General features: G+C 40.4%; 1 protein-coding gene and 1 long non-coding RNA gene across 2 annotated transcripts; one reads left to right on the top strand and one right to left on the bottom strand.

Annotated features, from left to right (window-relative positions):
* Positions 1-20,536: 20,536 nt before the first annotated feature.
* Positions 20,537-62,293, bottom strand: si:dkey-106n21.1 (solute carrier family 23 member 2). Its single transcript, XM_034288206.1, is given in 13 exon segments — positions 20,537-22,295; positions 22,506-22,601; positions 24,221-24,329; positions 32,414-32,578; positions 33,065-33,192; positions 33,195-33,317; positions 36,164-36,320; positions 38,601-38,718; positions 43,230-43,411; positions 48,176-48,341; positions 50,384-50,541; positions 59,024-59,170; positions 61,997-62,293. Coding segments are annotated over 13 exon segments (1,806 nt in total). The 5' UTR covers positions 62,069-62,293; the 3' UTR covers positions 20,537-22,110.
* LOC105018302 lies at positions 41,923-43,320 on the top strand. The gene is made up of 3 exons (XR_828580.2): positions 41,923-41,961; positions 42,121-42,353; positions 43,232-43,320. It is a non-coding gene; the product is annotated as an uncharacterized LOC105018302 (long non-coding RNA).
* Positions 62,294-72,089: the final 9,796 nt, after the last annotated feature.

Raw genomic sequence — 72,089 nt, 5'->3', positions numbered from 1 at the left:
CCCCAAGAACACCATCCCAACCGTGAAGCATGGAGGTGGAAACATCATCCTTTGAGCATGCTTTTTTGCAAAGGGGGCAGGACGACTCTTACTACTGGTGTTCACTAAGGTTAGGTTCTTGGCCCTCTGTTCCCTCTATACACCAAATCTCTTGGCTCTGTCCACACATGGTCTTTCCTATCATGCTATGCACATGACAGTCACTTTTTTTCTCATCTCCCCTTCAGTTTGCCTCTGTTACTGTAGGAGTAGTTGAAGCTGGTAGGGTTGGGCTGATACACGATGCCATCACCCATGGCTAACAGCCATCACAACGTTGAGCAGACATCATGATTCAACACCCCCACTAACATGTTCACCTTTTCTGGCTTTAATAGGCTGCAGAGTGGAGTAACAACACTACCCGCTGTGCTGAGCACACGTGCAGATGGAGCAGTCATTGCACATATTCACAAATATTTACTTGCAAATGTGGCCATGAGCAGAAACCGTCCCTGGTTAGCTTCCCACCAAGTTAGTGGGTCTTCTTCTCCATCAATAGCCATTTCCTGTAGGTACATCGACATCTCTGCTTCAGCTTCTTGATCAGCAGTGAGCATGGCTGCTGCACATGCTCTTGTCCCAAGAAGGCTGCCCAGTGAATCTTTTTACTTCTTAGGTGCGGTGCCAGCACCTGATTCCTCTTCTCTCACTTGTGCGGGAACAAGTGTTGGACTTGCACGTGTTGCTGCTGCTGCCACCATCTCTGCTACCAGTTCTGTTTTTATGGCTCTTAGCTCGGGTGCCTTCATGTGATCCCCTCGGTACCTTGGATCAAGCAGTGTTGCTTTGCGCATCATCCTCTGGGTCGCATCATGGAAATATTTGCCTTTCACTGTCACAGTTGTGCTTTGTACAGTACTTTTGGCAAAAGCAGCAAGTAGTTGGTTGGTCGCTAACTGTTTTGCTAGGACCAGTTGCGCGTGATGGCAATATAACATATTCCACCTGATGGTTGACACACAAATGCTCATGTAAATATCACATGAGCATCTCTTAATATCAGATGGGTTAGCATGGATCAGTATTTGCCCTGGTGTCTTAAAATCAGATGGGTTAGCATGGATCAGTATTTGCCCTGGTGTCTTAAAATCAGATGGGTTAGCATGGATCAGTATTTGCCCTGGTGTCTTAAAATCAGATGGGTTAGCATGGATCAGTATTTGCCCTGGTGTCTTAAAATCAGATGGGTTAGCATGGATCAGTATTTGCCCTGATGTCTTAATGTCAGGTGGGTTAGCATTGATCAGTAATTGCCCTGGTGTCTTAATGTTGTACATGTAACATGGCTCATGAACTACATTATTGCCTCACTGTAAGGAGAACTGGATGTAAACCTTGCAGCCAGGGAGCATTAACCCTACCACCGGATAAAGGTATGCCATAGTATCACTTACGACATCCTCATTCAACCTTTGAAATACATCCATTGGGTAAACTGCCAATTCCTGTGACCTCAAAACCCTGGGACTAGCCGGATCCATCAGTTTGCTGGTACTCGTCATCCAAAAAGTGACTAACGTAATGGTGATAAATTCTGATACTACTGTTTTTATTTTAAGCAACATGGTTTTTATATGGTTTATCAGCCGTGAAAATGTGACTCACACTTGCCATGTACTGCTTAAATTTTTCCCCCAACACTCTTGCTGACATGAATCAATATCTTTCATTTTACAAAAATTTGCTCTGACTGGATGTTATTTAAGCCAGTGACCATTGGTAAAAAAAAATTATAGTTTAGTAAAATACCTAAGTGCTTCCTTTCGACAAACAGTGGTGCCTTGTCCATCCACTAAATCTAATAGGATCACTTACAGAGTATGTGGCCATGCCAGGAGCATCATGACCCATTTGAGGTATAAAAATACCAGCTGACAACCTGCTGGCGCTCATTCAGTCTGACGTACCTTTGGGGACAGTCAAGCTGGATAAAGGGGCTTAACATGGCCCAAGAGGCAAGGCAAAAGAAGCCCAATGTTTTGAATGTTCATCTCCTGCCTTCTTAATATGTGGCTACTGTGTAAATACTGCAATGCAGGTTTGATTTAATTGTTTGCCCTTTCGATTTTCTGTGTACCATTGTCCATTTTAATATTATTGATACAATTTCTGTTTCTATATTGTCTATATAGGTTTTTGTCTTATCTAAATAATTAACGTGTTCAAACTGAACATTGTAATAAATTGACTAAAATATGAATTTCAATTCATTTTCTGATTCATTTCATTTAAACTGAATAATCAAAAATTGTTTTGCTCTGTAACATTGCAGAATGCCAATGAATGAAAACAGCAAGAATGAAAGTGAATCCACACCTAGTTATACTCTGAATGTGTTTATGTGTGGACTCAATAGAAATTGAAATGTCATGCCAACGCATGGGGGGAAACGTGAATCTCTCCACTGACCCCAAGCAAAAAGGGACTTCATTTGGGCTATTAGTTGATGTATTTCACATTTTTCTAAAAATATGAGTATGATGCTTGTATGGATGTCAACCAACATGTTCATGTCATTTTCAACAATACACTACACTTCAGCTAAAAACAACTTCTACTACACCAAGCGATGTCTTCATGCTACAGCAGCTATGCCACAATCTGATTCTAATTGCTTCTAGCAGTTAGCAGTCACATTCCTCAATCAAAAAAATGACCATTTCCAAATGTTAAGCACAGAAAAAAACAAATATATCAGAATATGTTTTACAGAATTCCATTTTGGGTCTGTTTAAAAAAGAAATCATTACAGATATTCCCTTTGTTACATCAGAGTTTTAGACTATGCAAATGAAAGCATCTTAATGTTTTCTCCAATAGAAGGTCCTTCAGTACTGTATTGCCTTCCAATTACCGCTTTACCCAATATCTTTTGTTGAATCTAGCTGTTGGTCTGGAAGTCAGAGAGTTTGTCGTAGAGGACCTCTTGTAAGTCCAAAAACACTATCCACGCAATACGTCTTTGGGTCTGTCGAGGTGTCGGAGAGTGAAGTGGAGGTAGCATGATTGATAGCATGACCCTCAGACCTGTTGGTTCTATAAGCAAACACAGTGGGTGGAGAGAGGCCTCAGGGGTGGTTATGATATTGGACACAATTAGGCACTCACTCCTTGTCATGATGATCAAGGTGAGCACTATAGGTCAGTAGTTGTTCAGGCAGGACACCTTTCAGTCTAGAGACTGATTGAATAATTCTGTGGATGGGTCCCCTGAATAGCACAGCAGTGAAGTCACCGCACAAAATTAGCTGTGTCATTGGGAGACCGGGGTTTGAATCCTGCTCACAGATTTGAACAGGGTGCATTGGCTCACAATGTCCAGGTTTTGTGGGGTTACTTGGTATATATACTCAATGTAAACAAGCTAGAGTCGTGTGCTGAAATGTGGCCGGAGAGCCCCAGTCCAAGCTGGCACACTTTCACATGTTCTGTTTTCTAACGGGCTTGTTGACCTACTGCTCTGGGATGACAAGTGTAGGAGTAAGGGGCAGAAGGGCTTCCTGGAATGCAAAAGGATATAGAACAGACAGACCTATTCCAGTCTATCGTTACATTTGTGCTGGCTGTCCTAATTGATTCTAAGCTTAAACTTGGCATCTCTACAGAGGGATGTGTACCCGCTGTGATTGAACATATCCTCTTTGACATGTGGAGAGGACGGTGGAAAGCGGAGGCCTCTAAGCTTACCAGTGAACCATGGCTTGTCATTGCTATGTGATGGAACGGTTTGTGATCGGTTTATATGCCCACCTATTTCTGTGTAGTTGTGCTTGATTATGTCCCAATATGTCGCAACAAGGCTGTCCTGAAATTCCCAGTGGCCTAGTCAATATAATTTGCAAGAAAACACCTGTAGGAGTGGTACAATGCCCTGAATTCTGCAGTACCAGCACAGAATTAGCACAGAATTTGTTTGAAATTCCTTTTGATTTTCTCCCCAGTCCTGGTGTTCGTAATAAAGGATAAAGGAACAAGCGTGCTCTCTAGATTTCAAGGAGTCGTTTTTGTGCAATGAGGTAATGCAACCATATCACATTACTAAACCCATAAACCTGGAGGGCACTGGCCAATTGCACCACCCCCCTAGGGACCCCTGGGATAAGGCACAAGCAGGATTCTAACTTCCCTTTTGTCACACAGGCCTAGCTATAAGTTTAATCAAAAGGGGAATTTCACCATAGCTCATCTACTTAACATACTAACGTACTAACATTAGCAAGGATACATTGGTGTGATAGAAATACTTTATTTCCTTGACTCAGTCTACAACCCAGTTTCCAAAAAAGTTGGGAAACTGCATAAAATGCAAATTTATTTTTTAGTATTTCACAAATTTTCAAGTCTGTTGTTGCCCCTGTCCTAACTTTTTTGTAATGTGTTGCTGGGATAAAATTCTCAGTTTCAGCACATGATATGTTGTCTTTATACAATTTTCATTTTAATATAGGGTTTAAATCATTTGCACGTCATTGCATTCTGTTTTACATTTTACACAGTATCCCAACTTCTTTGGAAACGGTGTTGTAAAACAAACAAATTCAAATTTGCAGTAGAATGGTTTTTGGGCTGTACATGAAAAACATCAAGTTCCAGCATTCATAGCGAACACAGAGACCATCTACCTAACAATATAATCTTTGGAAAGCACAAATAGAAACAATTTCAAACAATACTTGCTGTTTCACTATTGCCTAGCGAATTACATACAGGCAACTTTATTATAAATCCTGACGTTTTGTAAAATGTGATTAGGCTACACTTCATGGTTACCTGGCCACAGTTTCCAAAAATGACAACAGTAAAACACGTTGATCAGTAAAATGCTTTCGAATGAATTTCATTTCAATTCATGCTTTCTCAACTTTCTACAAAATCTGAATAACAGCAAAGTTACAGAATTTGCAGTTGTTTACACATTATACAATAAATTACAGGCCACATATCTCAATTGTTATGTTCCACAAGCATGGTTTTAACAACAGAAATTAGCCATGATAGAAATCTCCAACATTTCACTCAAACACCTGGCCTACGGGCTAAACCCTTTAGGCAGACAGAGATACGCAAACCTTCTCAATCAAATCCACGAATTAGACTACAATCAAAAAGATAATCAGCCTTAAAGCCTATTTTATAGGAAGTATACAAACAATGTGCATGGATGTTTACGTTACCATTCTTATTAAAACATTGGCTTCCGGCCTGTTATACTAAAGAATGCAATGTGCTGGCACGAACAGGCAACGGAGCACAGAGTACATCACCGGGGGAGTTCAAAGGACACCATTACAGCAACTCTATGCACAGATGCACACAAATCCTGCTCATACCAAGTGAATTAACGTGTATAACAGTACACAACTGCCATTAGAATTGTAGGCTATAATATTGTTGTGCAAGTGATTGTGTGATTGTGCGCGTGCAGGTGCCTGTTGGGCTGTGGATGTGGAAAAGACATCAGTGGAACTCGACCAAAACACGGGAAATTATATGGAAACATTGTGGAGAGAAAATCAAGTCGGGGAACCTTTGCAAAAGCTTAATGTATACAAATTCAACTTTAGTAAACACAATGTGTCCTGTTACCATTAATATATAATTATGGAATGTATTGTATCCCCTCGACTTGTATGCCAATCTTTCTTCTATCCCCCCATGTTCAGCGGCCCATTTACATCTTCAGCTCACAATTATGTGCATGCGTGCAAAACATTCCCTGTCCCTCAACGCTGAAGTGGTATGGTACATTTCAACCACAAACTAAGACAAGACTCAATGTAGCAATCCATAAGTATCTGGACAGTAACACAAGTTTTTTTGTTTTGGCTCTGTACTCCAGCACTTTGGACTTGAAATTATACATCAATGATTTAAGTACACACGGTCTGCTTTTATTGTAACGTGTATTCGTGCATATCAAATTTAAGGGTGCCAAAATATTTGAACAGTTGGCTTCACAGCAGTCTCTTATTAGGGCAGGTGTGTTTATTTGCATCCTTCGTGAATTCACAAGAAAGCTGGCAATGTCTAGTCTCGATTCTAGGCTTTGAATTTGTAGACAATTGCTGTTGTCTGACAACATAAAGACCAAAATAAGAGTCAATTCAAGTGTCTGTGTTTGTCAGTGAGTCTGTTAGCTGTAAAACAGGATGGCCAAAAAAAGATCAAATGTATAGCTCAGGAAAACGCTACTATGGACAGATGAGACAAATACTGTATGTACCAGAGTGATGTCGGGTGTGTTACGTTTTGGGCATGTACTATATGACTTCCCCAGGAACAGGCTTCCTTGTCTTCATTCATGACATAACTGCTGACAGAAGCAGTAGGAGGAATGCAATAGTGCACACAAATATTGTGTGTGCTCAGATACAACCAAATGCCTCAGAAGTCACTGGACAGCACTTCACCTCGCAGTAGGAAAATGTGCCCGGGCTGCTCGTTAGGCTCTACCGGGGCACAGGGAGGTTGTTCGGCGCGTCCACGGTGCTGGGCGACTCCTCTGATGGGACCTGTGCTGGGACTTCTCTCAGGGACTCAGCAGCGTCCGCAAGATGTCCTCCTTGTTCTCGGGATGTGTGGCCAGGGAGCTTGGTCCCTCCACGTTTCCTCCTTGCCGGCTTCCTCCTATGGCTCCCCACATCATTGGTGCCAAACAACATCCCCTTCTTTGTTTAAGTATTGGCTCTGAGCTGCTCCTTGGGAACGCTTATGAAGCAGACAGGGGCACGTTGACACCACACAACCCACACAATATCCCAGACACTGGTGTAACATCTACAAAACCTGGCTGTCATTCAAGGGAGATGACATGTTCATTGTTGCCTTGTTACTTGTGCGTACATACATACTGTACTGTATTTTAAATGTAAAAGTAATGAAATCAATTTACCCAACCCAATGGCCAAAGAATTGTATCATCTGTCACAAGAGGAAGGGATTTGCCTTACCACTGGTCCGGCTGGGGCTGCCCAGGATGTTCTGGTTAGATGGTGCCCAGGATGTTCTGGTTAGATGGTGCCCAGGATGTTCTGGCAGGTGGTGCACTGATAGACTTTCTCTAATACCTCACGTTCAGAACACGTTTAAGCTGACTAAGGATCCTTTTCACATCTGCTGATATTGTGCAATCTTGCTCAGATTAGGATTGTCGTGAATCCTGTTAGTTGTGTGCCAGTGCCAAGGCTAAGGAGGTCAACCAGTCACCACCAAAACATGAACAGACATACTTGGAAGCCTTATTTGCACAATATACATCTAAAGGTAATTTCCAACTGAGCTGTTAACCATGAATGCGGTCTCTGCTAAAGATTGCCTTTAAATTTCACCCACACTGTAACACGTAACTTCCACAGCCAGGAATGAATAGAGCCAGTGAATCTTCAAGGGGTACACCAATGGCAGCTATTGAGGGACCACAATTACGTTGTTCATATTTATGACAATACATTTAAGCAATTGTAAAAAACTTCTAAAAGTCTTATTGGGACCTTTATCTGTGACCTGGATTAACTACACCATGGAATGCACTTTTGATTTTAGCACGTACAGTTGATTTTGGAAGTTTACATACACTTCAGTTGAAGTCATTAAAACTAATTTTTCAACCACTCCACAGATTTCATGTTAACAAAATATAGTTTTGGCATGTCGGTTTGGACCTCTACTTTGTGCATGACACAAGTAATTTTTCTAACAATTGTTTACAGAGAGATATAAACAATTGTTTATATCACGTCTCACATGGGTCAGAAGTTTACTTACACTAAGTTGACTGTGCCGTTAAACAACTTGGAATATTCCAGAAAATGATGTCATCACTTTAGAAGCTTCTGATAGGCTAAGTGACATCATTTGAGTCAATTGTAGGTGTACCTGTGGATGTATTTCAAGGCTTACATTAAAACTCAGTGCCTCTTTGCTTGACAACATGGGAAAATCAGAAGGAAATCAGACCTCAGACTTCCACCTTTGGGAGCCATTTCCAAATGCCTGAAGGTACCCCGTTCACCAGAACAACAGAAAAAGGACTGGAAACTGGTACCAAAGTATCTTATGATGGCAATTCCATCGATCGACACTCTTAAAGGAGTAAGAACAGAGACGAAATTCTCTTGGCACAATTGAACAGTTTTATTAATTATTTGCAAATACGAGAGACGCGTCAAACGCCTAGAAAAATAATTGTCAGAGGAGTCTCTAACTTACCACACCCCTTCTAACTGTAATAAATACGGACTGTTCATGTGTTAAGTTGTTGCCCATCTGTCTCATGTCACATAGGTTTTTACCCAAAGGGCGGGCTGTCCCCCCACCTTATCCTTCCTGCCATAATGTTTACTGTTGTGTTTACCTAAAGGGCCCAACTGACCTTACTTCCCCCCAAGGACCACATTCCTAAGGAACAGAAAGGACTGACACCCTTCTTTATCTAGGCAGGAGGACATGGCCCAAATACCTAATAATCCTCTGATATTATACAGACATGTATGTCACAATCAAAGTTACATACCAGCCAATGGAAAGACAGACATTACTCAAACGTACCTTAGTTCAAAATTTCCATAACAGTGGGGAGAACAAGTATTTGATACACTGCCGATTTTGGTTTTCCTACTTACAAAGCATGTAGAGGTCTGTAATTGTTAACATAGGTACACTTCAACTGTGAGGGACGGAATCTAAAACAACAATCCAGAAAATTGTATTATAATTGTTACTCCTTAGATGCCCTGGTTGTGTGTTTTGGGTCGTTGTCATGCTGGAAGACCCAGCCACGACCAATCTTCAATGCTCTTACTGCGGGAAGGAGGTTGTTGGCCAAGATCTCGCGATACATGGCCCCATCCATCCTCCCGTCAATACAGTGCAGTCGTTCTGTCCCCTTTGCAGAAAAGCTTCCCCAAAAAATTATGTTTCCACCTCCATGCTTCACGGTTGGGATGGTGTTCTTGGGGTTGTACTCATCCTTCTCACGGAGAGTGGAGTTTAAACCAAAAAGCTCTATTTTTGTCTCATCAGACCACATGACCTTCTCCCATTCCTCCTCTGGATCATCCGCATGGCCATTGGCAAACTTCAGATGGGCCTGGACATGCACTGGCTTGAGCAGGGGGACCTTGCGTGCGCTGCAGGATTTTAATCCATGACGGCGTAATGTGTTACTAATGGTTTTCTTTGAGACTGTGGTCCCAACTCTCTCAGGTCATTGACCAGGTCCTGCCATGTAGTTCTGGGCTGATCCCTAATCTTCCTCATAATCATTGATACCCCACAAGGTGAGATATTGCATGGAGCCCCACACTGAGGGAGATTGACCGTCATCTTGAACTTCTTCCATTTTCTAATAATTGCACCAACAGTTGTTGCCTTCTCACCAAGCTGCTTGCCTATTGTCCTGTAGCCCATCCCAGCCTTGTGCAGGTCTACAATTTTATCCCTGGTGTCCTTACACAGTTCTCTGGTCTTGGCCATTGTGGAGAGGTTGGGGTCTGTTTGATTGAGTGTGTGGACAGGTGTCTTTTATACAGGTGACGAGTTCAAACAGGTGCAGTTAATACAGATAATGAGTGGAGAACAGGAGGGCTTCTTAAAGAAAAACGAACATGTCTGTGAGAGCCGGAATTCTTTCTGGTTGGTAGGTGATCAAATACTTATGTCATGCAATAAAATGCAAATTAATTATTTAAAAATCATACAATGTGATTTTCTGGATTTTTGTTTTAGATTCCATCTCTCACAGTTGAAGTGTACCAATGATATGAAATTTGTTGGCAGAACTGAAAAAGCATGTGCAAGCAAGGAGGCCTACAATCCTGACTCAGTTACACCAGTTCTGTCAAGAAGAATGGACCAAAATTCACCCAACTTATTGTGGGAAGCTTGTGGAAGGCTACCTGAAACATTTGACCTAAGTTAAATAATTTAAAGGCAATGCTACCAAATATTAAATGTGCATGTAAACTTCTGACCCACAGGGAATGTGATGAAAGAAATAAAAGCTGAAATCATTCATTCTACTGTTATTCTGACATTTCTCATTCTTAAAACAAATTGGAGATTCTAACTGACCTATGACAGGGCATTTCTATTAGGATTAAATGCCATGATTCGAAAAACTGAGTTAATGTTTTTGCCTAAGGTGTATGTAAACTTCAGACTTGAACTGTATAATGCAAGTTAAATTATTTCTTTAAATCATATATATAAAAAATGCATGGATGCACAGACAAGAACTGATAAACAACACCCAAAAGAAACCACGCAAGGGATTGTAAAAGAATGGAACAACGCACAAGCATTCATTTAGGATGACTCAACAACGTAATTTGGGAGAGAAGTCCACTGATTGCAAACCTTGAGCTGCTGACTTATAAGGTTTAGGGGCGAATCATGTATCATAATTATTTTTGTCCAGTGACGTCAAGTCCAATCTCTAAATATCCACATTGAATGTTTGACACACAAACTACAAAGGGTCCACATTTAAAAATGTCACACAACCATCTTCATCGGACACTTCCAATTTGTTGTGATTTCAAGTTTTTCCAGGAAAACACAACTGTTGTTCTTCTAAGAGTTTTGACTTATCTACTTGAGTTTGACAGAAACCATTAATGCCATTGGTGCTGTTGCTGCCTTACATAGTCAATAAGAGGAACAGATATCAGATGTCAGTACCCGTATGTAAAAGGGCCTGCCTTTGGCTTCTATTAATCAATTATTGCAAATTGACTAACTTTGCTTTGTTACATATTTACCCATGATACCAAATTAATTTACTCAATATATGCCTTGTGACACTGGACATTAGAGCTGTAACAGTACATGTATTCATGGCCATATGGTACAGGCTAGGGATGCACCGATATACTTGCCAGTAATCAGTATCTGACGATTGTAGGCAACATTTTATGATTCCTATTGCTGTCTGCATTCAATTTGGCAGATACTTTCAGTCTGATTGTGCGAAATCTTTCTTGTGCATTGTGGAATTCGTTGAGAACAAAATTATGTAACAACAGTAAATGGAAACCAAAATCACCAATCGGTTTAGGGCTGGTTTTTAAATTCACAGCAAGCTGTTCCAACTTGTGTAAATTTAATCACGGCATCTCATAATGTGATTCAGTCGTGTGTATGGCCCCTATGTGCCTATATGCTCTCCTGATAATGTATGGACATGCTCCAGATTGTGTCCTGGGAGAACATGACGGTAAATGGCATCAATGCTTTCATCATCCAGGAACTGTCTACACACTCTGGCCACATGAGGCCGGGCATTGTCCTGCACCAAGAGGAACCCTGAGCCCATTACACCACCAGTGTAAGATCCAACGATGGGTCTGAGGATTTTATCCCAGTACCTAACAGCAGTCAGGGTACCGCTGGCTAGCATGTGGAGGTCTGTGTGACCCTCCAAGTATATACCTCCACAGACCATCCCTGACCCACGGCCAAACCGGCCATGCTGGATGATGTTGCAGGCAGCATAACGTTCACCACGGCATCTCCAGACTCTTTCACATCTGTCACGTGCTCAGTATGAACCTGCTGTCATCTGTGAAGAGAACGGTGCACCAATGGCGGACGTGCCAATTCTGGTGTTCTCTGGCCAATGCCAATCGATCTGCATGGTGCTGGGCTGTGAGCACAGGTCCCACTAGAGGACATCGGGCCCTCATGCCACCCTCGTGGAGTCTGTTTCTGACAGTTTGGTCAGAGACATGCACAGCAGTAGCCCGCTGGAGGTCATTTTGTAGGGCTCTGGCAGTACTCCTCCTGTTCCTCCTCACACAAAGGAGCAGATATCGGTCCTGACACTGGGTCAATGCCCTTCTACAGTCCTGTCCAGCACTCTTCGTGTAACAGCCTGTCTCCTGGTAACTCCTCCATGCTCTTGAAACTGTACTGGGAGAAACTGCAAACTTTCTTGCGATGGCACGTATGGATGTGCCATCCTGGTGGAGGTGGACTGCCTGTGCACCCTGAATGAGCTGCAGGTACCGCCTCATGCTACCAGTAGTGACAAGGACACTAGCAAAATGCAAAACGAGAGAAGAATCTGTCAGCAAAGGTTGAGAGAGCAATTATCTGTGGCCATCACCTGCAAAAGGATTCCCTTTTTTGGGATCAGAGCTGGAAACCAAACCATAAATTCCTTAATCGTTTATTAACAAAGTTAACATTTTCGTTAACAATTTAACTTTTCAGACTGATTAACTGAAAATCTAGATGTTATTTTCAAAGTCAAAAATGTATTTCTGCACAGTAAGATTGTGCGCTAGTCTCAAGGCTTCAGTATGAAGGTCAAGAACAGAAAAAAATACTTGGAGAACTCTCGTATTACTTGCGAGCAGCTATTTGTGTGTTGTAAACATCAACAAAGAATGGCTCTCTAGTATCTGTGAAATGGATTGGCTATTCATAGTTACGCTGGGGGGATAAATTCCAAAAATTTAGTAACTTCAACGTTGCTTTACATTGCTTTGCCTTGACTATAGCCAAAAAAGGCTTATTTTATTATTTATTAATGTAAGATGTTTTTAGGTGTTTTTTATAATACAATTTTACGTTAATGTTTATTGCTAACTTCCATTACCTTTTTAAAGATTTAACTGGTTAATGTTATTGACGTATTGGGGAACAGATGAATGGTTTGTGAATTAACTGCGCCCAGCTATGCTGTGGATATGCACCAATATTCATTGCTAGCTCTAGCCTTTTAGGGGCCCTAAGCAAAATATAATTTGGGGCCCCCTATCGGTTCAATCAATCAATCACATTTATTTATAAAGCCCTTTTTACAACAGCAGTTGTCACAAAGTGCTTTTACAGAGACACCCGTCCTTAAAACCCAAGGAGCAAACAACAGTAGTGTTGAATTTCAGTGGCTAGGAAAAACTCTAAGGCCGAATTTTAGGGAGAAACCTAGAGAGGACCCAAGCTCAGAGGGGTGACCATAGCTGTCGAAGACTCCCTAGCAGTCGGAGGCTCCCTAGTGGTTGGGACCCCTAAGTGACCGCTTATGTAGCTTATGCCTAGAGCCGGCCCTGCTCATACTTAAAGGGTTTCAGCATCTTCTTGAGCCATGTTAGGAATGTCCCACTCTTATTTCAGTGAAGATGTTTTACCCACTTGATGGGTATATATTATGATGTTTATGCCACCTTCAGCTATTTAATTTACTTCACTTTATTAGATGTTAGATTTTGCATCAGGCATCATATATTCTTCCTACTTTAGTGTTGCGACTTTTGTCAAATAAACTAAAAACAGATCTTCAGTACCTGCTGACAATATATTTTTGAGCTGTACCAAAAACACATCAACCCCCCCCCACCTAATTCAACGTGTATGAGGTTATTCTGCCTTAAAAAAAACAACCTCTGTTTAGCTAACATATGATAACCATTATGCTTCCTCAGGTGACCAAAATACATTGCTCCACACGCCGCCATGTTAATGTGGTACACTCAAGGCTATAACCTAGACCGAGGTGGATGCCTTAGCACCCCAATTAAGTGTCCTGACCTCTTCGCCACCCTGGAGCCTTGTCAAGATAAAAGAAACAATTCATTTTGACATGAAATTCAGATGAAAGGTTCTCTGATTTTGACATTAAGGTCACAATATTCCATTGCTTCCAACAGCGCTTTCTTAAGTCATGCACTTGTGGCTGAAACTTAACCCCTAGGCCATACCTAAACATGCATGGGAGTCAAATTCAAATGAGTATTAGTACAAAATGAATTGGCACATTAGAATTTGATGATAAATGTTTCCCTTTCAACAGAGCCTTTTAAGAAGGGTTTGGTCTGTTTTTACTAACAATAATATGGAGTATATCGAATGCATATGTTTTGGATGGGAGTACACTGTCAAGTGTGACAGAACCAACCAATCTTCAAACCAGCATTTTCTTTAAGACTGAATTGGCAGCATCACAATTCTATTTGACCCTAGTGTGTCAAAATAATTCCCCACATCATTTTCCGGTATGCTTTGAAGTAAAGACTGGAAAAAAAACCTTAGCATTAAGTCACAGATAGACAGAAAGCCAGTTGCCCAGCAAACTGGACGTCAAAATCTGAAGCCATACTTTCAACTGGCCACAGGAAAGGGAAGCCTGTGGAGCGAGACTGGGTGCAGGTTCAACTGATTTATTGCCTATGTGCACTTTTCACAGTCTGGTTCGTGTTTCTGAAGATAAATATGTTAGAATGCCCTAAAATGTAGGGACTGTCCAGATCATGGTTGACCTTTACCACATAATTTCAACACTAAAATCCTAAAATATTTTTCAATGGGATTTGATACTTGATAAGTGTAAAGACATGGGAGTGAGTGTCTTTAGATGAAGTGTAAAGACATGGGAGTGAGTGTCTTTAGATGAAGTGTAAAGACATGGGAGTGAGTGTCTTTAGACAAAGTGTAAAGACATGGGAGTGAGTGTCTTCAGACGAAGTGTAAAGACATGGGAGTGAGTGTCTTAAGACGAAGTGTAAAGACATGGGAGTGAGTGTCTTCAAACGAAATGTGAAGTGAGTGTACCAACGTAGCAGTGGTCTGGAATAGACAGCCATACTTTTTCTGGAGGCTGTGGCGTAGCTCACTGGAGCACTTCAGGACAGAGATCCTAAATCTCAACAATTTGAAACAATAATAACATTCTGTATGTAATTCTATTACCAAGAGTTTTAAATAAAGTTGTGGAGGTTATTTCAGTGGTTATTACTGAAGTAATGACTAGGTAGGCCCACAGACTGATGAAAGTCATGATGAATCCATGGAGGTCATCCTCCTAACTGTTCCTAAAAGCTAGGAGAGTTGATAGTGCGAGAAGATAATGCTTTTTAAATCCTTAAACACCTGTTTTAGATTGAGGAAAGGGATTAAGGGAGTTAAGTGTCATAATACACAGCATTATTTCAGGTAGTCTTTACTCTTAAAACATCGATTTTAAAAACAATAGTTCAGTATTAAATTAGAACAATGATAATGCATTCTGAAAAGGTGTGGATATCAGCAGTTAGGTTTTCAAAATAGAGCCAAAAACACATCTCTAAAATGTTTTCCATCTTACTAACTTGACTGCTGACTTAAGTAAAACATCCCTTTAATTAACCTTTTTCATAATATAACACTGATGCCTGGAAATATTGTATTATTTATAAAAATATCAAGATACAATGAATTACAAATATAAAATCATATTTTTTTTTTTATGTATGTATTCACCCCAAACTGCTATTACACACCTGAATGAGCTGTGGCACAACACATTTTCTGTAGAAATCACGTTAATCCTTGAATGGGGTGCCATCAAGGTGTTTCACATTCATTCAGGTTAAATAACATATCACACTTTTGAGTAGTGCAATTCCTAACAAAAACCACATCAAAGCAAATCTTGAAAAAAGTTTTAAGAACACTCCAAGTAAATCCAGAATAAGGCTCTTCGAAATCACCAATCAGGGGGAGGATATAACATTGGAGCACAGTCAATTCCATTATTTCTAAAGTGAGAGAATATGGCAGAACTGTAAATCTGTCTAGAACAGGCCATCCACAAAAACTCAGTATCTGGATGAGAACATTGGCAAAAATAAGAATGCTATGAGGATGCTTCTGTGTGTCGGGCTGGAAAGCTTGTGAAGATAGGATGGAACCTGGGACTTGGGAGAAGATAAATCTTCCAGCAAGATATTTACCCCAAACATACACCCAAAGTAACACTGGAGAGGCTTAAAAACAAAAGGTCAAGGTCAATGTCAAGTAGTCCTGTCAAAACCCAGACCTCAATCCAATTGTGAATATGTGGGAAGAGTTAAATATCGTTTTTCATCAAAGGTCCCCATTCAAATTGATGGAGCTTGAGCAATTCTGCTAAGAAGAATGCACTAAGATAGCGGTTTCCAGATGTGCAAAGCTGGTGGAGACAATCCAAACCCATGGCTGTATTTGCTGCAAAAGGTTCATCTAATAAATACTGAAGAAGGTACATCTAATAAATATCATGACAGATCTACGATACCATTTATATTTACCTATTCTGTCCACAAGATATTTGCCTAGTTTAACATTTAGGCACATAGAAATCCTGATCAGAGTGTTACTCCGAAACTAGGATACATTATCTGATCTTTAATAATGAAATAGAGCAAAATTAAGTATTTATATGTGAAAGGCTTGAAGTCATCCACAACAATTTTGATACAGTTAAGTCATGTCTGCATTGCTCAGCATGTCATTCCCTACCCGCCGAAAATAACTCATCATATTGTTCTGTTCAGACCTAATACGCAGAGGTCATGCTAACACAGCTGTCAATGCTGCAGAAAAAGCACTATACAAGAGACCAAATAGAAAATGTATTAACTGGTCTGGCAATTAGTGAACTCAGACCTTTGTCCAACATGAAATACACTAGTTAGCTAGAGTTCTATGTCTCGCTGCTTGCTTGATAACAAATTGTTTTTGGAACCTTGATGTTATGGAGGACGGTACTGGATGTTACATCTATCAGCAGATTTGCTTGAGAAATCGCATTGTGTATGTCTTTGTTTCTAAGCAATTTGAGCTCTTGTGCGTCCATTATGGTTGATGCACTGATTTTAATCAGACTCAACTGATTTTAAACCCACCCCATACCTACCATAAACAGATGTACAGAATGTCGCTTGTGGAGTAACATGATCATATGATCTGAGTAATTATTGTTCCACTGCATGTATTACAGATGCCTAACAGTAAAAAAATAAATACAAAAATAGCATTTTAAAACATCACTTCTTTAGGATTTCTTTTATGAATTATTCCAATTTGAGTAATCCAGCATCCTGTAATCCTTACCCCGAGCAGGTTCTTCAAAATGTCTCTTTTTATTTATAATGCAGATGAAAATGCACCTCTTAATCATTGTAGACTAAACAAAACATCAACCCCAGGATTTGCTGTCCTTTCAGTGCATAGTCATGTCTGAGTCTAAGCAAGGAAAACCAACTGTTTCAGATTTGTGATCTCTCAGACACTCTTGAAACAGATGTACTATCTCAATTAAAGGGCAGAAACAGCAAATATAGAAAATGTGTTCATAGCCTTTAATTCCTTGTGGTAATGCCTGTCTAATTGTGCAGCTCTGTCACACAGGGAGAACGGGTTGAGATAGCATGACAGCCTTGTCACAAGTGAGGAAATAGCATTTCACTTTTCCTGACCAAGATGAGGAAATAGCAGTTTCACTTTTCCTGACCAAGATGAGGAAATAGCAATTTCACTTTTCCTGACCAAGATGAGGAAATAGCTATTTCACTTTTCCTGACCAAGATGAGGAAATAGCTATTTCACTTTTCCTGACCAATATTTCCAGCCAAGATGAGGTTATAGCAGCCTGTGGGCTTCCTGTGCATGGAATTACATGATTAATTTATATTACCACCACAATTTCATGAAATTTAGCAAAATGATGTGCAGTATACTAGTGTTTTATGGTATATTTAAACTAAAACACCCCGAAACAAAATAGAGTCAGTGTAAACTAAGCAATTCACCTTTCCTTAACCAGATTCAAAAACTATAGATTTTCACAACAATTGTACAATTGTACAATTAGGCAGCAAGTGAACATTCTGTCTTTAAAGTTGATGTGTTAGAAGCAGGAAAAATTGGCAGGCGTAAGGATCTGAGCGACTTTGACAAGGGCCAAATTGTGATGGCTAGATGACTGGCTCAGAGCATCTCCAAAGCCCTCGTACTTTTTACGAGGAGGAATTCCGTCCAGCACTCCTTGTCTAATGTCTCGTCTCCTCGTATTTCCTCCATGCTCTTGAGACTGTATTGGGAGACACAGCAAACCTTCTCTAGGATGTGCCATCCTAGAGGAGCTGGACTACCTGTTACACTTGAATGGGCTGCAGGTACCGCCTCATGCTACCAGTAGTGACAAGGACACTTGCAAAACGCAAATCTAGAGAAGAATCTGTCAGGAAGGATAAGGAGAGTCTGTGGCCACCACCTGCAAAACCTTTCCCTTTTTTGGGGTTGTCTTGTTGTTGCCTCTCCAGTGCACTTGTTGTCACTTTCATTTGTACCAAAACAGATGACATTGATTCACAATTGTTTTTTTCCTAACTGGATAGATTGATGTCCCTGAAGTTTAACTGACTTGGTGTTATACCTTAACGGCATAGTTTGTCCAAAAATCATATTTCAGTAGGTTTGTCCTTCAGACACATAGTCATTTTTAAAAACAATCCATTATTCAGCTCTGGCTCAGTCAGTAATTAGCGTTATTAGCATTGTACAAATGGATGGAAACCATGAATGGAAACCGTATACCTTTATCGCAAAGCTGCATTGCAAATTGAAAACTACTTTAAAAATTACTCTTCTGGAATATCTCTTCGTAGGTGAACTTTGAGAATTTTGGACAACCTATCCCTTTAATTTCTTGAGCAATTTAGATCGATAATGAAAAGTAGGCTACAGGGAATGAGAAACACAACTGCCTGTGTGGATATAAAAGAAATAGTACTCTAATGTGACTGTTGTTCTCTTCATGTGATCCTTTGTCATGTTTTCCTTGTTTTGATTTTGCTGTTGTCTTGGTACATGTGCACATGTGTGCAGCATATGTGTTAAAACACTTCTATTTATCTTATGTGATCAGGATTGTATACAACATGTGAGCTGTTTAACTTCATAGATCCACAATGACCTGGTGTTCTTACTGGTCTGATTATGATATCATCTTCTTACAGATTCCTTGCAGGAGGGGGGTTCCTACCAGACTGTTGCCTTCAACTGTCGTGTCGGGAACAGCAAGGTAGCATTCGTGGTGTGACCAGGCCATCTGGGACTGCCTGGTGGGGGAATTCATGCCTGTCCCTACAAAGACTAGAGCGCCATCGCTGCTGGTCTAATAGCCAGCGACCAACCCAAACACAGACAAAACAAAAACAACTGACACAAAACGATGAAAGGCGTAATAAGATTAAGAGACCACCAAACAAACCATACAAAGACAATAATCCACAAAGCACAAGACAAAAACGGTGATATATATATATATATACATATATATATAATATATAAAATGTCCAGGCAATGATATGCAGGTGTGACGCTGATTCGTTGGGTGGAGTCTGGTGAGAGCAAAATGGGTGCGTTTGCAGGACTGCATTGTTGCAGGCCAGTGGTTAGTACACTGGCAACATGGAACTCAGGAGGGCCTGACAGCGGATACTGCTGGCTTCAAAGTCAGGTGGAATTTCCCCAATTGTGCCGGATCCATCAATTGGAAGCGGGTTGTCCTGCAAGCCCCCACCAACTCCGGCTCCCTCTTCCACAACTACAAGGGACGTGCTTCGTTGTCCTCTTGGCGGGTGCGGACGCCAGCTAGCCCTGCCGGGTAGTGGATCTAGGCAGCTATGGGAGGACGAGTGACGAGGCTCCCTGGACCACCCTGAAGACAGCCTGATTCCCCAGAGGCATGACTTCCATCAAGCGCTGAATTTAATTTTGCAACCACTCATGCCTGACTGGAGTAAACATTCAACTTTCATATAATAACAGCACAACTGTTTATAACCAGCTTTGGGGGAAAAAAAAGTTTCTGATGTTCACATTGAATGCTGCTCAAAGAAGAAAAACACAAGAAAAGCTAACAGCTGGCCACACAAAACACACACACACACACACACACCTTCGGCTCACTCTTATCCTTCCTCTTCCTACTCCCTGACCTCCTCCGGAGGCCCCTGAGACCTCATGGCTATCAGCGCCCCTAACCCCAGATGGAATAGTTGGATTCAAGGAAGGGAATTCAGAAACTCATGACAGCCATGATGAACAGCCCCACTCCTTCTCCACTCTTTCTCCTTTCTCCTCTCCATAACAAATGTGTTGCATAGATTCTTTGATTTCTGATGGCTTAACTCCACTAATTAAAACATTAAAAAAACAAGAATTAAGGACAATGTAAAAACTTTATTAATACCAGTAAATTATGATAACTAATGTGATACGTCAGTCATTAGAGGTTAGACATTAAGACAAACTTAATATACTACATGTAGACACATGTAGGGCCATTTTGTGATGTTATGGATGGCCTAATTACTAACTTTTGCTGGTTGGTGTTTAGCACAAAGGAAAAAACAGTCAGCCTATGTATTACCTGAAGACAGGTGTAGTATGCATGATCAAGATTTAATTATCATCAAGAGTCACCAATTTGGCAGGTGAATGTCCACACCCACATTGATGCACACTGCATAGGGGAGTGTCTGTTTGCTTCTTAAAGGGACACTTCACCCTGGGGGGACCTTAGCTGGGGCGTATCATGTCTGAGAGATTTCTAGGGCAGTGAGGTGTGTTTCACACATAATTGGCAAGGAGGAGCGTGGTCCATCTTTTGTGCACCAAGAAGCACTTATTATTTTAGCAACATGTTTATTGAAAAGATCTGAAAAAAAAATGTAGCCATGTTTTGTTTCATTTCACTGAGACGCGACGTTGTAGTGCCGATTGCGCTACATGTCAATTTTATATGTAGTCCTTGATCGATAGAGCCATCGGATGTCTATCTGCAATGTTACAATCAGCAGATGCGTTGATAAATGTCCAAGCAACATTTTTCTTCTCTCTTACAGACTACAACTTTAAAGCCATAACTTCCTGCTCTGCCACAGTCCCTCCCCTTCCTCTCCATTCAGCGGTTTCTTTGAATCCACAGTAGACTGGATGCTGCTAGCTAACTTTACAGTAAGCAGCCCAATGACTTATCCTTTTTGAAAGTGATCTTGCATTGTGATGTTGAACCACACGTTTGAACCGGAGCAGGCTACCGTACAACGAATTTGAAAGACAGTGGCAGCTGGATATTATGTTTATAGAATTAGCTTGCCGAAAGCAGTGTTTTGACATGTGTCTATTGTTCAAAAGTGTACTTTTCGTCTTGTAAAAACTATTGTTGTTGTTTTCAATTGCCATTTTATTGGGGAGGCGGTAACTACATTTGCTATGAATCCTGAAACGTATTTTATGAATAGGCCAATACAGAGGAAGTAATTCTACCACGAAATTCTAATTCACTCATCCTAGATTGTGTTGACGAGACCTTGTGTATTAATGACATCATGGCTAACATTAGTAATCGGTACATTAATTAGTTATTGTGAATTCTCCCTTTAACATGCCCATCACCACAATTCTCAAAACACACACGTGATCATCAAGCTCAGATGGAGTATCCATTAAAATAATCATCATTCATCTTTGGTGATTTGAATTAGATTCATAGTGTTAAGGCAAAAACTAAAATGGAGCCTACACCCCTTCGTTTCTTTAGGACAAGGTTTAAATTCCAAACCCCCTTTCACCTTTTTTATCACTTGATTTACTTAACCAAGGTATATATCACTATATGGTGATGCAGACATCTTGATGACATGACAGAAAGAGGGTGGTTGTGTCTTCTCTATTTATCTATTTTTGATACAAGCAGATTGTACCATCAGACCAACAGCTTGAATGCCCTACTCTTTAAAATGTGAAGTTTTGTCTAGAATACAATATTTGCAAGTGTGTTAAACATTCATTATTGGATTTATACATAATGTATTGTTTTTCAACTAGCTGGAGTGTGTCTTTAAACACTGGTTCAGAGGAAAAGCTCTTTTCCAGCAATCTTGATAAATTGCGGCAAAACTAGTCAGAAATACCCACGCTGGCAAATTACGAAAGTGTATGTTGGTCCAATACATCACTTCATATAATGTATTATGTAAACCAAGCAAATGTGATATCACTTCTGTAAACCAAGCAAATGTGATATATCACATCCAGTGCACTAGAATGTAATGTGCAATGTAATGAAGGTAATGAACTCCACCAGAGGGGACAGTTCCAAGACTGTACTCACATTTCTGTTATGACTCCACTGGCATTACATTGAATGCTACCGGTGTTAGCAGTGTGATAATCACAAATTAGTATTACATTTCTCCAAAACCCCCATTAACTGACATCTTGTCCAACACGTGAACTTGTGAACCTAAGCCGTTCTTAGGTTCTAAGATCTGGAGCCTTGTAAGACGGAAGAAAGGGCAGGTATTTGAAGAATTTGAAATTCTGTAGACAGTTGATACAGAAAGGTATATCATAACAGGACTGGTCCGTCTTCAAAATACTGCTGCTCTCCTCCGTCACTTTCTTACGCCAGCTATAGATGCCCCTTTCTGTTTCTGTACCTGTAAAATTGTAAAGTGAAATTTAAAACTCCTCATAATCTCACTGTGAAATCTTGGATCTGGGTTTCAAGTTGCGTATTGAATATGGAGAATTCTTAGAACTTTCCCAAAGATTGTCAGGTTTTCCTTTTTTCCCCTGCTGATTCTAACCAGGACAAGTCACTTTAAATGTGTTAAAGCTGTGACTACATTCTTGTAGGTATGACTCACCTGGAATGGTGTTGTCCAACACAAATCCAAAGAACCCTCCAATGAACATGTGCGTGGTCAAGAGGACCACAATAACTTGGTCCAGTTCTTTAACTCCTGTGAATAGAAAAACACAGTTCATCTACAATGTGAATAAAATGACAAGAAACAAGGTTTCAGCTATCCTTAACCAACCCCAGTTATGGTGGCTTTTTCTGCTTGGTCGTTTTGATCATGCTTGCCAACTGCCACGTTGTGTACATGAATTACGATAGTGACGGTTGCTCCGCGTGACGCCGCATGCTCTCGCCGGCATGCTAACAGCCGCCAGGAGATGACGGCAGCAGCGCACCCCGCTGACTCAACTGCACCTCGTTATTAATTATGATGCCTATTTAAGTTCCTTGTTTTCACAAGCACCTCACAGGTTATTGTGTCATTTTAGTTGGAACGGGTGGTTCGGTATGTTCTCGCGCTCTATTAAAAGTTATTTTATTCCTCATTTTGTTCTTTCCATTTTTGCCTTTCCTTTTGCGCACTCGCTATCCTCGCATCTCACAGACATGTTTTGGCAAATTGGGTTGTTTCTGTATTCTTAGGTCTCAGCACTTATGTCGTGATCCGTAAACTTCAGCATTGACAGAAACATTTTCTCCATCCCTGTAAAGCCACATATTGAAAGCAAACACGTTGATTTTCACACATTCTAAATGTATTTAGCAACCAGAACGAAGGATACCCACATCTTTACTGGTTTTTGCATGAGAGGCCCGCCCTTTGAATCTTGGAAATACAGCATAATGACTAGCATGAAGGACATACACTTTTACATTGTGGCTCCTATATCACCTTCTAAATTAATCCCCAGCCGCGATAATACAATTCTGTTTAATTACATTAAATGTAAAAATGAGAAATGTAAAAATGTACATAGGCACTGGTTACCTTGTGTGATATGAGCACAACATACTCGACCTAAACAATAACACTGAGCAGACGGTGAGTCGTCGGTCAATAGTTCATGTCCTGATTTAACTCTGGTAATTACCAGGGGTTGTACTTTGTGCTTTTAACAGGATCCGTCATGATAACAGCACTAATTAAGCATTGTGAGGACACCATAGGCTGGGGAAAAGATAGCTAGCACGGTAGGCTAGCACCGCTACGTTCATTCCGGTCAGCCGTCGTAGCCATCTGCCAATTGAGGAAACTGAGTCTGCCGATAGATTATTGGCACTTAGGGACATCAAGACTAGCCAAGAGGATTGGAATGTAAGCAGTCCTGACCTCATAAACCAGACAAGGCTTCACCCCCCAAAAAGTGTTCCATAGGGATTAGCCTGGTTTCCGGTGTCACTCAATCCATGACTATGTGAGTGGGCTACAGTTCATAGAAGAAGGAGCACTTTAAATCAAATGCATTGCTTTTTTTCCACACTTCATGAAAGGGGCGCATTAACCAAATTGAAGCAATGGCATTGAGTAGAAAATAGGATGAAGTCATTAATTAATCAATAAGGCATTATCCCATTTGGGATGCAGACTAAGTCTGTTTGTTAGGCTACTTATAGAAACTATAGGTCTTAGCCAGTGGCATTTTTAACATGAACATATTTCTTGGAAATAGAACATATTCTATTACTTAACTTTTAATACCACAACACAGTCCTATAAACGTTATTTCAGTGTGTCTATCATAGCGTTCTTAACCCATATGCTACATACGACTTAAGTACCTGTGTTAATGATGCCTGGGTTTGCTTGGAACCAGGTGGGCAGCACCAGGCCGCTGAAGGTTGATAAGCCCAGGATGAGTAAGTTTCTGGAAGAGTTCAGGTCAATGTACTGTGGGGAGCAAATGAGCAATTAGGATTTTGTCTATTTAAGCTTTCAGATATTGTACCATTATCTTGTACCATTATGATCTGACCAAGCATGTCTGATTTTACATCAGTCTCCATCTTGGTCAGGCTTCCTCACCATTTTACCACTCTTTACTGTAGTGGGTCACGGCTCTTTAGTCAAGGTGTAACCAACCCACATAAAAAAGAAATGTGTCAAATGTATTTCAGTATGAAAGATACTTACAGAAAATTGCATTTTTGTCAATACATTTCAGTCAAATAGAACATGTTTTGATGAATAATTTGCAATAATGATGAAATATTGTCATATTTGTGACATTTCAATCAATACATTGCATAGATGCGAAAAGACAAGTGTCACATGGTAGATTTTTAACATCACTTGCTTGATCAATTCCTTGTTTTGGTGGGGGAAAAAATATACACATTAGAGATGACTTTCTAAATACACTGCCAAAAAAATTAAGGGAACATGCAATCATCACAGTATAACACTAAGTAAATTGCTAAAAACAATTGCTCTCTCCTTATCCTTCTTGACTGATTCTCCTCTAGTTTTGCTAGTGTCCCTATCACTACTGGTAGCATGAGGCGGTACCTGCAACCCATTTAGGTTGCACGAGAAGTCCAGCTCCTCCAGGATGGCACATCAATAGGTTTTGTTGCAAGAGGGTTTGCTGTATCACACATACCTCCATGTGCTAGCCTAGGGTACCCTGACTGCTGTTAGGTACCAGGATGAAATCCTCAGACCCATCATCAGAACTTATGATGGTGCAGTGGGCCCTGGGTTCCTCCTGGTGCAGGACAATGCCCAGCCTCATGTGGCCAGAGTGTGTAGGCAGTTCCTGGATGACGAAGGCATTGATGCCATTGACTGGCCCTCACGTTCCCCAGACCGGAATCCAACTGAGAACCTCTGGGACGTTATGTATCGGTGCATCCGATGGCACCAAGTAGCGCCACAGACTTTCCAGGAGCTCACGGATGACAAAGTCACATAAACATGAGACTACACTGAGCATCACAAGATGATGTTTGGTTTCATGTAGACTTAGAAATCATGAAGGCATGTGGTTTTATTATGTGTTGACCGAGTAACCTATTTATTTGAGTTGCAACCAACACATGTAGGTAATAGCATACCTACATAGCCTGTTGGCTTATGCCAATTCCCAGTTGTAATTAGCTTAGAGAAATAATTTTAAATATGAAGCTGGGTAACCTGGCTTGTGAAGAAGTAGGATGAGATGTAGGATGCAAAATAAAACGACTCGAATTAGGGCTCAACTGACTTGAATATTTGTAAAATAAAAGTAAACTACAACCAAGAAGGCTAAAAATAACAAAAATGTCAAAAAATTGTCAAGTGAGTAAGAATAAGACTAAATCAAAAGATATCAGTCAAAATCAACACTGAACATAATACAGAACACAATACAACTGGTGGTAGAAGGCATTCCCAATGTGAAATGGTAGTGTTATCAAATTAGTCTACAAGGAGATCTTAAGAGAAAAGTGTATTTCCAAGATTGAGAGAGAAAAGTCTCACAACAAAGAAAACTTGTATCATACTGCAGCAAATCATTGATTTAGTTCTGCGAATATGTTTTCTAAGAGAAAGGCATTTTGTCTGATCCGAAGAAAATCCCAAGCACACAGACTCTCCCTCACAGCGTTTGGGAAGGTTGCAGGCTACTGCGGCGTAAGATACAATGCTGCTCATGCTTCATACCAGACTCTGCAACTATCACACAGCCTCTTTGTGTGCTCACCAAAAAAGGTCAGACCTGGTAATGGGGACCACAGCACAAGTATGCAATGGAAAAATTACGAACACAACTGATGTGACACACAACTATGGCATACTTCGATCCAACTAAGAAGTCAGTGCTGTTAGCTAATGCAAATCCAGTTGACGTGAATGCCATACTTGGTCAGCACAGCCCTACAAGTGACAAAGACGTCTATGAGAGAACCTGTGGTGATAATCTGGGCATGTGAATTTTTTTATTTGAAATGTGAATCTCTTTATGATCATTACAGACAATAAACCACTACAGTTCATGTTCAGAAAACCCAAAGACCAGTATTTGAGACTGCAACCCTAAAGCTTAATGACAAGACAATGTTTGAAGAGGAAACCCTGCTGACTCTATGTCAAGCCCTCCCATCAAATGGGAGGCACCACGAAGAACCCCTCGCATGGCACAACTTCATCATTGACAACACAGTTCCCAAAGGGTTCTATTCCATTGTCCACTAGAACCAGGCAAGATTTACCATTTGAAACAAGATGCTGATACACAAATGAAGAAAACACCATGCAGACCACAAGCGAACATAATTCTGACAGGAACATGACTCATTTACCAGTCCAAAGATTACAGAAAAATAAATCCTGCCACCCAGGAAAAGCTGTTACTGCACAAAATCGAATAGAGCCACTCCCAATGTCTGAACTTCACAAAGGTTTCACCATATATCTGTGATATTTTCTCATCATACGTGGTAATTTTGGAGGTTGTACTTTTGAGACATTGAGCAACAGTTTTCTTAAGTATGTGTCCATTCCTGTCAATCAGTTTTGACTTGAAACACTGCTCCTGCTCGTCAATACAATGCGTCCATGCACTGCATACAAAGTCATGATTTTTGAATCTGTTCCCTTTGAGACACTGAATAGTTTAGCATTTTATGAACGATACACCTGCAGTTAGAGTACCAATCATTTAAAATAAGAACATGCTACATCACCAAACAATCTGATTGGGTTGAAATGTAGAAACCGCATTCACATTTTCATTCTTATTTAGACGAGCTATCAACCTTTTCTCGGTTTGACTGTGTGAATACAGCAACCGCTGAATCAGAAGAGGTGATAAATAACAAGCAATGTGTATTTTGGATGGAATGAGTGGTGATATATACAGGTGCTGATCATAAAATTTCAATATCATCAAAAAGTTGATTATTTCAGTAATTCCATTCAAAAAGTTAAACTTGTACAATGTATACATTGATTCCACACAGACTCATATAATTCAAGTGTTTATTTCTTTTAATTTTGATAATTATAACTGACAACTAATGAAAACCCCAAATTCAGTATCTCAGAAAATTTGAATATTGTGAAAAGGTTCAATGTTGAAGACACCTGGTGCCACACTCTAATCAGCTAATTAATCCAAAACACCTGCAAAGGCCTTTAAATGGTCTCTCAGTCTAGTTCTGTAGGCTACACAATCATGGGAAAGACTGCAGACTTGACAGCTGTCCAAAAGAGCACCATTGACACCTTGCACAAGGAGGGCAAGACACAAAAGGTCATAGTTAAAGAGGCTGGCTGTTCACAGAGCTCTGTGTCCAAGCACATTAATAGAGAGGCGAAGGGGAGGAAAAGATGTGGCAGAAAAAAGTGTACAAGCAATAGGGATAACCGCACCCTGGAGAGGATTATGAAACAAAACCCATTCAAAAATGTGGGGGAGATTCACAAAGAGTGGACTGCAGCTGGAGTCAGTGCTTCAAGAACCACCACGCACAGACGTATGCAAGACATGGGTTTCAGCTGTGAGATTCCTTGTGTCAAGCCACTCTTGAACAAAACACAGTGTCAGAAGCGTCTCGCCTGGGCTAAAGACAAAAAGGACTGGACTGCTGCTGAGTTATGTTCTCTGATGAAAGTAAATGTTGCATTTCCTTTGGAAATCAAGGTCCCAGAGTCTGGAGGAAGAGAGGAGAGGCACAGAATCCACGTTGCTTGAAGTCCAGTGTAAGGTTTCCACAGTCAGTGATGGTTTGGGGTGCCATGTCATCTGCTGGTGTTGGTCCACTGTGTTTTCTGAAGTCCAAGGTCAACGCAGCCGTCTACCAGGAAGTTTTAGAGCACTTCTTGCTTCCTGCTGCTGACCAACTTTATGGAGATGCAGAATTCATTTTCCAACAGGATTTGGCACCTGCACACAGTGCCAAAGCTACCAGTAACTGGTTTAAGGACCATGGTGTCCCTGTTCTTAATTGGCCAGCAAATTTGCCTGACCTTAACCCTATAGAAAATCTATGGGGTATTGTGAAGAGGAAGATGCGATATGCCTAACCCAACAAAGCAGAAGAGCTGAAGGCCACTATCAGAGCAACCTGGGCTCTCATAACACCTGAGCAGTGCCACAGACTGATCGACTCCATGCCACGCCGCATTGCTGCAGTAATTCAGGCAAAAGGAGCCCCAACTAAGTATTGGGTGCTGTAAATGCTCATACTTTTCATGTTCATGCTTTTCAGTTGGCCAACATTTCTAAAAATATTTTTTTTGTATTGGACTTAAGTAATATTCTAATTTTCTGAGATAATTTGGGATTTTCATTAGTTGTCAGTTATAATCATCACAATTAAAATAAATAAACATTTGAAATATATCCGTCTGTGTGTAATGAATGAATATAATATACAAGTTTCACTTTTTGAATGGAATTACTGAAATAAATCAACTTTTTGATGATATTCAAATTTTATGACCAGCACCTGTACATGTTGGTCCTGCTACAACGTATAAACAGAATCAGAAAAAATGTATTATCATTGGGAAGCAACTGCAAAAATCTCACACTGACACCTCAAACAATTCCACTACCACCAGCAACAGCACTTGCTCATTGTGAGCGCCATGTTAGTTACCAGGTAAACAACATAGTCAGTGACTTTATAAACATTCCAGGGCAGGAGGTTATCAAAGTGCAGCTGCGCACGCATGATGTGCTGATCCTTAGATTTAGCACACTTATTGAATTCTAAACACACTCGTAGTTGCTCTCGCTATCCTCTCCCAAACTCAAACCGCATGTGACCCTCCCACGCTGCTATGCTTCCATGCCTTGCAGACCATTACAGTGGGCGCTGATCTGCACACAACCACTGGAACCAACAGCAGGTCGTTAGGACGGACCGAGTCACTAGCCCCTACAGAACTGGGTCTGAATTCCCACCCACGCATGACATCAGAATTATCAAGGACGACACACCCCAGACGTGTGTTGTTTGTACATTACTGTACCATCAGATGAACAGGTTCTGTAGTGGATCGTGAGACCCAAAACCAACAGCCTAGACTACTCATTTATACTCAGACGTTTGCTTTACTACTGCCCAATGTAACCATTCCCACCTGAAACAAGTGTCTTTATTTGCATTTGTATGTTCTTTAGTATTCTGTCCTTATATTACTTATTCATTCTGTAATTTATATTGTTGTGGTGGTGTTGTGAGGCAACTGGGAAGTAAGCATTTAACTCAGTGGAGGATGTGGGGGCCACATGCGGAGATGGTTATTCTCAGAAAGTCTGGGGTTCATTATTAGACCGGGCAGGCATAACCTTCGAAAAACTCCCTTATGTCCTGCATTATTTGGTTCAACTAACTGCAAGCCATCACTTGCCACCAGCATTGTTCTCGGCTTTGGTAGATTGTTTCATGTCTTGGCATGTGCCATGGGTGGAGTTTGTACAGTTGAACGGTGAGCTGCTAACAAGGCAAATCTGGCAGAAGCAGGGGAACACAACAAGCATACACGAATTATGGTTCCACTGGTTCACAGAGAATCAGGCGCAATCAAAACTTTTAGTATTTTTGAATGCTGGGAAATAAAAACGAGTGAATAAACTAAAGAAATGCTACAGAAAAGCTGAGTAAAATGCTTGACTAGCATTTGCATGTGTTTCGCTCCTACTTCCCCCCACGTTTTACTTTGTTAGCTATGGGATACGAGCTAACAACCTGTCACTGGCCCAACACTCCAACCACCAGGCTACCTGCTCGTTCAAGATTTCTAAAATAACCAGTCGTCACCCACATGGGTTGGTGCTAGGACCCATTCTCTTTTTGCTCCCACTTGGCTAGATTTCCAGAGTACAGTGTTCAATACACAGGTCTGTATTAAAGCCAAGCAAGACACAACATCTGCTTTGCCAACCTTGTCCCACTCTCTAGAAAGCAATGCAGAACAAACTGCTCCAACACAACAGCTTCTGAAGCAATATTTGAAATTCAACACTGCTCTGATGTTTATAGTCCTGTTAATAGTTTATAGCCGTTCTTTGCTCATACTTAGCAATATTTTACAATGCTAACATATGGAATTATTTTAAGATGTAAATACCATAGATCATTTAAGTATTTCATTTGAAGTTTTAGGACCTATATAGACCAACATAATTGTTGGGGGAAAAAATTAAATTATAGTAAAATTGGCCATTACTGTTATTGTGTCTAGAAACAAATATTAAAGCACATACTGTTCGTAATATTAAAAAAAGTTTACAGCTGTTTTTTGGTAATGAAACTTTACTCAGCTATGTGTCAAGAGCAAGACTGGGTGTGTTGTACAGCAAAATGATCCTATTGTTCCCGATGCTGTACCAAACAACCAATTCGTCCAACAATCCGAATCTATTATGGCAATAAGTTACTTGGGGGCCTCTCCGTAATCTTGACTAATAAATTACAGCTCATTTAACCATACTGTTGTGTTTGTTTCATGTTAATACATGTTCCTGTTCCTGGTCCAAAATGACCACCCCATTATAGCTTATCCATAATAATCCATATTTTAAAACCTAATGTTGTGTTAGATCTTTTTTGTTTATCAACTTAAGTTCTTGTGGCCATTAAAAGTTTGAGCTTTTGCTATGTATGGCCTGTAGGCCTCATTGACCTGACCTCATACAACCATTTCTTGAGTATAATGTATGGATTAAAAAGCATAATGTATGGATTATTTTTGACTACAACAAATACTCTGATGAAACATATTGTGCTATTTACCACAGACTACTTGGTGTCAGAGTTCAACAAGGATATTTGTTTTCAAAAGTGGCACAAAATAACATCTGCTCAGTTCCCAGTCAAAACTGATTGGTGCACTGCATTTATGCCACATAATTCAGAGTTTGCACCTCTTCCTTTTGTCTCCTGTCTTTGGCAGCCATAGATCTTCCTTCTGGTATATCTCTCACCAATCCAGCAACTGCCAGAAGAATTGTTCGGGATACAAAGAAAAACCCACAGGGAACCTCAGGAGACATACAGGCTGCTCTGGAAAAAGAAAGTGTGGTTGTTTCAAGGAGCACAATACGACGATACTTGAACAAAAATGAGCTGCATGGTCGAGTTGGCAGAAAGAAGCCTTTACTGCGCCAATGCCACAAAAAAGCCTGGTTACAATATGCCCGACAACACCTTGACACCCCTCAAAGCTTCTGGCACACTGTAATTTGGAGTGAAGAGACCAAAAGAAAGCTTAATGGTCACAACCATAAGTGCTACGTTTGGAGAGGGGTCAACAAGGCCTATAGTGAACAGAATACCATCCCCACTGTGAAGCATGGTGGTGTCTCACTGATGTTTTGGGGATGTGTGAGCTCTAAAGGCACAGGGAATCTTGATGAAAATTGATGGCAAGGTGAATGCAGCATGTTTTCAGAAAATACTGGCAGACAATTTGCATTCTTCTGCATGAAAGCTGTGCATGGGACGCTTTTGGACTTTCCAGCACCACAATGACCCTAAGCACAAGGCCAAGTGGTTACAGCAGAAAAAGGTGAAGGTTCTGGAGAGGACATCACCGTCTCCTGACCTTAATATCATCTAGCCACTCTGGGGGGATCTCAAACGTGCGGTTCATGCAAGACGACCACCTATTACAAAAGACTGCATGCTGTCATTGATGCTAAAGTGGGCAATACACAGTATTAAGAACTAAGGGTATTCAGACTTTTGAACAGGGGTCAGTTAATTTTTTATGATTGTGTCATTCTGTTATGACCTACAGTTGAATGTGAATCCCATAAGAAATAAAAGGCATTTGTTTTGCCTGCTCACTCTTGTTTTCTTTACAAATGGTACATATATTACCAATTCTTCAAGGGTATGCAAACTTTTGAGCACAACTGTATATATATATATATTTTATCCTTGATGGTGCTTCACAAATACATATAATTTAAATGTTTTAATGATTTTGGCAAAGCTTCAGTGAACCCAATTTCTTAGTCATAAAAAAACCAAAACCTGAAGGTTAGAGATTCCCACAGCTGCGATCATTCCAAACATGACGAGAAACATGCCTCCGATGACTGGGTCTGGAATGGTGATGAAAACTGCCCCAAACTTTCCAAAGAGTCCCAGGAGCATCATCAGGAGACCAGCCGTCTGTAGGACCAGCCTGCTGCCAACCTGGCATGGTGGGCACAACGAAGGAGACACAGAATTACAAATAATTTATCCCTGGGGTTTGGTTGCTATCAGTCAGCATGACCATGGCAAGTTGACAAGGCGGTAGTCTTATTTGGGTGCTGGACGTCATGGGAATGCAACTCAGAACAATCAGGAATTCGACCATTGCAAAGTGTTCTCTGGTCTTCTAGCAACTACATATTTGCTGAGATTTCAAACACTCTGTACTCTCAGTATTGTTGTGATGAGTGAAGAAGCTAAAAAGATTACCTTCTTGAAAGGCCAGTTTGGGGATTTTGACATTTGGCAAAAAGCTACTACTGTGACTAATAAAAAGTCTCAGGGCAAGACTCAACAAGTAAGAGCAGCAAAGCCAGTCATGCTTGTTTTATCGGTCTCATGCCAATGACACAAACACTCAGTAATAACAAAACCATCACTTTCATATACCAAAAATGGCGACAAACCGCCTGTCGAAATCATACTTTTAGTGATGCCCAGTGCTGCAATGTTCTGGCTATAGGATGTGGTGCCATTCCCGCTGCCCCACAGAGCTGCCAGAATGCAGCCAATTCCCTCCACGGAAATACCCCTGTTGATGGCATGGGTGGGTGAGGTGGGGCACCAGATAGACGGGCACAGGCGTAGTAGTCCCCAATGGACTCCATCGTGGAGGCGAGGCTCCCAGCCATCATGCCAAGCACAGAAGACACACTCACTGTGGGCATGCCCCATTGGCCTGAAGGTACAGAGAGCAGATGCACATCCACACACAACCACACTTGTATACTGCATTCTTAATGAAAAGAGAAAAGGTATAAACAATAGTTCACCCTAGAATTTGAATGTGACGTGATATGTCATCTATATAAAGTTATTCTTACTGGAAATAGAGGATGATAAATTTAATTTTTTTTGTTAAACAAAATAACATGGCATTTTGAGATCATAATGTAACATGAATTCCATCAGACGCCATCTCCTCTAGTATTGTCCCTCCCCTCCCCATGAAAACCCACCTGAGACCATACCAACCCTCCCTCTTATACTCCCCCTCTCTTGCTCTCCTCCCCCAATGGTTCAAAGTGCCACATAAACTGCCTACAAAAAGGTTTCTTAGTGCCTGACACGGTTTCCCAGGTTTCCCAACATTAGTCTACATGTCAAATCTTACTTGACACCAGACTTTAACCACAGATAGACAGCACCAGAACAAATTATCAGATGATTCTGATCCTTAATGGCAGAGTCAGTACAGTATGGAATTTTCCATGTTTTGAAGTGTGTACTATCACATCATATTGGATCATAGATACGATGCCATGGTATTGGTACATCAAAGATGTGTTCTGACTGACTTGAGTTTAGCTGTCAAACTTTTTAAACTGGTACATGCATGGTCTAAATTTATAATTTTTGTATTGGGGGGAGACTGGTGTTTATACTTTTGTACAGTGCATACTATTCCATATAAACTAGTTAATTGCCTGTGTGACATTTTACAATCATAGAAATAAACATGATGCCTAAATCATTAATCATTCCCAAAAGGATTTGAGTTCAGACGTATATTTTTTGTATCATTCAATTGGATGAAATGGGAACTCTATTGCATTATTTAGAACAGAAAGACATTTTAAACAGGGATCAATTTTGCTTGATTTATTTGACAGCACAGTCCAATCAACTCTGCCATCACTCGGTTTGATCGGGATGAATGGTCAGTACAGCTGTTCATACTTCAGAGCTCCAATTCGTAATATAATACATTTATGATAGTTGGGTTTCAGACCAGAAAAGCTGGAGAAATTATCTATGGTCTCAATAATAAAAAATGTATAAAAATAAAAACCTAAGATTGACTGCTGAGAAATCAAGATAATACATCTTCATCCACTGACACCATTGTTTCCAATTTATACATTTTATCATCTCCAGGTAATTATTAAGTAGCTATCATGGACTATTTTAGGTAGTATGTATGCAAAGTAGTACTCCATAGTAAATCTCTCTCAGGTGTGATGACACACACTCGCAGGTACATCCCAAACCAAAATAACCAGTATAATTAATATGAATTATTTTGGAAAAAGCTATGTGGGACTTTACCCCATTTGCAAAAAAGTTGAAATGCTGCGTAAAATGTATAGAAGAACAGAATGCAATGACGTGCAGACCATTTAAACCCAAAATGTAATGGAAAATAGCACAACATATGAAATGCTGAAAATGAGAAATATTATAGTTTCTTGAAATATTGGCAACAGGTCAGTAATATGATTGGGTATAAGAAGAGCATCCCAGAGAGGATTAGTCATTCAGAAGTACCACTCTGTGAAAGACTGCGCAGGCAAATAGTGCAACAATGTAAGAATACAATTTCTTAACATAAAATTGCAAAGAGCATCGGGATCTCATCATCTACAGAGCATAATATAATTAAAAGAATTGGAAAAGTCCTCCAGGCTAAAGAAGAGAGGGACCATCCGGCTTGCTATTAGCGCACAGTTCAAAAGCTGGCATTCATGATGGTATGGGGGTGCATTACTACACATGGCATAGGTGACTTGCACATCTATGAAGGCACCATTAATGCTGAACAATACATACAGGTTTTGGAGCAACATATGCTGCTATCCAGACAACATCTTTTTCAGGGAAGTCCTTGCTTACTTCATCAAGACAATGCCAAACCACATTCTGCACGTATTACAACAGTTTGGCTCCGTAGTGAAAGAGTCTGGGTGCTAAATTGGTCTCCTCAGTTCCAAAACGCTTACAGAGTATTGTTTTTTCTAAATGTGTTGCTGGCATCCAACTCAAAATGGGCATGTATTTTTCCCAAAAGAGCAAAATATCTCAGTTTTAACATTTGCTATGTTGTCTTTGTACTGTTTGCATTCAATTCAATATAGGCACAAATTATTTGCAAATCGTTGCATTATGTTTTTATTTGCATTAATGCAGTGTCACAATTATATTAAAATGTGATTGGAAATAGCATTTTAGTGCACTGAAAATATACCGCTAACGTATTTCAAATATTTTATATACATTCCATGTAGTACTGAAATACTATTCTAATTCTATTAAGTGTGCAACAGTGGTTATTCCAAAATAATACAGTAAGTATAAGACTTTTTTGGCCTGGAGAGCTCTACATCTTTAGTAGAGTATCACCTTACCACACAAAGGAAGAGGTGTTGGTACTAATCCAAGCACTTGTCATCTCATGTCTGAACTACGGCATTCTAACTGCCAGTAGGGCTCCCTGCTTGTGCCATCCAATCCCTGCTTCTATCCACCTCAAGACCGTGGTTCTTCCACGTGGCCAGGCTATGCTGAAACCCTACACCACTATCTGAGTCATTAGCTCTCCCACCTGCTGTCTCCTTGCTGTCCCATCACAACAGAAGTGCCGTTCCTCTTAGACTAGTCAAAGCTCTCCTCTTTCCTGCCGCCCATCTTCAGCATGAAGCAAGCAGCAGTGTTCTAGATCCTGTCAGATAACCTTTGGAAACAAGCTTTTTGGAGTACCTAAAATGCCACCCCACCTTCCACCCATCTCTCCATTATATTGCTCACCTGGATATGGGATGTGAAACCAGGGTGCACTGGTGATGGCGTCCTGGTTTATATCGGTCCTGGCAGAGTAGCCGTACTGGTCCGGGTGAGAGGGAAGGGCTTTGAAGATGGTCAGCAAGAAGCAGATCAACCAAGCACCACACATCCCAAACAAAGCCTGTGATTGAGTGAACACAAAGGAGACATATTGTTTAGTTCCCATTCAGACACGTCATTTAGACAAACTGTTTACAACCATGGTGTCAAATGCATTCTTTCCCTGTGATACTGCACTCTTTCTTTAAGTTAGGAGGGCTGCACTCACCTGTACATTATTTTTTTGTATTTTCTGTTTTCAGACTGTCTAGCTTGTTTTCAGTGACTATTAGCAAGTTTTTAAACTGTTCGATGTGCTTTGAATCATTCAAATCGCACATTCTATGGAATCATTCAAAAACAAAAATGATTTAATAGGCCCTGCAATTTTGGTACATCAACATTTAGTCAATCGTTTTTTTTATTTGAACTGACATCCGGGAATCAGATTACAAATAAGAGACTCAACAGTAATGAGATTAGTAATAAGATTGGAATTAGTTCATAAAATATGATTCATGAAGACATCAATGGGTATGAGAGAAAGAACATATTTTGTGACTTGCTTTTCAACATCCTGACTATGCTGTAAAAATAATTTGTTTAGGACCTTCAAATTGATAGTGTGAATCTGTACCAACTTCCTTGGTAATTTAATAGGCAAAATAAAAATGATTGATACTAATGTGACAGTAGTGGTCTTAATATTTGCCAAGAAGGATAGGAAGTTATTTTATTGTGTCTTTACAGTTGTCACGCAGGACTTGAAAGACAGGGGCGTAGTCCTACATTTTTCCAGTCCCTGTACCAATACTTGGTGAAAGGCCAGCAATATAGGTGAGCAATCAAATACAGCTCACAGCAATGGGGACATTCCGATCTTCCCACCTTTCTGTGATGTAAAAAATAAATCAGAGTTCCGTAGAAGCGCATTGAGTACTTTATTGTGGTATGCAAATGCTTATGACTAATTATTAAACCCAGTTCTAAACCAGTTCATTTTTTGTGATAGACTGTGATCAATCAATGAATCTCTGCAGAATAAGAGGAGCTAAAATATTGTTTATTTAAATAAGCAGTATAACTCATTCTCTTGGTATTTTAAACCATAGCTCAAGAAAGTAAAAACGGATTTGACCACATCACTCACCATAGAACGGCTGTTCAACCACTCCTTTTTTACCCCCGGGGTTAACAAGAGTTAAGAGGAATTAAAATTCTTACAGTATATTTAGGAGCAAATGGAAAACCATGATTAACTGTTTAAAAATACATGGGGGGGGGGCGTTAAAGAGTAACTATACTATACTTACTAAAAATAATTTAGGGGAAACAAATTTTTTGTAAACACAGAAATTCTAAAAATAAAATTGACAGCTCACTGCAACATGAAGTATAGTCAATTACTGGCAAATCTAGCAAAATCTTCCCCGAAAGGTTATTGAAATCCGTGATGTAGAAATGCCTCGTTCTCATTGCTGGCTGGAACCACATTTGTGGGAGTTGGAGAAACTGATTGTGGAAAGCAAGCCAGTTTGATCATTCTAGCTTATGTAGATCCAAATCCGTATATTCCAATTTTGGTTTTCTAGTTTGTAGTCTTTTCATAAGCAGCAGATGCTCTTTTGCGCCCATGGACTGCATGCTTTCCACAAAGACTTCGTCTAAAACAGAGCAGGCTACATGAGGTAAATAGGGTCACTGGCGGCTCTAGGCCGGGGCGAGTCGGTGCTAAAGCACTGTTATTAAAAAGAAATAGGATTATTTTAGCTGTCTGGGAGTATCTGTATGTCACTCAAACAGTGTAAGGTGTTGTTTACTCTAAACAATACTGTTGGCAAGTTCCCCCTCTCAGTAGCAGTGTGGATAGGCCATGACGGTTTAGAAAGGCCAGGGAGGGAGCGCACTGACAGGCGCACACTGTTCACACAAAAAGCAACTCTGAGATAAGCGCCGCACACACAAAAGTATAAAAAACAAAGTTGCCTAATTGTTGCCTAATATGGTTTCCTGTGCAAAGAAATTGGGTGTATTCCTTTTGCACAAATGTGCACTACTGCACCAATGTGACATCTTACCTAACTCCCCAAATAAAAATGTTTTTTATGAACAATTCCCTACACCCACAACGTTCCACCTGAATGGATTTTGTTAATTTGAAGAAATAGTGCACATGTTAACATTAAACTCAATGGATGGGATGAATTCTCTTATTTTACACAAATGGCAGTAAAGAGCCACAAAGAACTAGCAGGGTCTTAGCCAGTCGCTAAATGTGTGCAAAATTCAAGTGAATTGTATAATAATATGACATATGTGAAGCAAACAGCATTCAGGACTGGAAACAGGTATAGTAACTTACTGAAAACAGCTTGAAGAGAGGATACTGGAAGACCTTCCACTTCTTTTCCTTGAAAGTAATTAAAGGAACTTGAACTTTGCTCAGGTACTGTGAGAATAGAAGGATGAGGCCCACTGTCCTGTGGGGAAAATACTCTCAATTACATGCAGACCCTGAACCCTTTCATTTATACAGTTGTGCTCATAAATTTGCATACCCTGACAGAAATACGACTGATCATGCAAAAAATATGTCTTTTATCATATGAAGCCATTTATTATCACATAGTTGTTTGGCTTCTTTTTTAATCATAATGATTACAGAAATCACTCAAATGGCCCTGATCAAAAGTGTACAGACCCTTGAATGTTTGGCCTTGTTACAGAGACACAAGGTGACACACACAGGTGAAAATGGCAATTAAATGTGAATTTCCCACACCTGTGGCTTTTTAAATTGCAATTAGTGTCTGTGTATAAATAGTCAATGAGTTTGTTAGATCTCACGTGGATGCACTGAGCAGGTTAAATACTGAGCCATGGGGAGCAGAAAAGAACTGTCAAAAGACCTGCGTAACAAGGTAATGGAACTTTTTAAAGATGGAAAAGATATAAAAAGATATCTAAAGCCTTGCAAATGCCAGTCAGTACTGTTCAATCACTTATTAAGAAGTGGAAAATTCAGGGATCTGTTGATACTAAGCCACGGTCAGATAGACCAAGAAAGATTTCAGCCAAAACTGCCAGAAGAATTGTTCGGGATACAAAGAAAAACCCACAGGCAACCTCAGGAGAAATACTGGCAGCTCTGGAAAAAGACGGTGTGGTTGTTTCAAGGAGCACAATACGACGATAAATGAGCTGCATGGTTAAGTTGCCAGAAAGAAGCCTTTACTGCACCGGTGTTACAAAATGCCCGACAACACCTTGACACGCCTCACAACTTCTGGCACACTGTATTTGGAATGACAAGACCAAAATAGAGCTTTATGGTCACAACCATAAGTTCTGTTTGGAGAGGGGTCAACAAGGCTTACAGTGAACAGTATACCATCTACCCTGTGAAGCATGGTGGTGCCTCACTGATGTTTTGGGGGGGTGTGAGCTCTAAAGGCACGGGGAATCTTGTGAAAATGTTTGGCAAGATGAATGCAGCATGTTATCAGAAAATACTGGCAGACGATTTGCATTCTTCTGGATGAAAGCTGTACCTGGGACGATCTTGGACAGCATGACAATTATCCTAAGCACAAGGCCAAGTTGACCCTCCAGTAGTTACAGCAGAAAAAGGTGAAGGTTCTGGAGTACAGTCTTCTGACCTTAATATCATTGAGCCACTCTGGGGAGATCTCAAACGTGCAGTTCATGCAAGACGACCGAAGACTTTCCATGACCTGGAGGCATTCTGCCAAGACGAATGGGCAGCTATACCACCTGCAAAAATTCAGGTCATGCAAATTCATGTAAAGAATTCATAGACAACTATTACAAAAGACTGCATGCTGTCATTGATGCTAAAGGGGGCAATACACAGTATTAAGTACTAAAGGTATGCAGACATTTGAACCGGGGTAATTTGATTTTTTTCTTTGTTGCCATGTTTTGTTTTATGATTGTGCAATTCTGTTATGACCTACAGTTGAATGTGAATCCCATAAGAAATAAAAAACGTCTTTTGCCTGCTCACTCATGTTTTCTTTCCAATTGGTACATATATTACCAATTCTCCAAGGGTATGCAAACTTTTGAACTGTAGCTATAATGAACATTTAAATCAGACGATGTTTGTCTCCAGTGTGAGTATTTGCTTCTTATTGTCCTATATTTTACTTATTGGTCACGCCGGGTTAGTGGTTATTACACATTTCAAGTAATGCAAATGCATGTTAAAATAATAAGATCTTAATGGGTTTTAGTGTATAAAAAACTATTCATAGCAGTTGTCAAAAAGTCCTTAACAGTCACCTAGTCTAAAATGCCTACACAAATCAACAGAGTATCAAAGAATATTGTGACATTGGTTTTAATTAAATAGCCATTTTCTAATTAACCACCTGGAGTGAATGGGCTTGAGTATGTCACTGCATACGGATTCGTGATTGTGATACCAGCTCACATCAAAAAACTTCCACCAGAGGGAAATTCAAACTAATCCTGGGTAATCAAACTGAACATCCATATGCAGCTCTGGAAAAAATAAAGAGACCACTGCAAATCAATATTTGCATTGTCCTGCAGGAAAAAACTATTCTCAGAGTTGGGGAACATTGTCAGAGCAGAAGGAACCAGGTGTTCTTCCAGGATTATCTTGTCATTGGCTTGATTCATGCGTCCTTCACAAAGACAAATCTGCCAGATTCCAGCCTTGCTGAAGCATCCACAGATCATCACTGATCCTCCACCAAATATCACAGTAAGTACGAGACACTGTGGCTTGTAGGCCTCTCCAGGTCTCCGTCTAACCATTAGACGACCAGGTGTTGGGCAAAGCTGAAAATGTTACTCGTCAGAGAAGATGACCTTACTCCATTCCTCTACGGTCCAATCCTTATGGTCTTTTGCAAACTTCAGCCTGGCTCTTCTTTGCTTCTCATTAATGAAGGGCTTCTTTCTAGCCTTGAACGACTTCAGCCCTGCCCCTAGGAGCCTGTTTTGAACCGTCCTCTCCATTCACTTCACCCCAGCTGTTGTTTGCCATTCTTTTTGTAGGTCACTTGATGTCATCCTACGGTTGTTGAGTGACATTCGAATGAGTTGACAGTAATCCCGGTCAGTGGACAGTCGTTTTTGCCCTCTGCCAGTCTGTAGTTTAATTGTTCCCAATGTCTGTTGTCTTTGAGATTTTCAGAATGGAAGCAACCTGAAACTCACTGTATCCCTCTGCCAGTAAATCCAGAACACTCTGTTTCCAAACTCAAAGCTTTTCTTTTTAACTCTTTTAACATGCTGAATAGTTATTTTGTTTTATTTTAATCAACAGCCGAGACTAACCAAGGCGGCGGAGCCGTCGGGACAGGCCGGGGAGGCATAGCCGGCGGGGGGTCAGGAGCCGGGAGAGCCGACGGAGGGTCGGTAGCCGGCGGGGGGTCAGGAGCCGGGAGAGCCGAGGGTGGGTCGGTAGCCGGCGGGGGGTCAGGAGCCGGGAGAGCCGACGGAGGGTCGGTAGTCGGCAGAGGGTCCGGAGCCCTCGGCAGGGTGAGCAGCAGCACCACCGTGCCATATATTCTCAATTTCCCATCACTCACAAATGCATCCCGGACTTGTTCTTTGTCACATGTCTTAATCATGCACACCAGGTCCCTATCTACTAATTTGTATGTGTTTAAATGTTTCCCCTCTGCTCCCCACATTGTGGATCATTGTTATTGTCAGTTCGTCTTGTGGTGAGTGTTACATGTATATACTGTTTGAAGATTTCTTGTTAAGACGCGTTGTCACGCACTTTATTTTCACCGCCACCATGGGCCACTCGATCCACAACATTGACATGGGCTACTTTACTTAATACACGCTTGTTATGTAACATCTTGTCATTTTCCCAGCTCTCTCTGCACTAGCCAGAGTTTCGATGGAGGGGGGAGGTGTGACTGTCACCAGTGTACAGGCCGTTGAAGAAAGAAAGGGCGACTAGAATGGAAGAACTGGTATCAAACAAATGTGGGCCTAGAAGCTCAGTGGAAGCTTTGCACCTTCTGGAAAACATTCTACACCAGCAGCAGCTACTGCCTCATCGTGTCTCAGCTAAGCCCCTGGGTGTCCAAGGGGAGACAAGGTGGTAAGAACGAGAGCGAGAAAAAGAGCACTAAGCTAAATGGAATGTGGCTGATTAGTAGGGACAGGAGGAGGATGAGCCAACCCTTTTAAAACCCACCAGATTTTCTCCTTGTAATGAATTTACGACATTAACCAGATACTCCCACCAGTCTGCTGTAAATAAAGACACATTTTACAGGGATTTTGCTGGGGTCGGGGTGAAAAGGTCAAGGAGAGGTCAAGGTAGTGTAGCTGTGAGCTTAATGGCGATGGCACATTGAAGTCATTTGGGTGCATTTTGAGTTTTGTCAGATTAACCAGTACAGGGCAGAGGATTGGCATTTGCGTGGCAAAAGCAAGGGCATAAGCCGCTGGTCTGTTTATGGTCAATATACTGTATGGGGAGTTGGGAGGAAGGTACTATATTGGTGATTTAAGGACGAGTTGAAAGGCATGACTATGGAAGCTATTATTGTAATAAATATAACCTGATTGGGAACGGTGGGTAAATTAAAGATATGTCTCGGGATAAAATTGCGTATATTCTTATTGGTTACTTAGATCAGTACACACATGCTGATAGATTCAGCTTTGGCAAAAAAGGTGGCAAAAACTGAGCTTCCATAGGCCTACAAGTAGGCTTGGTCTGATACACATTGATCCTAAACATCTAAAGGGATGGATCACTATCTGGCTCATATTACTTAAGATTAGATCATCTCTAGGTTGCATGGGCCACAGAACTAGTTTCAACTTTGAACTTTGATGGCTTCAAGCAAACAGATTCAATGCCCGCATCCCCAAACAACCAATTTGATACCTCTGTGACCATGCATTAGACAAACAACCAACCAAAAGTCAACTTTCACAAGAATATAATCAAAAGCATTTTACTTACAGGGCTGCTATTCCCCAGTGAGCTCCAGACTTCTTCCCTGCCTCTATGAAGAGAGACAGCCCAATGAGGTTGATGGTGGGAGCGATTGCAAGGGGCCCAATAAACTTCAGCACCAGACCCACTAGACCAGACAAGCCCAGGACAAGCTGAAGCAAGGAGGACACCAGGATAGCCCCCTGAATCTTTCAATGATAAAGGAAAGGGATTAGCGTGAGACGGCATTCGTTTATTCTTGTAAAGTCTTTCTTGTTTGCATTCCCACATCTATCAACGTCTTAACTCTCTCATGAAATGTCAAATGAAACTGACTTAACCTGTTATTTTTTCCAAGTAAAATATGTATTGTATGTATATACTGTTATTTCTTCGTCATTGCTAAACTGCAGATTTGTTCTATTTAATGTTTTGACTAAAAAACAAACAGCCACACCATGCAGGCCCTGAATTTCTCACTAATTAAAGTAATTCATCTTTTCTAAGCCCTGAAGTACTAAGCAAGCCTCCCTTAAAGAGGCAGTATACTATATTATGACTCTTACCTCAGGGCTTATATCTTTGAAAATCTGTGATGTCTGAAAATAAGTGTGGCCAGATGCTGCATGGATTTACATCAACATTTTTCTTTTTTAATGAAAGAACTAAATAGTAATAATAAATACTTTATTTGCATAGTGCTTTTCTAGTATAATTACACAATGTTCTTTACACACAATAAGCAAAAAATATAAATACATTAAAATATTAAGAAAAAAAAAATATAAAAACATACATATATGTTAACATACATACATATAAAAAGAATAAACAAAATACAAAATCACAATGCTAAAATATTCATAAAAGCCATCTTATAAAAATTAGTTTTTAGGTAAGATTTAAAAGAATGCACTGACGTAGGTTGTTCCAGAATCTACGGGCCCGTATAGTAAAAGCCCAGGTCACTTTAGTTTACAGTGCAGACTCCGGAACAGCCAGAAGTACATTTTCAGCTGATTTGAGAGGCCTAACAGTGCAGTATGGGTTGAGCATGTCACTAATGTAATCAGCTGTCAGAACATGGAGTGCCTTAAAAGTGATAAGTAGAATTTTAAAGTCTACTCTGAACTTCACCGGTAACCGAAGTAGTGCTGCCAACCCTTGGGTTGTATGAGACCTTGATTTAACCCTTGTAAGAGGTCTGGCAGCTGAATTCTTTACAACTTGGAGTTTACCTAGTGACATTTACTCGAGGCATGTAAACAAACCATCACATTAGTCTAGGGGAGATTAAATAAAAGCATACAGTGGGGAGAACGAGTATTTGATACACTGCCGATTTTGCATGTTTTCCCACTTACAAAGCATGTAGAAGTCTGTAATTTTTATCATAGGTACACGTCAACTGTGAGGGACGGAATCTTTTAAGTAATTCATTTGCATTTCATTGCATGACAAAATAGTATTTGATACATCAGAAAAGCAGAACTCAATATTTGGTACAGAAACCTTTGTTTGCAATTACAGAGATCATATGTTTCCTGTATTTCTTGACCAGGTTTGCACACACTCCAGCAGAGATTTTGGCCCACTCCTCCATACAGACCTTCTCCAGATCCTTCAGGTTTCAGGGCTGTCGCTGGGCAATACAGACCTTGAGATGCTTCTTACGGAGCCACTCCTTAGTTGCCCTGGCTGTGTGTCATTAGATGGCGTTAGATGGCGTCTGGAACTTTGGAGAGGTGTTCTCTTCACGGATCAATCCCTGTTTTCACTGTACAGGACATCAGCAAACCTCTCACCCACACAACGCCATACACGCTTTGCCATCTGCCCTGTACAGTGAAAACAGGGATTAATCCGTGAAGAGAACACCTCTCCAAAGTTCCAGACGCCATCGAATGTGAGCATTTGCCCACTCAAGTCAGTTACGACGACAAACTGCAGTCAGGACGAGACCCCGATGAGGACGACGAGCATGCAGATGAGCTTCCCTGAGACGGTTTCTGACAGTTTGTGCATAAATTCTTTGGTTATGCAAAACGCTTGTTGCAGCAGCTGTCCGGGTGGCTGGTTTCAGACGATCTTGGAGGTGAAGATGTTGGATATGGAGGTCCTGGGCTGGTGTGATTACACATGGTCTGCGGTTGTGAGGCCGGTTGTATGTACTGCCAAATTCTCTGAAACGCCTTTGGAGACGGCTTATGGTAGAGAAATGAACGTTAAATTAACGGGCAACAGCTCTGGTGGTTATTCCTTCAGTCAGCATGCCAATTGCACGCACCCTCAAAACCTGCGACATCTGTGGCATTGTGCTGTGTGATGGAACTGCCTTTTATTGTGGCCAGCCTAAGGCACACCTGTGCAATAATCATGCTGTCTAATCAGCATCTTGCTATGCCACACCTGTAAGGTGGATGGATTATCTCTGCAAAGGAGAAGTGCTCACTAACACAGATTTAGACAGATTTGTGAATAATATTTGAGAGAAATGGGCCTTTTGTGTACATAGAGAAAGTCTTAGATCTTTGAGTTCAGCACATGATAACTTGGGGCAAAAACAAAAGTGTTGCGTTTATAATTTTGTTCAGTGTAAATACATTTGATTGATTTCCTATATTAATTTATTTTGTGTATGAGTTGATTCAGGGACCTACAGTAACGTAATTGAATGTTTATACACAGTTTATACACGGATTATGAAAACTGTAACATTTCGGTTTAAGCAGGATGCAAGGTATAGAGTTAAAGGACAACAAAAAGGTTTTAACAACAAAACTGAGGTGGCTAAAAACATGAAAACACCAGGAACAACGGAACAAGGTAGGCAGGCAGCAAACAGACCGATGGCAGCCAACACACACACAATAACTCAACAAGGGCTGAACAGACCTGGGCAGACTAAACAGGGAGCTAACCAGAGAACAAAAACAGAACCTAACAAACAAAAAAAATCATCCACAGATGAAAATGTTTTCCTACATGGGTGCGGCTTATACACAATCTACATCACATGTTTAAAACTGTTTCCACCGGCGAATATTTTCACAGATGACTGCTTGACGACGTAGAGGTCTCAGAAAACAGTAATTGAAACAAGCATACGGATCTCACTCAACGGATGCGATGCCCCATGAACTCAAATGCGACCAGCACAGCCTTGTGGACCAGTCATGCTCTTGCACTGTTCATAGCTATTGTTGAACTCTTATCAGTCGACATCATCCCATCAACTTCAGCAGAAAGTAACCCGTTGAATTTAAACCTACAAGTGCCCCGACGTAACAAGCTAATATTATAGGTAGTTAATAATCTAGCTAACATAGTAGTAGCAAGTTAGTCGTATTAATGGTCACGTTAGCACAAATAACTATAACGTCAGTGTTTGATAACATTGTTGTCTAATGAAAAGTCATGTATAAATGACTAAATCATTATATAATAGTTGACTAAATCATTTCACAACCCAAGAGAAGTCACTGTAAATGACTCCCCTTCGAAACATTTCGGGTACATGCTGTGGGATTTGCAGCAGATGCCGAAGCGAAGGTACATAGTTTCACCATTTTGAGCCTTTATGACAAAAGCTTGACGAACATTCTTCAAGTAGTAAAGTGAACTGCTATGGTGGGATTGGACAAGGACCGTTTGGGGGAGGGGTATTGCGAAAGGTCAATTCTCTGGGCAAATGCTGTTTGTATTTGGGTGCAGTTAGTATATGGGTTTGTTAACTATGGCAAGCCGTTTTAACTGTTCGCTAAACTGGATATTCCTTACAGATATCTGCAACATAATTTCGCCTAGTCAAAACTCCAATTCAAGATAGCTATAACGTCATTCTGACTAGTCACAACAGCAGTTGGAGATATCTGTAATTCAGTTTTGACTAGTCAGTTTTAAACAACTATTGCCATTCATGTCTATGAGGTTTCTCATTACAGATATCTTTAAATCAGTTGCAGATATCCGCAATGTCTATTGTTGATATCTTCAACTGAATTCTGACTAGTCTATCATTTAATTCTGACTAGTCACAATGCCAGTTCAAGATATCTTGAATCTCCATCAATTTAAGATATCTAGATTGTTCTTTTGCGATATCTTAAACAAAGTTTTAACTAGTCATAAATCAGTTGAAGATATCTGAAACTAGAATAACAGCCAGTCATTATCAAGTTATAGATATCTTCAAATGAATTTTGATGGGAGATATCTCAAATTGGAGATTTGAGAACTTTAATTCTGCCTAGTCAAAATGTAATTACAGATATCTTGAATTGGGGTTTTAGTTAATTAGGCAAAATTACGTTGCGGTTAGTTTCACGTAGGGGTCAGGTGCGGAAATGAGTGGCTTGCTTGTATTCAAACATGTTACTACTATTCCACCGTATGGCAAGCATTAACCGCCATGTCAGACCTGCTTGAGGCCGAAGTTCTAGTTTTTGACATTATTTTTAAGGCTACAGGCAGTGCACGACAGGCGCATTTATTAAGAACTACAGATTTACTTTCTTTAAAAAAAATTATGAATAAAAAATTGTTCGCCACAAAATCCCCGATGATAAGCTCGTTCTATTTCATGACATTTTTTAACTATTCTATCCACAACTGAAACCGCTACTGTTGCTAAAACCTAAATGCGTTGCTGGGCCAATATGATCTGATGCTTCGCATGTGAAACGTCATGCAAAAAAAATTGAAATTGTCATAATGACGTTTGAGATATCTGCAACTATTATTTTGTCTAGTCAAAACTAAATTACAGATATCTTCAATATCCATTTGGGATGTGTAACGACTCGAGTGTCGTTTTCAGCGAGGTCATTGCTGATATCTGTAATTCACTTTTGACTAGTCAAATTGACTACTAATAATTCATTTGTACCTAATGTTTTTTTGTACAGTATTCCGGTACCTAATGTTAGATGTAGACACTTGGCAATGAGGCCAAAACTTGAAACATACAGTACCTCTCTCATACGGGACTTCCACACCTCATCAGAGTCAATTAGCGGAGCTCCAGTTGTGTTTTGAAGTGATATGGTAGCGGGGGCAGGGCAACGCCATTTAGGCAGGGCAAGGATAGCCAGCGTTGGGGTGATCAAGCTAAAAGTCCCCCCCTGGAGGATCGGCAACCTGTGGAGAGAAATGAGGCAACAAGAAGAATGGTCTGAGCAAAAAAAAACGTTTAGAGATCACACAGGCGCCCCGGGGATTGTTAAAGTATTGCTCCAGTCATTTGAAGTTGCGCTCACACGGGCTGATGCCGGCACAACATCCATTACTCATGACGCACACACACCTGTACAACACATGCTTGCCGCACATACACTTCATAACTTCATAACCAGAGTTCATTTTTAATGCGCATTGATAACGCTTACACGTGTACATACTGCAAATTCTGCCGTTGTATTGTATCTGGATTTTATTAGTGTCATCTTTATTAGTAGTGTTATCAATAATGTTTTGTTATACTTCTTTATCTTTTTATATTTAAATGTAATCTCTATTGGCTGTATTTCTATTGTAGTTGCGCTGTTATGAAGGAAACAAGTGAGCATTTGTTTTTGTGACCTGCTCATTCGACAAAATACAACTTGATGGAAGATACGCTATGTAAAAGAAATATATATTTTCTGTGTCTGTGTAAAAACGGTCAAATGCATAAGATCCCTGAGGTTTTATTTTGTCATGTTATCCTTAGCAAAATCTCCAATGTCAAACTATCAAAATCAGGAGTTTCCAAATTTTCTTACATTTCAAATGTCAGAGCCCCATTTATATTTTTATTTGATTTTTTCTATATTCAACACTCCAAAAATGTTATGTAATTTGAGGTACCTGTGATTTTTCTTTTCAAGTAATAACAATAATAACATCAACCCAACATTGTTATGAACATGTTAATCAACCCTCAACTTAATGACAGATATTCTCTTTTATAGAAAGCGCTGAAATTAGTTTATAGAGACAGTCACACTTCATATATACATCAAAGGTCACCATCTGTGACTACAGTATACATTACAAAATGGGATACTTCTCAACTCAAACTGAACTAAATAGAGTTATGTGTATGATATTTACATGGCCCCAGTTATCTGATCAGATGTGAGGTATCACACCTTGGGGACCACAGAAACCTCCAATTACACAATGTTGACAGACAGGAAATGTGGCGACGAGTAGAGCCCTCACTTCGTTATGCGTATGATAGCTCCCTCTGAGACACACTCGAAGAGTGGGGCCATAAACATAAATTACTATAATTCCTGACGACTTCCATGGAGAGCATGACCAGTCAAATGTCATATTCAAGGACAGATATTTTAAACCAACCACGTTTTGTGTATGGGCCAATAACAGCTGTGTACGGGTTGTGCAGAGAAGAGGTTTAATAGAGCTGGTGAACAGCAGAATGTCACTGTGGTGTGGACAGACGGTTTGCTTTGAGCTTCCCCTAGTCCATCACAAAAAGACAATGTCCCGTACGTGAAATACCAACACAGCTTCTTAGAAAAAAATTCAAGGTCACAGGAGAAGCCCTTTGAGTTTTTTTTTTGTCCTAGACTGGACTTAATCTGAGTCCATGAAATTAACCCTTCGGGTCATACTGACCACTAATCCTGCACCTGGGCTCTTCTGCTGTAACGCTAGTGGAATCGACATAAGGTTTACCTCATTAAGAATTCTGAAACTGTGTAAGTCTAAGATAACGCCCAACTAATGTACATTAGGAAGAGAGAGGGTTAATAAAGGATTGCCTAGATGGGTAATAAAGACAAAGATAAATGTTTGTGTACAGATCTGTTTTGGAGTTTAGATGTGTACACAATTGTTTGTTTTCACACACATTATTTTCTTCTTCTAAACCTGTTGGGATTTAAATCCTGGATGCTGATTGGCTGTTAGCCGCAGTATATGAACTGTATACCACCAGTATGACATAACTTTTTTCTGCACTTATTGCATTGGTTATCGGTTCCGGGGTCTGTGATTTAGAGCCAATATACCACGGCTAACCTCTGTGTCCAGGCAATCCACAATGTGTCGTGCCTAAGAACAGCTCCTTGCCGTGGTATATTGGCCATTTACCACACCCCTCGTTCCCTATTGCTTACTTTGACAGTAGATCTGTCTATGCACGAGAAGGAAATACCAAGAGGACTAGCTACCTGGTTCCAATAGTGGTCTGAAGCAGTGTGCACACACCCGACACAAAGAATATGGTGGAGATGAGTTGGCTCTTGGCAGCGTTGTTGTCTTGTATGCAGAGAGGCTCGGCCAGGATGAGCGGTATTGCAATAATGCCTCCAAATGCTAGGATGTAATGCTGTTGAAGGGACCAAAGGGTGTGAACATACTGGTCTGAGTCTAATTGTGAAAACAGTGAAAACGTAACAAGGAACAAGGCATGAAACAAGTACCTATCCTTAATTGATATCGCCAACACTTTTATTAGGCTATTGTTGTAGCGAGGCTAGTTTCGTATTTCTCTTTTCATCATTAGCTTTCATTCCAACCTGTTTGAAGGTTCTCACGTGACACATTCATAATTTGGATAACACAGATGCTGGCCTTGGCTAGTTGCCTACAATGACCTGGGAGATCACAAAAATGTTGTACCATTACAAACAACGTTTCAATACCAGCAGTGTGAAGCGATATTGGGTAAGTGACAACAATGTGGTATGCATGATCATTTAATTGGCTATATCAGCTCCTGTGTCGCTTCGCCTCAGGTGTTTAACATGCAGCTCTTCAAACGGTTTGTTAGGCAATACTAGCCTCAGGCATGACAGCGTCTGAGGTTGGTGATTGCCCAGAATTAACATAGCTCAGTTAGAAACAACCTTATTAGTTCATACAGACATTAGGTTGAGAGTTGAAGGGCTGGTCAATTGATGGCTTTTAAATTACACCTTTCATGTAGTTTGACTGCACCTCCTATTCTTGCTTAGTTTGCAAGCACTCGTTTTGTGTGTACGTGTTAGATCATGAAGTTGTAATGGCCAATGTCTCTGAATCTCTTAAGTTTTTAACATATAATCGGTTCCCTCCGATCACGAAGCTGTATAAAAGGTGTAGGATAGGCAACTTTGTAAAAGTTTAACCAATTTGTAGATTTGCACCCAAATCATAATTTTCTAATGTTTTCTAACGTTTATTATCAGGAAAGAAAGTTATGTGTTTCACATAACACAATGTGTCTTTAATAAGGTCTTATTTTGTAAGGTCTAAAACAACGTAATTACAATATATATTGAGGGGGACACATTACCCCCAATATTCAAATATGCTCACAGGCTGTTCCGGGGAGGGGAATGTAATGAGTGTTAAGCAGGCTATTTTGCTGTTGATTGTTATAGTTCTAACATCAACACGTTATTTTGCGCTTGAACTGTAATTGTGGAAATAAATAATATTTTGCTAAAATTGTCAGTAATTGCATGGAGCGTAAACAAAAGTATTCGTTGAAAAAGGGCCAATTTGCCAGTGCTAATCAATCAACCGTCACTAATGTTATCTATCATAGCTGTTACCTGGAAGGCTAATTAGCCACACATTCAGCCAGCGACCAGCAATGGTGCTCATGTGCGTATTCAACTAACGTTTAATGTCTTACGTGAAGGATTTTGTTAGATTTGTCAGAAAGCCCACGTATGAGTAAAGTGTTAATAATTTATGTTGCGCTTCATGTGTAAAATATGCAGACAGTAATCGTTTTCCTTGATTGCATATTCGTGTAGTATTCTGTATAGTTGCACATGCTTACTGTACGATAAATAGCATTATTAATGTTCGCTTGATTAAAGTGCAAGTAGTTTTATTAGTCAACTCATTCAGTGTCATCATGAGCACGAGGAAGGGTGGCAGTGACATTCATCAGTTTTTTGGGCAGCCTCAGAAAAGAAAAGCTGAGAGCAGTGAAAAAATGAGTACCAGTCACATGATATACACAATAAGTGAGTCAATATTAATTGATACAATAATCTTTGCCATTCAGATCAGAAATGGTTAGTAATCCATTCTTGAACATCATGGCAAGAAACAACTTGTCATTTATTTCATGTTCACTCTGATGCGTAAAGAGTAAAGAAAGAGGGAGAGAGAGAGAGAGCATGAGGATGCCAACAGGACAGGGAGAGCAGGTGACATGGAGGGGAGTGAGAAAAGGAGCAAATATTGATGACCGATCTGTTATCGCCATGTTGGTGTTTTTCCAACGACATCATAATTCATGTTGGCAAAACTGAGGTTAGGCTTAGGTTAGGTTCAGGCACAGGTGTCTCTGATGTTAGGGTTAGGTCAAAGGGCGGGGAGCATCGGAATATTCTGTCTTTGGACTGGTGTAACCAACTAACTACTGGTCAGTTGGAGCAACATTAATTAGGATTTTGTAGGAACAACAACAACACAATGATATCAGATTATGTGAATATTTATGGTTAAGAGTCTTGTAAATATTTTAAACACTTTTTAATGTTTTTCTGGGGGGACCTGCAGACCCCCAGCTGATTTGGTCCCCCCCAATGTTGACTCCACGGCTACGGCCTTGGTCTAAAACTCAAACACACACTCGTGCCACACTCGTCACATTTCTCAGCATGTTTTACAGCAAATACATTTTTACATTTTTGTGTAAGTATTGTATATTGATTGACAAATGAATACATTTTGCAGCAAATGTTACTTGGACTAATTGCCCCCGTTGGTAAAATAATTGTTCCAGTTGAGATGCTTTTGTTATGGAGTTATATTCTTTAACTAAGCAAACCCCTCCAGTTTTTCAGTATGCAGCTTGTAAGTGACAATTCCCAAATACTACTCTGGCTTTACTACTCTGGCTTGGTTGCAACAGAAGTGACGGTTCACTTTAGAAGTGCATAATGACTGCTGTGCAACATAAACTGGAATAACACTTTCACTAACGGGTGGCCAAATAACTGAAAGCCACACCCTCTCTTAGCCATGTCTTAATACGTTGTCCCAGTGTGCCGTGCCCTTTTGAGTTATTTGAGTTAACAATCATGATACTATTAGTGAGTTATTGGCACGGCTGTTGAAAACCTTGACTTCTGGTAGATATTAATGCACAATATTAAAGATAAAGAATACTTTAGAAGCCTTTATGTTTTTTTTAGGCCTAAATCCAATGATGCCATGTTAAATCAACACTATTGGTGTTGAAAGTGGTACATTATATGCACTGGAACCAGTTTTAACATTAATATTGTACTAACACACTTTTGTCTTTGGGACATCACAAATTGATGTATGTCATTAAACGTATTAGTTATGTACAATACCCTGCGTTATTCAAAAGGTTTTATTGTAAGGGCCTGGTCCTATACATTAATTAAGAGCAAAACTAATGAGGCTTTTAGTTTTTTATGAATTTGTACAATATAGTACATTTTGACGCTAATATCTGTGGTTATTTGTAGTTCGGAAAGCAAACCTACAGCTTATTAGTGAGATTGATCACCAGAATTTGTTAAAAAAAAACATATATTTTAATTGTCCAGTATCTCTTGCAGAGCATTCCATAGACTGGGAGTATAAAAGCTGCCTCTCCGGTTAGTCCATGGTTTTGCAATAGTTAAAATGGCAGTGGCAGAGGATCAATGGGACCTACTGGGTATATAACTAAATGCCAGTGGCAGAGGATCTATAGGACCTACTGGGTATACACTCACCTAAAGGATTATTAGGAACACCTGTTCAATTTCTCATTAATGCAATTATCTAATCAACCAATCACATGGCAGATGCTTCAATGCATTTAGGGGTGTGGTCCTGGTCTAGACAATCTCCTGAACTCCAAACTGAATGTCAGAATGGGAAAGAAAGGTGATTTAAGCAATTTTGAGCGTGGCATGGTTGTATGCGGCAGTCCTGTATGCGGCAGTCCTGTGGCGAAAATGCCTTGTTGATGCTAGAGGTCAGAGGACAATGGGCCGACTGATTCAAGCTGATAGAAGAGCAACTTTGACTGAAATAACCACTCGTTACAACCGAGGTATGCAGCAAAGCATTTGTGAAGCCACAACACGCAGAACTTTGAGGCAGATGGGCTACAGCAGCAGAAGACCCCACCGGGTACCACTCATCTCCACTACAAATAGGAAAAAGAGGCTACAATTTGCACGAGCTCACCAATATTGGACAGTTGAAGACTGGAAGAATGTTGCCTGGTCTGATGAGTCTCGATTTCTGTTGAGACATTCAGATGGTAGAGTCAGAATTTGGCGTAAACAGAATGAGAACATGGATCCATCATGCCTTGTTACCACTGTGCAGGCTGGTGGTGGTGGTGTAATGGTGTGGGGGATGGCACACTTTAGGCCCCTTAGTGCCAATTGGGCATTGTTTAAATGCCACGGCCTACCTGAGCATTGTTTCTGACCATGTCCATCCCTTTATGACCACCATGTACCCATCCTCTGATGGCTACTTCCAGCAGGATAATGCACCATGTCACAAAGCTCGAATCATTTCAAATTGGTTTCTTGAACATGACAATGAGTTCACTGTACTGAAATGGCCCCCACAGTCACCAGATCTCAACCCAATAGAGCATATTTGGGTTGTGGTGGAACGGGAGCTTTGTGCCCTGGATGTGCATCCTACAAATCTCCATGAACTGCAAGATGCTATCCTATCAATATGGGCCAACATTTCTAAAGAATACTTTCAGCACCTTGTTGAATCAATGCCATGTAGAATTAAGGCAGTTCTGAAGGCGAAAGGGGGTCAAACACAGTATTAGTATGGTGTTCCTAATAATCCTTTAGGTGAGTGTATAATTAAATGCCAGTGCCAGATGACCTGAGGCACCTAGTAGGTATATAACTTAATGCCAGTGGAAGAGGACCTGAGTGACCTACTGGGTATATAACTAAATGCCAGGGCCAGAGGACATGAGGGACCTACTGGGTATATAACTTACTGGGTATATAACTAAATGCCAGTGGCAGAGGAACTGAGGGACATACTGGGTATATAACTAAATGCCAGTGGCAGAGGAACTGAGGGACATACTGGGTATATAACTAAATGCCAGTGGCAGAGGACCTGAAGGACCTACTGGGTATAAAACTAAATGCCAGTGCCAGAGGACCTGAGGGACCTACTGGGTATATAACTAAATGCCAGTGCCAGAGGACCTGAGGGACCTACTGGGTATATAACTAAATGCCAGTGCCAGAGGACCTGAGGGACCTACTGGGTATATAACTAAATGCCAGTGGCAGAGGACCTGAGGGACCTACTGGGTATATAACTAAATGCCAGTGGCAGAGGACCTGAGGGACCTACTGGGTATAAAACTAAATGCCAGTGGCAGAGGACCTGAGGGACCTACTGGGTATATAACTAAATGCCAGTGGCAGAGGACCTGAGGGACCTACTGGGTATATAACTAAATGCCAATGTCAGAGAATTGAGGTGCACAATTTTATATCAGGTGTAACGTGTGTGCTCCGTCTCTTTTTTTGACGTGAGACTTGGGCAAGAAGGCATCAGTTATCGTTAAAACACCACTTTTATATTCTTCGGAATCTATGTCGGGAAACGACAACTGGTGATTTCAGCCGGAATAAGACTGTGGTGGTACAGTGCACTGGCCACTGCAAGGGAGCAGTGAATGGTGTGTCATTATGACTGGGTCAGGGTGCCTCAGTACATTCAGGTTACACCTGTCCTGATGTACTTATAAATATGAACCATATGAGGACGTCTGTTTTGGGATCAAGGCAAGTTCGGAAAAACTAAATTTACACCAGTTAGGAACATTTCTTTAGTAAACATACAGTTGCACTCCTTATCGCAAAATTGCATTTCGAAGGGCATGTTACCATTACTGCAACAACATTAGCTGTTAATGACATTGCCAAAGCCTTGATTGAGAAATCGCATTGTGTTGTTTTATTTCAACAGTATCAAAGGCTTTTGATACTGTTGATCATTCCATCTTGCTATAAACTGACCTCATTAGGCCTGATGACAACAGATCGGATCCAATCAGAATTCCTTGTAGTTGACAAAGGAGTTCCCCAGGGTTCAATATTAGATCAGTTACTGTGTAGTCTGTACAGTATATATCTGTAGTTCAGTGAGAACATGTAAATACATCTTTCTGCTGATGACACAGAAATGAAGCTGTGCAAGAGATTTTGTGTCAGTGTTGTATTAAGTTGATAGGATGTATGCATGCTTCCGCTTCAGTATTGATGCCTCTGGATTCAGTCTACCGTGCATCTCTGCGCTATATAACTGGTGCGCACTTTAGTACACGTCATTGTCTATCATCATTCAATTGGCCAGGAATCCCTGATTTGTAGGAGGGACAGACTAAATCCACTGATTAATCTATAGATGAAAGTAAAGGTTCAGTAGTGTCAACAATATTACGTTGGACACATTGCCCTAAACTGACATATAGTGCATTCTGTACTCCTCAGAAACTCAAAATTGAAAAGATTGTTTTAGTGTGTTTTTGAAAAAGAAATAGCCGTTAACTGTAGAACGTCTTCACGGCAGGACTTCATGGTGGGGCGGTAACAATCCATTTGCCCACAATTATTTGGCATTGGCTCGTTGTCCGCAGGCTCCATCTTGATAGTCTGGCAAAACATGTTTTATTAGGTTTTTTTGTCTTCTCCAGAACTACTGGACCAATCAATGTCCTACTTTATGACTAACAGGACTAATAGGTCTAACAGGACTAATAGGATTAACAGGACTAATAGGATTAACAGGACTAATAGGTCTAACAGGACTAATAGGTCTAACAGCACTAACAGGACTAATAGGTCTATCAGGACTAATAGGTCTAACAGGACTAATAGGTCTAACAGGACTAATAGGTCTAACAGGACTAATAGGTATAACCGGGCTAATAGGACTAATAGACTAACAGGGCTAATAGGTCTAACATGACAAGGTAGTGGCATTTCAATGTTTGCATCTTAATATGTTGCCTCCATGTGGTCCAGTGGCATTACATTGCATGACAGGGTGTGGCCCCTGTGCTTTTACCGGTCTGTTGGGGTCACATCCTCTTAGGCCTTATCATCCCATAGTAATGTATGTTTTTCAGTCACCAGAAGGAGGACAATAAAAACCAGAGGAAATACATTAGGAGTTTACCGCTTCACTTCTAAAACTCTAACAAAGCTACCCTTAAGAGAGTGGTTTAGTGGTTTTGGACCTAGTGAAGCAGAAGAAAGAAATTCAGGCTGATAGATGTCCTAAAATCTAACACAGATGTTGGCAATCCTCTTTGGATTTATGGATTTATTTTAAAACTACAACTCCAATAATTCAGAGGGGTAAATATCTGGGCTGTGGTCAAGGCTATTGCTATAACCTGCTGAGAGGAACTAAACAGGCCAATTTACCCATGTATAATGGGTAAATTGTGACTGTCTAACTAATTTACAAATAAATATGATTTTGTTATTTATGATGTTAGGTGATTTGTTGATCAGTTTCCTGAAGAGCTTGTGGTACTCACATACTATGACCGATTGGCATTGTGGGGAGACAAAGCCAGCATAGCAGAGAAGTCCACCTCTACTAATAGAATAAGAAAATGCTGTTTCTAGAAACATTCTGCATTGTTCCCCAGGGCACTGAGTTTCCTGCAAGGACTGCGCTGATATATTTTCTGCACCATTAACTCTCCGGATGCACAAACATGAAATGTCTTTTCACAAGACCCACCTCTCATATAGTAAAACAAATAAACCAACAACACAATGCTTCGTTAAAGTAACTACATTTTGAAAAGGAGGTGGACACACGCACAATACTCCCTAAAGCAAAATAATTTTTGGACAACTCTCCTGACTACATTATATTTAGAATTTCCCTAAGTTAAAAACATTCACTGGAACCTACCAGCCATAAGGACCTCCATAACACTGCTAATGCTAATTAAGGCCAGGGTTGCATTATCTGAGAAGTGTGCACTGTTAAATTCAACATAAATATGTGATTTTGAAAATACCAGTTTATTTAACCTTCATTTTAAAGTCTGACTGTGACCATTATCTTTTCTCACAAGTGATTCCTGTATGGGTTTGGCAACACAGGCTTCTATGTTTCAATAGCAAAGCTAAGTCAGAAGATGACGTGGTCTGACTTTTTATACAAAATGGGAGATTTCCAATACAAGAAACGGTGATGAAAATATAAAAAAACCCATAAAAACCTGTCAGAAAAAGAAGTGGCAGCCGTACTGCCACTTAAATAGGCGTGCAGTAAGACTAACGAAACCCTTCATGCCGGGGTCATATGTAGGGGCGTTGTCAAGAAATAGGGTGGAAATGGAGTGGTGAAACATCTGTTAAATCTCCTTCCTGGGACTAATGGGCCCCCTTCCTGACCTTTTGAGTTTCTAGCGTATTTGATATTCTCTCAGGTCTTCCAGAATGATCCGGTCAATGCCATACAACCGACCTTCTTGTTAAGGGTCTCCACCAACTACTCATCCTTATGGGACAACGTAGGATAGGGGCTGTTTCCTTTCCATTACAGGTATTTCGCATGGTGGGAGTGGTGGCTGACAGGACCATAATACTGCTGAGAACCGACATGCTGAACTATTTTCAAGAAATCTTAGATGGTGTAAAGGTCATAGGCGGTAGAGTTAAGTGTAAGCTGCTTCTGTCAATTCAGGAAGTAAACTGACCTTCCAGGTATCCTGTTTGCCTCCCTTTAGTGATATCCTAAACGTATTGAAATGGAATTTATCCCAACTCTGGTAGATAACACAGGCAATGGCCGGCGTGGTGTAGTTCCCTTACCTGGAACCCCAGCAGGATGCACAAATACCATGGTGGCCTATCATTGATGGAGTACACCAGGTCCAAACCTTTGTTCTCATCCTCCAGACATTCATTCAGCCCCTCTGTGTGATCAATGTCAATTGATTGCTGATTTCCTTCTGGGCCCTGTGGCGGGGAAAAGAGAAGTGAAGTTGCCTCAAAAGTTGGAATTTGCCTTTTAATACATAATCTTTTCAAACTCGGTTTGTCAAAATATGTCCCATATTAGGCTTTTTAGCCCCCCCCCCACCCCCCCCACCCAACATAGCCCCCCACGCATCTTCCATGCGTTTGGCATCCACAGCACCAACTGCTCTAAACATCTTTCCGTGGGCATGTGGATACACCTCGCTGGTATGCTTTCACCTTTCAGTGTGAGGACACAGGTATAATATTGAAACTGAAGACTGTAAACGTTGCAATGGCAGGTTTGATTGAACACCAGTATAAGTATAGTTTTTCACATATCATTTCTCTCAATAGAATGTTTTTAATGATTACATTGCATTTCGGAAAAAAAGCAAAAGCTAAAACAAGGTTCAACTTTAGGGGCATTAATTATCTCCCTTCAACATTCTTTGATGTAAAATTCACTTTAAAGAAGCAGCATATGCCATAGACTAAAAGAGAAAATATGAGCAGTCATGAGCAAAGCCGTCAATTACATTCTCTATAATGTATGCTGACACATTTTGTCTGAGGCCTGGAATCAATCAAACATGTTATGAAGCACCGACCGATTCTCTGATATTATACGACCACATGGAAAAAGGTAAACCCAGTACCATGGGGTACTGGCGCTAATGTGGAACGGTCATAGTGTATGTTCAGTTATTAAAAAAATCCATGTAGCCCAGCCTTGGAGACCCTCTCGTATTTCCTGTCCCATCAAAAGGAAACGTGTGATGTAGGGGGAAAATGTCTAGTAACCCATTCTGACAGTAATCAAGTACCAAAGGTTCAGACAGTTTGCCTGATGTATGACCACTGCCCTAAACTTAAAGAGGTCAGACCCCAAATAGCAAAAATCCCTCAGGTCATATCACCTTCCACACTTAGTGTTGATGTGTGTGTGTGTGTGTGTGTGTGTGTGTAAGAAGCTGATTTTAGAAATTACACAGCAGAGGTTTTAAATCTTAAAATTTTTAAATCAAACTTTGTATTTCACTCCACAGCTCATAGGAGCCATAATGAAAAGTGAACAGCTAGCCATGCAATTGTATTGTATCTAAATGTATTCATAATCAGGTAATCATTTCAGTAGGACCTCTTCAAACCCTTCCAAATGTCTGTTTGAGACCAAAACATTATTTACGCCTCATCTGATATCAGTGGGGTGCCCAGACCACCATTTGCTATTCTTTTGCTGCCATCTAATGGAAGTCCTCTCTGCCTTTCTTACGTGTGGCTCACCATGTGCTCACCACTCCGTACACAATGACAGGAATGTTTCAACTGTTAAATTGAAGGCAGCTTTTCTGGAATGTCGGTGTTTACGGTTGTCATGACACAGAATGTAATGACCCCCTGAGCTCAAGTGGAACCATATTCGTTAGCATGGAGACAGCTGAGTTACTGATGAATCAGGAGATCATGAAGGACATTATCATTATGTAAATATCCCATTTCATATTGACATCTTAAAAATAAGGAATCGATTATTAATGTATTCACTATAGCCCTATTCTAGTCGGTCAGATTACTACACTGTAGTATGTTAACTTAGACTATTAAATAATGTGCTATTGATTTGATTGTGTGATTTAAGTATAGGAATTTACAGTAATTGACGAACGTGGAATTTCTCCAGGTCAAGGTGCAAGGAAAATACCATGCTTTGAAGAAATGTGTAGGTAAATCCACCTTGAATGCCTTATTTCCAATAAACATGTCAATTCATGATAAATGAGTGCTTTGTCTCAGCCAGTAGTTTCTAAAATGACTGTGTGCTGCCAGCTGTTGTTTCAGTTGTTTTGTTTGCTAAGATATGTTGGGGGGAGGAAATGTGGCGTGGGGTGCCTTCCAGCTGTGGGTCGGAAACAAATAACATTGCAATCCAGCTGTATACAATGACATTCAATCCAGAATAAACATAATTGCAATCATTTAACAGCTATAATGCATTCTGATTTGAGTGTAAAACATTTTAGGACTTGTGTGTCATAGATAGGATCAGAACAAACCCTTTTTTTTTCATCATCATCCTGCCTTACTGCCTCTCTCACTCAGTTTTCTAGATGTTAGGTACAATTACCAGTTGAGCTGCTTGCAATTTAAAAATTAGCATTTTAATTTAAGTAAAACAATCAGAGGGAAACAGAACTTTAATAATACAGTATGTATAAAATATTGTAAAAAATATATTTAAAAAAAATTATAAATAAAAAAGAACACAAACAGCACATCAACACACACACTTTCCATGCCACCTGTATGGGAATAATATTTAAAATAATACATGTTTATTTAGTTTTTGTTAACATACTGTATATCTATGTTGTGCTGTGGGATCAAACAATGTTTTCCATTCAGTGGCCCAGTCTGTTTAGTAGGCTCTTGGCAAAATACATTCCACAGTAGCTTAAATCCAGCTCTAGTTTCTAAGGTGAATAACTCAGAGCTTTGTTTTCTTCCCGGACAGCAGTAAACCAGCATGAACCCAGAGGAAACCAATTCTCACATCCCACTTCATGTTCATTTCCTCTTTCAATTCATAACACACACTATGAAAAATAATGAACACTGAACTGAAGGCATTCCCATTACCTTTAGCCATGTCATTTAATATGACGCGACTCCCCGGCTTTTCAGAGGGAGTAATACACCACCTACCCCCCAAGGCAGGTACGCGACTTGACATCTCTGTTGATGTTTAGTAGAAGCGCTGCCCTGAAGGAAGGTACGAGACCTGACGGTTCGGCAGTTGCTTTAAGACAGCAACACAGCACTTACCCCGAAGCCAGGATTGACTTTCCCAAGATCGTTCAGTCCCATCTCAATTTCGGGGTGCTGGATGAGATGCATGCTGCTGCCGGGACAAACAGACAGTGTTGGCTGGACACGGAGTCTCTCAGGGACTCCTCAGACCTCTCGACATGCCACACACTCACACAAAAATACAGAGAAACCCGGTAAAGCATGAAGGGCCACGTCACGTCGTCAAGGAAACCGCATCGCTCTCACTGCTAACCGTTCATATGTGATCCCTCCAAAACCGTTCGGTCGGTCCCTCCCTGCCCCAGTCATGTGTCCTCTGTGTGTGTGTGTGGGGGGGTCTTCTGTCAAGACCCACAGCTTTAGTTATCTGGTCTGCATGGAGTTAATGCCACGCTACACACAAACAAATGCCAACACACACACAAGCGTGCACAAACATGCACATGCACACATGACTCTCACTCCCATACACACACACCCACTCACTCACAATTATCATTGCTGTTACTATTTAAAGTAGTTAGCTGCTCCACAGAGTCTCTATACAACTAAAACACATACTAATTGTTGAGACGGGACACATCTTTCCAACATATACATCTTTCCAATATAATAAGTGTAGTTAGGGTTAGTTTAGAAGAAGGTTTAGGGTAAGGATTAAGGTTAGGGTAAGGTTCAGTAGATGATTTGTTAAAATGTTAGTCACCAGATAATATGTAGAGCTACAAAACCACTTTTTGGACGTATCCGAAATGTTTTACATGCACCCTTTATTCTGCACATGTGACAAATAAATGAGGACTTGGTTAATTGATTCAAACCACAGCACTTTAATCATTTAAATCGAATAAGACTATGGTAACTCAATAATTTCAAGTGAGATCTTGGTCTGAAAACCCTCTAAGGTATTTTAATACCCTGTTCAACTTAGACTTGTAGTGAAAATATTGGGTGCAAGGTAGAAAACAGTTCTTAGCCTCAAAAACAGGATGGCCTGAAAACAACCTAAACATGCTAACAGAGTTCTGGGAAAAGGCACTGGGAGAGGACACAAACATTAAAATATACCAGTGGGATGGCATGAGGAAGAAGAGAGAACAAATTGGAAAGTAAAAAGAACTGATATACTACCTCATCAGTGAAGAATGGTGGAGGTGGTGTTTTTGGCATGTATGGCCGCCACTCGAACTGGCTCACTTGTCTTCATTGATTTTGCTGCTAACGGCAGCAGCGGGATGAATTGTAAATCAAAATCCCGTTGAGCATGCCTTTCAAATGTCATAGACAAGACTAAAGACAAATAGGCTAGGAACAAGCAGGAACTGAAAATGACTGCAGTAAAGGCCAGGTAGAGAATCACCAGGAAAGACACCAGTACTAAACATGACTAATTTATTGTACATAATGTTAATTTGTTTTTAAGTAACTTTGGACCCGAAAATTGGGACACTGTGTCACAGTCTAAATAATTTTGGTGTACACTGTATATATGGAAATATAATTCATACAACTCATGATAGAGAGCAATCTGTGTGTGGGAATATTTCATGGTTAACATATCTTGTGGTTTGCCATGGGATTTAATACGGTGACCTTTAATCTTCCTAGTTCATATTAATTACCTTGATGCTTCATATCTTCTGCCAACTAAATAAATGAATTACTAAAACACTCAGTGGGTTAGGTTTTCATAAGCCATAAGACTTTTGAATTCACGTCAACTCTTTACAGCTATGCACTGGGTGTCCAGACACGCCTGTCAAACCAGCAGTCATTACTACAGTAACATAAAGGATCAGATCCCATGTCAAGTGTCGTAATAATGCAATAATTTCACACCTATGAAAATGTAGCAAAACAAATGGTACTATGTAATGTGGTTTCCGGAAGCTGTCCTCTCTGACTTTGTTGTTCACTGACATTTGATAATGGATTACAGATTGGGAAACCCATTATTTGAGTGGATTAGATTAGTTATCGCAGTCCAGTAGTACAAAGAGAGTAGTGCAACAAGGTCCCTGAGAGGCAGAACTAAGCGGTGGGCGGGGGGGTATGGTTAGTGTTGGGTCATATAACTTAACTGTTTTATGTATCGTTCCACTTCTGGGCAGTATGGCGAATGAAATCCGCTCATTATGTTTGTCTTCCATGGGTCAATTCAGCTGTGTTTCAAAGGTTGTTTGACCATGGAAGGCAACCATAAAACAGTTAAGAACAGCCTATCCCACTTCCTTCCATGACCTAAAAAGACACTGTCCTCTCTCATAGTCTTCTAGCCTTCACAAATACCCCTTGGGAGACATTAGGTATTAAAACCTATAACCGCCATATGTTCCACATGCCAAAGTGTTAAATCCATTTACTGCTATGTTAGGCATAGATAAGGACTAGTCATGAGAGAGGTGAACATTGTCCTGAACTGTGTTGGAAAATTAAGATTCGTTATGATGCTCACATGTTCTGTGCTCTGCCTAGAAGGCCAGCATCCCGGAGTTGCCTCTTCAGTGTTTAATTTGAGACTGATGTTTTGCGGTTACTATTTTATGAAGCTGCCAGTTGAGAACCTGTGAGGTGTCTGTTTCTCAAACTAGACACTAATGTATTTGTCCTCTTGCTCAGTTGTGCACCGGGGCCTCCCACTCCTCATTCTATTCTGGTTAGAGACAGTTTGTGCTGATCTGTGAAGGGAGCAGTAAACAACGTTGTACGAGATCTTCAGTTTCTTAGCAATTACCTTCATTTCTCAGAAGAAGAATAGACTGATAAGTTTCAAAAGAAAGTTCTTTATTTATGGCCGTTTTGAGGCTGTAATTGAACCCACAAACACCACTTTAATTGATTCTTTAATCGGCTACAGTTTTTAGCAGTGCTAATATAATTGCAAGAGTGTTTTCTAAAGGTCAGTTAGCCTTTTAAAAGGCTAAACTTGGATTAGCAAACACAATGTGCCATTGGAACACAGGATGGTTTCTGATAATGGGCCTCTGTACGCCTGTGTAGATATTCCATTGGAAATCAAAATTTCCAGCAACTGCAGCCGTTTCCAACGATGTCTACACTGTATTTCTGTTATTTTAATACACAAGAAATGTGCTATATACACCTCCGGAAGTAATTAAGAGAACACTGTACCTTTTTCTTTCCTTTCCAAAAAAGTCGAAAAGGAAGGTTTTGAGTGAGGATCAGAAGGGTTAAAATTAAGAGACCACTGCAAATTGAACGCTTCTGTTCCCCACTCAAAACGTTTACTTTTCAGCTTTTTTTGAAAAGGAAAGAAAAAGGTGCAGTGGTCTCTTAATTTTTTCCAGAGCTGTATATGTATATATGTAATAAAAAATTGTAATGTTCAAAACGTTTTTGGGGAATCATTCCTCTTTACAATATTATTGCCATGCCACTAATTAAAGAGAGGAGGACCTCGGCCATCAGTAGATCACAATGTGTTTGGAAAATTCTGATTAACTTGCTTGTAATTTGTGAAGGAGTGTATATGCCTCTCTCATTCTCCTTGTCATGCTGAGTAACAAAGCAATCCTTGTTGACTTCCGTGTGGCAGATAGCCCAGTGGTTAAGGCATCTGACCAGCAACTGAAAGGTTGTTTGGTTAGATGCCTGAGTCGAGTCTGTTGTTTGGCCCTTGAATAACATAGTTAACCCTAATTTCTCTGTGAAAAGGTTGCAGAGCAATTAGAGCAAAAAGTAAAAAAGGAAGGTTTTGAGTGAGGAACAGAAGGGTTAAAATTAAGAGACCACTGCAAATTGAACGCTTCTGTTCCTCACTCAAAACTTTTCCTTTACAACTTATTTGGAAAGGAAAGAAAAAGGTGCAGTGGTCTCTTCATTTTTTCCGGAGCTGTATACAGGTGCTGGTCATAAAATTTCAATATCATCAAAAAGTTGATTTATTTCAGTAATTCCATTCAAAAAGTGAAACTTGTATAATGTATGCATTCATTCCACACAGACTGATATTTTTCAAGTGTTTATTTCTTTTAATTTTGATGATTATAACTGACTAATGAAAACCCCAAATTCAGTATCTCAGATAATTTGAATATTGTGAAAAGGTTCAATATTGAAGAGACCTGGTGCCACACTCTAATCAGCTAATTAACCCAGAACACCTGCAAAGGCCTTTAAATTGACTCTCAGTCTAGTTCTGTAGGCAACACAATCATGGGGAAGACTGCTGACAAAAGACGACCATTGACACCTTGCACAAGGAGGGCAAGACACAAAAGGTCATCGCTAAAGAGGCTGGCTGTTCACAGAGCTCTGTGTCCAAGCACATTAATAGAGAGGCGAAGGGAAGGAAAAGATGTGGTAGAAAAAGGTGTACAAGCAATAGGGATAACCACACCCTGGAGATGATTGTGAAACAAAACCCATTCAAAAATGTGGGGGAGATTCACAAAGAGTGGACTGCAGCTGGAGTCAGTGCTTCAAGAACCACCACGCACAGACGTATGCAAAACATGGGTTTCAGCTGTCGCATTCCTTGTGTCAAGCCTCTCTTGAACAAGACACAGCGTCAGAAGCGTCTCGCCTGTGCTAAAGACAAAAAGGACTGGAGTGCTGCTGAGTTATGTTCTCTGATGAAAGTAAATGTTGCATTTCCTTTGGAAATCAAGGTCCCAGAGTCTGGAGGAAGAGAGGAGAGGTGATGGTTTGGGGTGCCATGTCATCTGCTGGTGTTGGTCCATTGTGTTTTCTGAGGTCCAAGGTCAACTCAGCCGTCTACCAGGAAGTTTTAGAGCACTTCATGCTTCCTGCTGCTGACCAACTTTATGGAGATGCAGATTTCATTTTCCAACAGGACTTGGCACCTGTACACAGTGCCAAAGCTACAAGTACCTGGTTTAAGGACCATGGTATCCTTGTTCTTAATTGGCCAGCAAACTCGCCTGACTTTAACCCTACAGAAAATCTATGGGGTATACAGACCCAACAATGCAGAAGAGCTGAAGGCCACTATCAGAGCAACCTGGGCTCTCATAACACCTGATCAGTGCCACAGACTGATTGACTCCATGCCACGCCACATTGTTGCAGTACTTCAGGCAAAAGGAGCCCCAACTAAGTATTGAGTGCTACACATGCTCATACTTTTCATGTTTATACTTTTCTGTTGGCAAACATTTCTAAAAATCATTTTTTGTATTGGTCTTAAGTAATATAAAAAATTTCTGAGATACTGAATTTGGGATTTTCATTAGTTGTCAGTTATAATCATCACAATTAATAGAAATAAACATATATCAGTCTGTGTGTAATGAATGAATATAATATGCAAGTGTTCCTGAACACAGTGATTTCCACTAGAGAATCATGTCTCTTTTTAATGCAGTGCTGCCTGAGGGCTAGCACTGCATTAAAGAGTGGTGAACCCTTTACTTTACTTCTGAAAGACTCATTCCCTCTGGGATGCATTTTTTATACCCAATCTTGTTACTAATTTGTTTCCAATTAACTTGATTAGTTGTGAGATGTTCCTCCAGGTATATTTTTTAGACAACTTTTTCAGTGTTTTGTTGCCCTGTCCCAATTTTTTTTTTTTAAATGTGTTGCTCTCCAGGGTATGTGCTAACTGTGGTTGTCAACCCTTTTCAGTTACTGTACAACCTACAAAATGTTGCCCTGCAAGGAGTATCTTTAAAGTACCACCACATATGCATTTTACCAGCGAGCCTATGGTCCCATGGGTCTACTCAACTAACCCCTTTGGATAGGCCAAGGACACCCAGGGATACTAGTGCCCCTCATTGGGAACCACTGATGGTTGGTGACAAAAATCACCATGCATAAAAGAAGGTGCTGCTAAATGTCCATTCCTCAAGATGGCAGCATAGTCAAAGTACTGAAGTAAAACATGGTCAGAGTCTTGGATTTTTCAGACATGTAATAAGAAATTAGTTTATGTAGATGATAAACAATCAGGATAAAAGCTGTGGTTCTGTGTCTGTGGATTTAAATTACACAGTTGTGCACAGTTCTATAAAATATTTGTCAGCTAGTTCAACTAGACTACATTTTTCTTTATGTCTGTGACGGACTAAATGAACAGCTCCAGATTGAAGCTCCCGTTGTGACCTCTTTGGAACATTACTTTGACCTCTTTGAACTTCCACCAGTAGAGAGGAAAGGGAAACATCACAGCCTGTGCCCTCTTTATGGAAAGTGGGCGGTATTGATTAGAAACTTAGCTCACAGTTGCTTTCTGTCTGCTGAGCAGCTGAGTTTGGTCTCCTGATCTCCTTCTGGAGGAGAACAGGTTATTAATAGCCATGACACTCATCAGAGGAAAGATGAGCCACTCCAATCCTGGAGGTTATTAAACAAACAGGATGTGGGTGAAACCATGGGCCCCACCTAATGATTAGTGTCATGGATGAAACCACATAGAAACAGGTGTACAGGTGTGAGTAATACTCAGACACACACACACACACACACACAGACACACACACATGCACACACGCAAAGGACAAGAACAGAATATGCCTCAGCTACACTGAGCAAACAACCACACAAACCAAAATAGTTATTCATACTGCTTTCACAAATTTATTAGCAGTTTGTCTCCTGTAAAAACAATTGTGTGGTTTTTATGTGAACCTCTTCGCAGGTATACCCCATTTATACGTATCAGCGGGTAAATGGGAAATTGGACGTAGGGTGTTGTGATGGGAGTTGTAATGAGGACCGTTTGCAGTCCAAATTAAGGTGTTCAACAATAGTGATGTTAACGAACGTTACCTGCTAAACACCCGAAAACCATTCACACAGACTCGCTGCTAGTTACTGGTTCGTCGTAAATGCGGAAATCGTGTCTAGGTCTTTAGGAAGCTTTAACTGTACCCTTTTGTTTTACAAGTGCAGACATAAACTATTTGTGGAATTCTATCTGTGTATGAAAGGGATTACATAATTTTAAAACCTACCCCATATTTAGGATTTGAGATTACTTTCAATAAGAAATAGATGCATATAGCTACCAGATACATCCTGCAGCCCAGAAATGATTCCATCAAATTATTTTGAATTTTAAAGTTGATTTTGGTTATCTAATTGCTTAAATTTGTCATGGCCCATGAACTGAAATTGCATCTTTAACGTTCAATTTCTTCCATCACCAGTGGATATTATGTAAATACTTTACTGTACCTACTAAAAACCTTAATCCATGTGTGATCAGAATGTATGGTTATTCTCTTTAAATGCATACTTCAGTACATTGCATCCTATTGTAGTACTAACTCATTGTAACTCACAACGCCTGGTAGACCTACTGAACATGCCCCCTCAAAGAATTATGCCATTGAGAAAAAGTGGGGCATTACTTTCACAGCAGCCTTTCTACTTGTCTGTACATGGGTACTATAGCAACCCTGTGTCACTAGGCCAACAAGCACAGTGATTCATTATCACAGCAAAGCACATACAGACAGGAGGAAGAGAACGACAGAAGAGTGTGCAGAAGGAAAGAGGAACATGGGAATAAGGTGGGTTGATAAAGAAAAGAGTAGATGGTAACTTAACCCTGGAAAAGTGATTTTTGGCAAACAGCCGTAGGCCCTATAGTGCATAATGAATCAATACACCATCACACCATATAATTTAATGCTTACAAACAAAACAAATAATTATATTAAATTATAACGTATATTATTACATTCTATACTACATTATTGATTTCATTATTAGCTTTACATACGTATGTTGATGTGGTATTAACATATATGCGCAATCAAAATGTGACACAAATGTGAGTTTCTGTATTTCACTGGTAGCATCAGGCAATCTACACTTCCGAGTTTTAAGCACACTCATATTTATACTTCTATCCATAGAGGCATGTCCAGCCGTTCTCGTAATGAGGAATCGTCCAAAGTGGCAACAGTTTTGCAAATCTCAAAAAGACCAGCTAGCGAGCTTGCGACAATCCGTAAGATCTCGTGGCTAAAAGGAGCACAGATTCTTGGGACATGTTCAGTGGCTCGGCCGAACTTAGACAACCGTTAGTACCCGCCACTCGTGGGGCATAACAAGGCGACTGCTTCTCTAAAACTGTTGCAGGCTATTATCTGGTTGTACAGAGTGGCTGGCTCAGGCTAGACTGGATGTATTCAAAGCATGTGTTGACAGGAACACATGATATGTGTTCCGGTCCTTGGGATAACGCATCTGATTGGATTTTGGTTCGCTAAAATCCAAAGGGTTGTAAAGGTCACCGTAGAATTATTACAGGCCGACGTCCAATGGCAGGTGTCCCGGGCTCATAAGGCCGTGCGCCGTAGCCTGGGGATGAGGGCACTGCTCACAAACAGTGTTCTTCAGGGCAAACCACTTCCATGGGGGGAGAGAACGGGGGAGAGAAATAATCCAGTCCACTGGGGCACCTGGGCAAAATAAATAGTGGGAATACGTCATGGGTGACACTTGAGTCCAACAGCAACGCCGTTTTAATGTGATTTGCGATCCAATATAAACGTAAACGTGGGTCATGTTTGTGGCATGTTGAAATCTTTGTGTACATGAAAAGAGTTGACTGGGTACAGAGGTCCTAGGCCACTACAAGAATACTGATTGAAGGCCAATATTTCTGAAACATACAACATGCATATACTGCATATTATTACATGATCATACAAATAAATGTCTTGAGGAGGTGTATGTCTATGTGTGTGTGTGTGTGTGTGTGTGTGTGTGTGTGTGTGTGTCTCAAGCTGCACAAGCACAACAGGGTCAGATGTGTGGACATGCAAGCTTTCAGGCATTGTAGCAGGGTTGCACTGAGATTTTATAATTTGACAGACTCTTTTGACGACGACAAGTGTCTGTCGTACTTTCTAGACTTGTAAGCTATACTTTAGGCGTGTCTCTGTTTAGTCTTTATCTGCCTTACTGTCCAGATACAAGTACTAAATCAGTAAACCAAACTACTGTGGCTGTGAATAGGGATTTTTGTTTGTTTGTATGTTTGTCAATGGAAATTATTGTATGCATGTGTATTTGTGTCTGACAATGTGTCTGTGTACTTTCATTTTTCCTCTGGGCGATACATCCATTCTAAAAATTCAGGTCATTCAGTTTCCTGCTCCCGCAGTCCAGTCAATACAAAATCAATGCCCACTGTGCCTTGTTCTTTTTTGCTCTTTCTCTCTCTTTTAGCTCCAGCACTTTTAGAAACCTATTATTAGCTACATGTATTTGACAAGGAAAACAGCAAAAACAAAAACTGCACTAATGGATCGTTGTTTTTCAACTTGACTGCATCCTATCATTTTTCTGACTATAACTAAGAAGGTTCAAGAGGAAATAATAACATAATAAAATCTGGTGAAATGTGGGCTATGTTTCTGCAAATCATTTGGAGAAGGTGGTGATTTGAAGCAAGATGGTGTATCTAGATATAGGTGGATGCTGTTAAAAGATTAACCAATCAACAAATAGCTTTTTTTGTTTTTGCCAGCTCAGCACTGGATGGATTTCAAAACCGACATGAAATTTTAACTAAGTTGCAATGGCTGTTAAACACTCAGTGTGCTATTCCAAGGATTTTTCCAAGGCAAACAATCAGGTACCACAGCTAGATAGCTCACTTGCTGGCAAACTACCTAGAGAACCAGCCAACTTTAACTAAATTTAAACTTTATAGCCATTCTTTCATAGCATGCGTTCTAGACATTCCAAATAAAGTCAATGTAATTAGCCACCTAGTTTGTGGTCGTCCTGTTACAAACAGGCTACAACCTCTAACACTGATGGGCAAACCTTATGGCTCAACCCACATCAGACTTAGAAATTCAATTGAGGGAAACATGTATTTTAATTTGGTAAAATTCAATTTACAGGCCTAGAAAGGGCACCCCAGAGGGCACCCCAAAACCCCAGTTTTGCAGACATGTGTTAAGCTTAATCTAGGACTAAAAAAACAAGATAAATGGAGTTTTCTATTGATCTTGATTTTTTTAGTCCTAGACTAGGCTTAAACTATGTCTGTGAAACCAGTACTTAATGTTTGTTTTGAACTTAAGCTGGAGCATGTTAGTCAAAGGCAATCAAGTAGGCTAGTTTTTTTTTTTTGTGGGGAGGGGCGTGTATGAAA

This window comes from Esox lucius, chromosome 19 (genome assembly GCF_011004845.1).
Source record: "Esox lucius isolate fEsoLuc1 chromosome 19, fEsoLuc1.pri, whole genome shotgun sequence".
NCBI lineage: Eukaryota > Metazoa > Chordata > Actinopteri > Esociformes > Esocidae > Esox > Esox lucius.
This window is presented reverse-complemented; position numbering and strand designations above follow the sequence as displayed.